The 72,089-nt window shown below is 35.6% G+C and overlaps 1 protein-coding gene across 2 annotated transcripts; it reads left to right on the top strand.

The window, feature by feature from the left end:
- Positions 1–22,929: 22,929 nt before the first annotated feature.
- Positions 22,930–54,031, top strand: PI15 (peptidase inhibitor 15). Of its 2 annotated transcripts, none has more exons than XM_006185861.3 (6): positions 22,930–23,084; positions 23,620–23,933; positions 42,808–42,926; positions 43,904–44,036; positions 44,156–44,271; positions 48,131–54,031. In XM_006185861.3, exons 2-6 carry the CDS (start codon positions 23,661–23,663, stop codon positions 48,264–48,266), a joined length of 777 nt encoding a protein of 258 aa, XP_006185923.1. In that variant the 5' UTR covers positions 22,930–23,084; positions 23,620–23,660; the 3' UTR covers positions 48,267–54,031. The 2 variants fall into 2 exon arrangements, with proteins under 2 accessions (XP_006185923.1, XP_032325808.1); XM_032469917.1 differs by having other exon boundaries at positions 23,593–23,933.
- Positions 54,032–72,089: the final 18,058 nt, after the last annotated feature.

Raw genomic sequence — 72,089 nt, 5'->3', positions numbered from 1 at the left:
AACAATCTCTTTTTTTTGGCATCACAAGAGACCTAGCCATCTACAAAAGTTTTCCAGTTATACCCTATCCAGCAAAGCATAATCAGAACAAACACTGGACTTGGAGTCAAAAGAACTTGGCTGAAATCCCAGGTTCAAATTTATTAGTTTATTTAATCTTTGACAAGTTAATTTACCTTTTTAAGCCTTCGTATACTGGAGTGTAAATTTAGGATAACCATACTTACTTAAAGGACAACTTTTCAGGACATTCCTGGTATAGAACTAGCATGCACCAGATGCTCAATACGTGGTAGTTAAATCTCAGTCTGGTGCTAAACTGACATAATAGAAATATTCAACAAGATTGACATTAGGCAATCTCATTTTTTGCGTACTATGATTCTTTATTTTGAGTCATCTGGAATATTAAATTTCATAAACATAAACATGCCCCAAATTGTTTTGATTCCAAAATTAACATTATTCATGTTTGGTTTGGAGAATTAAGGATAATGGACGTTTGTTTGATCTTTATCTAAACCCATGGGTTTTGAATAGATGACTAAGTATCTCTATTGTTTTAAGCCTTTCCATTACCTTTTCCAGAATCCTAGAAGCTTTAAGCAATTTTTGTTTCTTACATCTGTGTTGTCAATAGAAAAAATGGACCAGTCTTATTAAGAAGATAATTATATGAGATTATAAAGTGGGAATCATGATTCACACCAGACAGCATCAGGGCAACTTTATTTACTGAAATAAAAAGGAATACCCATTTTAAAAGAAGACCCTATACCCAGGCCTGCATAAAAAGCAAATGGGAAAATACTTCTGACTTTAATGTCTATCCAAATATTTGAGTTTTTCTCTTCACACATTTTCCCCATTCCCTTTCTTTGTTTTAAAAATTGCAACAAGAAACAATTGTAAGAAAGCCAGTAATCAACCAGAAACATTGTTCAACCCTAGCACTCTCTGCCTTACTCCTTCTTGCTGATTTCTTCTAATTTTTCAAAAATAAATATACAGAACTTTCTATATTGCACTGACTTTTACAACATATGCCTCTTTCATATTTTCTTTATTCCCAGTTATATCCATTCCCTAGGACTCATTCAGCTTTGGGTCTTCATTGGCTGACTTATATTCTAACACTGATTTGATCATTTGTCATTACTACTATGCTAGGCAGTATCAGAGATAACACGACTTAGAGTAAGTGATTTTTATCAATGTTTTGCAATCTGATAGGGGAAATAAAGCATCCTACCCAAATAATCATATATATATATTTTCTCTTTATATATATATATATATATATACACACACACACAGATATGTAATATATATTATTTCTCATTGTATGTATATAGTATTTACACATAAATAATATTTTAAATTATGTTATTTCTTTCTCATATATATATATATGTAGGGAGAGAGAGAGAGAGACTGATTTATTATAATGAACAGGCTCACACGATTATGGAGCCCTACAAGTCCCCAGATCCTAGCCAGCAAGCTGGAGACCTGCCTGGGAGAACTGATAATGTGGTTCCAGTCTGAATGCCCTCAGGCTCAAGATCCAGGAAGAGCCAATGTCTCACTTTGAGTCCAGAGGCAGGAAAAGCCCTGATGTCCCAGCCTAAAGCAATCAGTCAAGGAGTTTCCTTTACTAGCAGCAGGGACAGTCTTTTTGTTCTATTTGGACCTTCAGCTGATTGGATGAGGGTCCCTACATTAGGAAGGGCACTCTGTTTTACTCAGTCTACCAATTCAAATATTGATCTCATTTAGAGATGCCCTCACAGACACACCCAGAATAATATTTGACCAAACGTTTGGCCCACTCAAGTTGACACATAAAAGTAACCATCACACTACAATATAGGGGGGATGAGGTATGAGTTAGGGAGTGTAATTCATTTATTAGTTCCGGGTAAATGATGCTCAAATCAACACCAGCAGCCCTGACTTCTCACTCCTCTTTCAGTCATCTACTCCTCACTTTCTATAAAACATCTCCACGTAGATACCGTTTTTTGCCATAAATTCCTTATGTTTAAGTAAAAAATGAAGATGTTGGTTGGAATCACTTTCCATTCCTTGTCTATGTCTTTATCAGCGGCACTATTAACCTTTTATCTTGCTGGCTTTACAACCTCCTCTGACATTTTTCATATTAGTAATTCCATTATCTCAACAGCTACTAAATTTTATTAAGTTTTACTTTTAAATGTCTGTTGAATTTACTCACTTATTCCCACTCCCATGATGTTGGGACACAATTTTGTGATTCTGTATCTGGATTATTGCCAAAGTATCCATATTCAACCTGTGCCAGTAGTTTCATTCACTGTCAATCTACTTATATTTTAGACCAGACTTCCTAAAACACAAATTCTCTCTTGTGCTCTTTTAGCTCCAGAAAATACAAAGGGCTCATGATGACCCATCCTCACGTGTCTAATCTCTCCATTACATTTTTTGAGTTCCTCAAAAATCAGACTTTAGTTATTCATTCTTCTTTGAATACTTCCTACTTAAACTTTTAATACAATCTTCACATTTGTTTTTCTCTTAGCTTCTCTTTCTACCCCCACTATGTGATTTTCCTCCCATGTCATTACCCATGCCACTTTCTGGCCATGTCCCTCCTCTTTAATCTCAATTCAAATTGTATCCACTTTTTAATTTCACCTTTAATTAAGGCCAGTCTCTCTCTGCCTCAATGAAAGCTTTCTTTGACTACTTAGATTCTCAGCCATCTCTGAATTTTCATTGCATTTATAACTTGTTTCCCTTAGCATTTGATCATGTATTTCCAAGTATTGCTGCATTATTATTTTATGTTTGTTAGCTTTGCTCTTCTTAAATACAATGTCTACGTATTATAGTTAATAGTAGACATAAACATTTAATGCAAGTCTTAATTAACTGGTAAATATGCTCACTCTACTTTTGTAGCATAAAATATCACGGACTTTTCCAAAGATAATTTCAGACTTTTGGACTGTTGTACTTGTGTTATTTTAAACCTTTTAGTATTCTGCTCCCAAAATATAATACTTTAGCGGGAAATGACCTACAGTATCTGTGTATATAGCTCATGATTCAGGGAAGGCATGAGGTAATTTCCCAGTGGAGGGAGGGCAAGACTAAATATCCACGTCTGGGATTTAGTTAGTAAGTGAAAGAGAGAAGGAAGGCAGGAAAAACAACACTTTTGCACATTCTGCTTTCCCTCCGAGATGTTGAGATGAAATGGCGTGGTGCCTGATAGACATATTCCTAGCCAGTGGGACACATCTAAAGCATTTATCCTATGTTTCAGATTATAAACATTTTCTAAATGAACAGGTATGAAAAGAATCAAAGGTTATTAGCATCTCAAAGATGATCATGAATCCCCCCTAATTGACTAGGCTGAGGATTTTTCACTTACATTGAAAGAGATAATCAGCAAGTGAGCTGTGAACTGCTCTGGCAATTACCGCCTCATGAAGACCATCTGCCCTAACAGGCTTGCTAAAATCCAGTATGAGCCTTTGCACCCCAGCAATGACCTTTCTGTTAAATCACGTAAATAAAATTCAAACAGAAACCTTCCTTTCTCTGTTAAAATTGTATGTGCTGTAATTTCTTTCTTTCACCTTTTTTAGGATGTTAATGCTTTGTTTCAAAAATAATTAATATTTTGATTATCTCTATTATTATTAACTCTGTAGTCAGATGATTAAATTGAAGAATTATTGCTATTAGACACCCTTTAAAAATGTGTAAGTATGAACTTTTGTGATTCAGTAAATACATTATTCAGTGAGTAGATGTCCTTTTTCCCACCCACGAATGAAACAGTATAATTTATTGTATTAGCAGATGGTACATTTCTGCAAATATGTATTCTATAATCCACCTTTGCAGTTATATGGTGTATATATATAATACATTGGCACTCGGTAACAGTTAACAATATGATAAAACTTGGTTTTGGATTTAGCAGAGATTAACAGTCTGTTGTTAATGTGACCTGTTCTAAGTATCAGGAACTCTTCAAACTGACTTCCTTAAAGGTCATTGTTATATTTTCTGGCATCTTTTATGCTCATTTCAAAGTACAAATAGTTGCTATTTTTTCTGTACCAGAAACTGGGCTTTTCCTATAGACTCTTGACATTCACTTAGGTTAATATTGTTACCCCAAACCACAAAATAAAGTATTTCAGGGTCTTTGATATTTGTATAATGTATGGGTTTTTTCCTGTGGTCACCTGAATTCTGAAAGCTTTGAGTATTAGCTACACAAAAATTAAGAAGGCAAAAGTCAGATCCTCTATAATCCAGTGTTCTTGAGCTTCTGAATCATTTTGATTGGCTTTGTCCCAATCTGTGTAGAAAGAAATGCTCATCCACTTTTCTATCTCTATTTTTAAATTTCATAGTTACTTATGTGGAACATCTGCATGTAAAATTTATTAGTTACATATCTATCCATAAAAGAAATCTTCCCAACTCCATAACTCCAAGGAAAACAGCTTTAAAAATGTTACGATTTTTCTACCATTGCTTGTCACAAGATCTGAGACTTCAGAAACATATTGACTATTTCCAGTGATTTTTATCCCATCCTGTGAATCTGAGATTCCATCAGGTATTATTTCCCCTTATCCTGAATAACTTCCTTTAGTATTGCATATACTGCAGGTCTACTAGTGCTGTATCTTGTCAGCTCTCTTCGATTTAAAAATGTTTTTATTTCCTAGTTATAGTTGAAGGATAATTTTATTAAACATAGAACCCTGGGTTGATAAGTTCTTTCACCCAGCACTTTGAAGATGACATTCCCTTATCTTTTGGTGTTAGTGCTGTCATTTTTCCTTTAAGTAATGTTTTCTTTTCTTCCTCTCTATCTGGCTCCTTTTAAGATTTGTCTCCTTATCTTTGTTTTCATCATTTATGATATGATTATGTGTGGTTCTTTTTATACTTATTCTTCTTGAGGTTCTTTGAAGTTGGGGCTCTTTCAGATCACATTCAAACCATTTTGGTCCCCCTCTAGATAATCGGTAAGATGCTGTTGGTACAAAAGTGTTTCCCAAATTTACCTATAAAAATCTAGCTTCATGCTCAGCATCACTAGTCATCAGGGAAATGCAAATCAAAATCACAATGAGATATTACCTCATACCTGTCAGAATGGCTTTCTTCAAAAAGATAAGAAATAACAAGTGTTGGCAATAATGTGGCAAAAAGGGAACCCTCGAGCACTTTTGGTGGGAAAGTAAACTGGTGCAGCCACTATGGAAAACAGTAATGGAGGCTCCTCAAAAAATCAAAACTAGAACTACCATATGACCCAGCAATGCCAGTTCAGGGTATTTATCTAAAGGAAACTAAAACACTAACTCAAAAAGGTACTTGCACTCCAAAGTTCATAGCAGCATTATTTACAGAAGCCAAGATATGAGAGCAAACTAAGTGTCCATCAACAGATGAGTGGATAGAGAAGATATGGTGTGTGTTTATATATATTAATATTACTCAACCATACAAAAAAAGAATGAAACTTTGCCATTTGGACAACATGGATGGACCTGGAAGGAATAATGCTTAGTGAAATAAATCAGACAGAGAAATGTAAATACTGTGCTTTCACTTATATGTGTAATCTAATAAATAAAACAAATGAATAACTGTAACAAAATAGAAACAGACCCATAAATATAAAGTACAAGCTAGTGGTTACCAGAGGGAAGGGGGTGGGGGAGGGGAAAATAGGTGAAGAGAATTAAGAGGTACAAACTGCTAGGTATAAAATAAATAAATTAAAGATATGTAATGTACAGCACAGGGAATAAAGTCAATATTTTATAACAACTTTTTATGACATATAGTCTATAAAATATTTATAATTATGATTTTGTATACCTGAAACTAATATAATATCGTAAACAAACTATACTTCAATTTTTTAAAATTTAGCTTCATAACTATCATAAGAAAAATAAATAGTAGTAACAGTCAACATTGTAACAATTTTAAGTTATTAAATAGGTAAGATTATAATATTTCTCAGTCTGGACATAATGCTATTCACAGTGCAATCCAGGATTGTTTTAGCTTTGTTGTTCCAACAACACTTTTCTTTCATACATCTTGAGGTTTTTAGCTACATGAACAGTTGTCAGAAAATGAGGTACTGGAGATTATGATTTGACATACAACAGTTCCTGTTGACAACAAGACATGAAATGTGACTCTGGGAGTGGGAGGTGTTAGAATGTGGAATGAAGGTGAAAGCTGCTAAGGTCAGTAAGAAGCAAGGATATTAGACTTAGTGAAGATACTTTATAAAGAAAAGATACAGGGACAAATTTTCAATTAAAATGACAGACCCTTCTAGGAAGTATATCAGAAATTTGAATGGAAAGAAAGGCAGTAAATCATGGACCAATTTCTCAGTGGATGAAGGTAAATTGCCGGGAGGTCAGAACATGACAGTGATTGATGTTGAGGGAAGCCAAGTATTCCTTGGCTTCGAAAGCAAATGCTTTTATCATTAGTTTTCAATAATTCCTTCATTATTCAATTTTTTAATTGAATGAATTTATCATTGAATAATTGATTTATTCAAAGAATTTACCGGGAATCCTCTAAGAGTGTTTGACTTTTCTATTTTTGCCTTTCTATCGGTCATTTCCTCAGTCCTGTAATGATTACCTTTGTAGCCTTCTACATTCAGCAGATTTTCTTCTTCAACATGATTTTTTTTATTAAACAGCATGGTTCTGTTGAAAATGTATGAGCAACTTTCACACCCTGTTTTAACCCAGTTATATGCTTAGCAACATTCTATATGCTGACACTATAGCAATCATTCCTTTTCATCTGATAACATCACATTCCACGCTGTAAACTAGTACCAAGATTAACAATTTACTGCCCACTTTTCATCATTTCTTTTCTATCCACCTGGGTCATAAGCACGCTATCTTCTTTATATGGAATGTCCCCTTAACCTATCACTAAATCTTCCCTAATTCCTTAACCTGAATTGTATGTAAATGAATATACTTCCTAAAATACTCCTAGATGAAACTTCAGCATCATACAATGTCAAATAAACTCTGGTCACCAAATCACTCTAGTCTCCTCTCCGCATCTTGATCTCCCATTTCCTCGGGTCACGCAGTTTTGTCCGAAGCTGCTGTTTCTTTGGACGGCATAACTGGAGGTTGTGTCTCAGGTTTTCTTCTGTCTCCTTATCATACAGTATAATTGTCTTATCGTTTATATCCCATCTATAGATAAAGATGGAACAAACCTTCAGAAGCTTCTGTGTCTTAATTTTTTCCCATTTATTAACATTTATTGGGTATGCATCACATGCAGTTCTTTTGTATTATGGAGAGAAATTTAAAATGAATTTGGTAGAGATGTTTGTTTGCCTCAGGTTTCCCAAGTAGAACGAGATGGAGTAATCTCTAAGGTAATTTCTAGATCTCATATATAATTGTTTAAGGTGAATGCAAAGTAGGTTTCCTTTCTTTTTCTATGAAAGTACAATAACTTTCCATTCTTCATCTCATGCAAACAAACTCAGTGGCATTAGCTAAGCAGCTGTGGTTTTGATATCAGTGTCTTCCTAAGCTTATTGTTGTCTGGACTTCTTTTTGTCTAACCTCATACTTTTTTCCAGTCCATTATTGGACTTAACTATTCCCTATCAACCTCACTCAAAGTAATTTTACGATAAAAGAATATCAAGAATATATGTGACAAGCAGGTCCAAGAATGTATTACAAGAATACCTAGTTGTACATCTCTCAAAAGACTTCACATCTGCTGCCTTCACGTCTGCTCTTCATTTCTTACACTCACTGAAATCTGGTTTTCAACTGCTAATTCTCTGATGCTAAATTTTTAAAAGAAGTTATTTCTAAGTACAATCGTCCTTCTTTCAAATGTTACCCAATAGGATCCAAGTCAAATTCTGATGCCCCTGCCCTAGTCAGCTTCTCCTGCATTTTATCTAAGAAGTACTGTCTTCTCATTCAGCTGTTCCTTGAACTTTTCCTTTGTTTTTGTTTCATTCATTCAGATAACTTTTTCTTAAATCCACTCTACCTTCAACAAATTCACTTTCTTGCTTCAATCATTCATGATCCATCACCTGGACCATTACAATAATCCCTTAAAATGCCTTCTTGCCTGGCTCTTTCTCTCTCAATCCGTTGTTCATGTTGTCACACGAGTTACCTTCTTTTAACACAATTGTCATCATGGCATTTACTCACTCAAAACTGTCAATGGTTCCTCATTTGGAAGAGAATAAAGTTCCAATGTCTTGGCTTAACAGAAAGTCCTTCTGTGATTTGGATCTGGTATAATTTTCCAGTCTCAGCTCCCCACCTTCTACTTCTCTATACACCTTACATTCTAATCACACAATCCTACTTTCTATGCCCAGAACACTCCCGTTTCTTTAAAGCTTCCTATTTTTGTTTCTGCCATTGATCCAGACCCCCTACTTGTCCAAATTCTACTTTTCTCTCAAGATTTCAGGTCAAATTCTTTCCTATGAACTAACCCTACTGTACTAGTCAGAAATGGTCGTTCATGTTTTTGGTAACACGATGTTAGTACTTTTACTATTCCATAAACTGAGCTCAGCTTGACCCGTGACTGCAGCAGTCATGTGGCTTTTGCTTTACCAGAGTGTGAGCGGGTTGAAGGAATAGATTGAGTCTGTCCACGAGTGTCTCTCCAGTGGCCAGCACTTGTTTCTAATTCATAGAAGACTGTCAATGCACGTTTGTTGAAAGTTTCCAATTCCTTTTTAAGTGCTACTTTTCAAAGATATCGTATTTTCAATATATATTAACCATTTTGGCAAGAAACATAGTAAAGAATAGCTTATCTATTGAAAAGCAGTCACACTAATAAGTGTGGCTTGACCTAGAAGAATCTGTGAAGTACAAACCATTCACTGTCTGTTGTGCTGTCAATAGTGCTCCCTTGACTGTAGAAAAGGTTAAAGAAAAGCCATAGCACAGTTTTAAACTAATTCTGTAGGTCTGTGCTAGCTCTTGCTTACACATGCATTTTTAGCAAAAATGTAGAATACAGAAAAGTTTTATGCTCTGAAAATTGGCACTTAACAATTGTCAGTAAAACTTTTGAACTAGTGGTATTTAGGGACGCTTAGAGACCACCGTCTCCCCACATTGAAAAGAGGACATGATTATCATACACCACCTTCACAGAGCAAAAGGAAAAATGACACTATTTGCTGTTGTTTTGCTATTTCCTTACCTCAAAGATGGACCCTGGTCACTTCTGCTCCCCTCCTTCCCCACAATAGCACATACGAGCAAAAAGAAGTCAACCGCCCTTTATGGTTATTTATCCTTGCTGACAGATTTCCTCTGGTTGCATTTCCAGATGTGCAAAACCATCCACCCAGCTCCATCTGGCTAAAATCTTATTAGAGATCACCTCTGACATGAGGCCCGACCTCAGCCAGAAGCACTGATCTGGGATACTTCCAGGGATTATCTTGTCCTTTGAACGCTGAGGAAGGAGAGGCTGGGTGACCCAAGACGCTGGAATTCCTTACTATCCTAGAGCCCCCAATGTCAGAGCATTTGGCTCAGAACCTCTGCCAGAGTGAGGCTGTGGTTCTCCGAGAGATGGGGTCATTGTTATTATTCTTCCAGTCTCCAAGGCAAACTACACTGTGTGACCAGCCACGTAGGTAATGCCAAAAACCACCTGGAAAAGACCCACAGTTGTCACAGGGCCACAATGAAATGTGAATCACTGAAAGTGCTGACCACTACAAAACCATGACAGTTTTGTTTTTTACTCTTTGCCAGATGATGGTTAAAGAAAAGGACTGAAGAAAGGCATTTAGAGATAGAATTCAACTTGCTAAAAGTGACATTTAGTTTCTTCTGACTTACTATGGCCCACATGATGTTACTCTAACTGACCTATTTAGAAACATTTAAGAGTAATATAACAAGCAGTTGGTGGAGAATTGGCAATTTTCTTAAGCTGGTTCATGCGTCACTCTGCTTTTGTTTGTCCAGCTGCCAGTATAAATTATGATCTGTTGAAGTGAATCTTGCTTGGCGCCCTCTAAAGTTGGCCTGAACATTTGGACAGTCACATGTATCTCTTTCTGAACAAGTGCATCATTCAATGGGCTCATGTAGCTCAGATGATGCACAGATAATCTGTAAGTACAGAGGCAATCACTATGGTGGGAAAATGGAACAAGGGGAAAAACCAAAGGACATCTGAGTCTGTCCTGTTCTAACTGTTACTCAATGTGCTAAGGGGGTGTGACATCAAGAACTCCCTGGTGTGTTCAGCCAACCGGGCTTTTCCCAGACATTCTGACCGAATTGCTTCACTTCCTGTTACTGCCCATGTGTACTTTACATTCCTGCTTACTTTCCCCCTATCAGTGCCATCCCCACCTTTCCCATCTCAGCCTTCTTCGGGATTTGGCACATGCTTCTATGGCAGCTGGTCTGCACACCTCACACTAAGGCTGAGAATGGCATTTACGAACAGCTGTGGGAGTCTGTCTCTTAGTCATAGCTGTTTCCTTTTGACCTTCTTTCTTCTCTCTTTCAAATTCACACTTTAAATTCACACAGATTAAATTCACATTTTGATTCTATTACTCTGTTTATGATTATCTTCTCAACTACATACCGTGTAAAGAAAAGTAGACTATTGTAAGAACATTATTCTTTTTTCCCTTTTATCAACAATTTGGGTATTCTCCCGCTTCTCGTCCCTTGCCCACGTCACCTCCCCACTCTCACAATTCTTAGGCATAAGCAGAAATGCCCTAAATGTGCTACGGAACGTGTGTGTGTGTGTACGTGCCCGTGCATATGTATAAAATTAAGTGTTAAATACTATCCACAGGTTTCTTTTTAATTCTCACGACAACACTGTGAAATAGATTACTATCCCTCTTTTAAAGATTAAAAAATATATAGGCTTAGGGAAGATTAGATCATTTGCTGACAATCCTAGAACTAGGAAGTCATGGAGCCAGATGTATGCTGTGTATTTCCAGAGTACATGCTCTCAATGGCCCACCGTATCATCTCACTTTTCTCCCCACAATATATGGAACACTTGTGGTAAATGTGAGCCTGTGTTTGTACAAACTTGAGGTTTTTCAGAGCTTGGAAGAGATAAGAAGGAAGAAGCCTTACTGTATGTCTCATGGCTTAATTCCCACCATTTTCTGGAAAGGAAAAATATAATTTTCTGTGTTAGAGGGCTTTTCAGCTTTGGGTACCACTTGTTACTTTTCAGATCTTTGAAAAGTTGGCTTGAAGATGTGGCCCTGGGCCAAAAACACAAACTTGGAGGAGTTAAGAGATTACAGAGCTGACGTTATACTGCAGTGGGAGTACGTACACATCAAAAATACTGTTTAATAAACAACAGAAAATTGCAGAAAAGTCAGTATTATGGGATGATTTTCCCACCACAATGTTGGGAAATTGTTCTCTTTGCTTTAATTACTTCTAGTCAGAGATAGAGATTGCACATAGTGGTTTGTGCAAGACAATTTCACTTCAAATATTAAAGGGCAATCACTTTTTTAAAAGGTACATTTTATTTGAGTTTTTAAGGGTTTGTATTAATCACAATTCAAAACTTTTTATATAGTATTTTTTCCCACTCATATTATAATCTGTACTTTCCATTAAGGTAAGATAGGTTCTTCTTAACTTTGAGATGTTTAAGTAACTCAACAGCCAAAAAGTATTTGTTGATCCATACTAAGTAAACATTATTTTCTAGGTACTGTGGGGCTATAGATGATACAGTCCTTGCCCACAAGGAACTTATGATTAATGTATACTAGACAGAGAAGTAATAATAAAGGATGTAATCAAAAGACACTTGCATCCCAGTGTTCACAGTGGCACTATTTACATTAGTCAAGACATGAAAGCAATGTCTGTCCATCAACAGATGAATCGGTAGAGAAGATATGGTATATGTATATACAATAGACTATTACTCAGCCATAAAAAAGGAAACAGTGCCATTTTCAGCAACATGGATGGACCTATAGATTATCATACTAAGTGAAGTAAATCAGACAAAGACAATTATGTGATATCACTTATATATGGACTCTAAAAAAACAGTACAAATGAATTTATTTACAGAACAGAAACAGACTTACAGACATAGAAAATAAATTTATGGCTACCAAAGGGGAAGTGGGGAGGGATAGATTAGGTGTCTGGGATTAGCAGATACAAACTACTATATATAAAATAGATAAACAACAAGGTTCTACTGGATAGCACAGGGAACTACATTCAATATCTCATAATAACCTACAATAAAAAGAATTTAAAAAGAATATAGACATATACATGTATATGTGTAGCCAAATCACTTTGTTGCACACCTGAAACTAACACAATATTGTAAATCAACTACACTTCATTTAAAAAAATCATCACTGAAAAACAAAATAAAAAAATTAAAGCGTATAATCTAATACAGAATAAATATGGCATCAGTTATAGGTGAGATCACCTATAACTTTTCTTTTGTCTTCTTCATCTTGTCTCCAAAAGGATTTGAGACTATTTGTAAAAGTACTCTAGCGAAGATTTGCAGAGGTGAAGAGGGAGTGAGTTTGTGCCGCTGGGGACACACTCTAAGCAAAGCTGGAATGAGCATAGGCATCATCTCTCACTGAGGCAACTGGTTTGATAGTAGCCTAAATACTAATGGTAAATAGGAATAGATGATGGAGAAAGAAGGATTTATAATCATGGAGTAAGAGTCTTTTAGAATTTTAAATAGGAGACTAATAAGATAAGAGTATTTATGAAATTAATAATAACTATAATAATTAAGTAATAAGGATGTTTATAAAATTCTGGATAAACAATGGGTTACTTATATAGGCATTAGGAAAAAGTGAAGTCAAGCAGTTAAGCATGTATTTGCGCATCCATTTCATGAGTGCCTAAGATGGGGTGATTAAAGTTCAGATGGAGAGGGTGAATCCATCCATTCAGTCCATGTTTGTTGTTGTGTTGGGTGGTGTACCATCCCAGTGGGAGTTCAGAGATGAACCAGACAGTGTTCTCCTTACTGCATCATCTTGTGAGGGAGAGCACTATGAAATTAACTAGCAACTCTAACTATACAAATACCTACAATCTTCTTCTAAGCTAATGGTTCTCCCCGATCAGCAGAATCACTATGACCTGAGAATATATTAGAAAAGCAATTTTTTTAGCCTACTCCAGTCCTACTGAGTCAGAAACTCTGGCCCAGTAATCTATGGTTTAACTTGCCCTCTGGGTGATTCTAATAATGCTAAAATTTGAGAGCCTCTGTTCTAAGAGAATTAGGAAGATAAGGAGAATTACAAGGAGTAGAGTAGGGTGGTGTTTTGGGGAGGTCCTCGGAGCAAACCACCTATACCTTTCAAGGGTTACATGGCAAAATCAACTTACGATATGAGTGTGCTGATTGGAAAAGAAGATAAAAAGTTGCTTTTAGGCATCATAAATGCACGTTACCAATGGCCTGTGGACACATTTGACTTGCATTTGTTGCCTGTTTTGTTAGCAGTTCCAGTTTGGGCATTCTCATCAGAGAAGGGCCAGGAGGTTACACCGCAGTAGAGAGTAAGGAGATTAAGTGATAAGAGGTCTTGAAATTTCTTCAGAACATGTTATATTCAGCCACAGTATGTGCATGGAACACCAGCCTTACACAATGACATCTTCAAATTAGTCAAGGCCTTTATATTCTATCATATTAGACTGTGTCGCTTATACTTACTTATTTTTATATGCTCCTTAAATGCAGTTAATTTAGGGTGAAACATATTGTGTATAACCTAGTTAAAAGAATGCCAGCATAGTTCCTTCTTCTCCTTGTCTTACCCATTCCTTCATCTCTTTTCTTTATTTTCCTTGATTTACTTCCTGACACCTGTCATTTTCCAAGGATGATTTTCTGACCTACATATTTCTCTCTTTACCATCATTACACAGCTTAAATAGCTAATATACTTTCAAGGATTTCACTTGCACCTAGATTTTGAAGATTAGATTTATTTCTGGTCTTCTAAGAGTATTTTGAAGATCTGGTGCTCCTTTTTATGATGATAGCCTACTAGATCTCATGGGACTCAGTCTTTGTTTACTTCCAATTGCACACACTCTATAGCTAGCAACATAGAACTAGGACTTAACAACAGGGACTCTATCTTCTGGTTTTGCTTTTTTCCCCTATATTTATTTCCACTTCTTCCTTTCATTTATATAGACTTCTCAAATTTTATACCTGCTTCTTTACCTGAACTAAGAAGATATACTAAGTTACTTTCACGTATTAACTAATTTCTCTAGTGCTGATTGTTTTCTGGACAGAGCCTGACCTGCAGTATATTCTACGTCCTACTCTCATCTGTCCCAGTGTAATAAATCTTGACCATTACCCAGTTTCCAATACTATGTTTCCAACTACACAGCATGATATTTCCTATTGAGTATCATTTCAAACTCAACACATGCAAATTAAGCTTTTCATCTTTCTCCCCAGTTGGGATTTTCTTCCCAAATTCTTGGTCAAAGATTTTTTTTTTCCAAGCTTAGAACTTTTGAGACATTTAAATTTTATCATTGATCTACTTATTAAATTCTATCCTTTTTCTACATGTAACTGCTCTGTCCCACAAAAATGGTATCTTTTATTTTTGTCCCTGGGCCTAATTTCCATTTATTTTTAATGTGGAAATTTCTGTCTTCACCTACATCAGTCTATTCTTAACCATCCTTTATATTCAGCTTCATTTTCATCTCTAGACAAGAAATTCACAATTAACTTAATATTTATAGATTTCCCTCCATTCAAAAATTTCCAGATGATTTTATTCTACTACCTAGTATATGAATATATTTAGTTATAAATTATCTTCTATAATTTTAAATAATTCAATACATATGTCTTATTTCTATAACTAATATATAACACCCTTAAGAGCACAAGATGATTGATTTTTTATTTGTATTTCTGTTGTTATCTTCATTTAACAGAGGATTGAACAGAGGATTGAAAATTGAGTAAGCAATTCTGAAGATTGCTTTCTGTGATACCGTGATCAGTGGGAGATTTGGCAGGTACTATATCTGCTCTTTTCTCTGCTCAGATACGCCATGTTGTCAATGCCATCACTCCATTCAGCCGTGGGAATGGCACATTGGTGAGAGGCGCCCTGCAATTGTTCTCCATCTATAAGCCCCAATTAGAAGTGAATCAAAGTATTTCTACTTTTGGCTTCCTGCTCTGTATATATGAAGTATCTATCCTTTGCCACCTATGCTTCATTCCCCAGGGTTGCAACCTAGAATGATGAGTTACAGCTACTGCATCTATCTTCCTATTTCTCTTCTTATATTCTCTGGAACAAGGAAGGTTTTCTTTTCCTTCCTCTCTTGTCTAGAAGGGACCTGTGTTACATGATAACGTTCTCATCCTTGAGGTATCATTAACTCATTCCCTTCCTTGGGGCCATAGTGGCAGTCAGGCAGTTGTGGGAACATAATTTAGGAAAAACATAATAATTACTTCAGTTTATTATTTTCAGAATATTAACCTATTATGTGTAGTTTTACTCAGCAGAATTTTTCATAACTGTTGATTACCAGATAGCCTGAGGTTACCATCAAATGTCTGGAATGGTACATATTCAAGAGATTTTAATTGGGTTTTCATCACCCTTCACAAGGGCTGCCTGATTGCACACCTCTAATCATGGTCTGCAAGTGGCAAATGATGGACGCTGTGATATATAATCTGCCTAATGGCTCGAGACATCCTAATACCACCATCTCATATGTTCATTTCTAAATTTTTTACTGGGCAGCTGACGAGACTTTCCCACAAAGTTTATCCAGACCTTCTTCACAGTGGAAGGACCAAACAGAATTAATGACTCTGGCCAGAGTGCAGATGGCTTTTGGAGAGCCCAAGTTTTTTCTGGCTGTGTGCTGAGGTCCTGGATTAGAAAAAGGCTATGCTGTTATAGCATTTGTTTATTTATCAAATGTAACAAACATCTTTTGAATACCGACTATAGGCAAAGTCTGAAATGATGCCATGAATAAGTGCTTTAAAATGTCTCAGTCTACTTGACCACAGCATAGACCTTTTGGGCTTTATTTTGATGTACTCTTGGCACATGGAAAATAAATATCATTACCTTGGGTCACTGTGCTATTCTTCTTTCCTAGAACCAACTTTATCCTAAACATTAGGATAATGTCCTAGACATTTCCCTGACTATAATAGAAGTTTAGGGTTTTTCATCTCTGTAGGGTAACCATATAATTTCTGGATGGTCCTAATATCCAAGTCCATTTTCCCTTCACTAAATAACCAACACTCATACTCTACTTCCAACCAACTCCCTCTAACCTAAGTTTGGTTTCTTTGTGTGTTTCACCAGGTATAACCAATATTTCATACCAGAATTTACCACTTTAATTTTATCTCTTATCTACCAACCATGAATGTGATTTTTATACCTTCTGAAGCTGGATGGTTATAAATTCAGTTATACAATCTGTTAGATGCCTTGAAGTCTTCTACTGGAGCTCTCCCCAGCTGGTAGTTTTGCTGACACCAACACAAGCCCATTAGCTGTTTGATGAGTCTCTTTGTGCTTGTCCTCCTTCAGGGCTGGCGAAGTCCATACAGTGATGAAGTGTAGTTAAGCTATGAGATTCTTCTTTATCCACCAGATCTTTTGGTCTTAAGAACCTTGGGATGATTACCCAAGATTTCCAAAGGATGTCTAGTGGAGGTAGAGATTTTATGGATTGATTAGATAACTTAAGGGATGCCTTCTATTTTTACTGATTCTAAAGAAATCATGGACTATGGTATTCATACACTTTGTTTTAAAGCTATACCTGAGATGAGAGTTACATCTACTTCCTCTTTATCCATGGCTATGAAATATCCACAGTAGCAACTACTACATATATGTTTATTCAGGGCCTCATTTTCTTTGTTGAAACACAGGAAGATGAAAACATAGCCTCAAACTCAGTAGGACGAAGAAGGTAGACAAGGACTGATAGGAAGGTTATTCTAGGGGCGAGGCTATTGAATTATTAAGATAAAAGGGTCCAGTCAGTTAGAAGCTCCTGTAACATAATCACTAAGAGAGTCCAGGCAAACTCAAACGTGGTTTCACTTTGACCTTCTTCTCCAGTTTTGTTATCCATTTATTTGCTCAGTAGATACACTTTTATCTGCACTATTTGCCAAATTGATTTTTACTAAGTATGTTTTACTTTAACTAGGTTGTAATTGCACATACTTTAAAAAGTCAAATAGTTCTATAAATTCAAAATTTTAAAAATACCTTGGCATCATGTACCTTACTTCCACCTACTTTTCTGCTCCCCAGAGGCAACCGCTTTCACCACTTTTAATAGCTTCTTCTTGGTAGTTAACTCCGTATTGTCAATTAATATGCATACTTCTTGATTTTTTTAAAAAAGTAGCTATTTTCCAAAAATTTCCTGTGGTAGCCAGCGTTCATTATGCCCCTCAGTAATTCTCATCTACTGGTTCATGGTCTTCTGGAGTCTTCTCCCTCACTGAATAGGTCTGAGTGGCTCATGTAACCAACAAGATATTGTGGAAATGCTGGTGTGTGAGTTCCATAGATAGGTCACAAAACACAGTGGATCTTCTACCTTGCTCAATCTTGGATCACTCACTCCGGGGGAAACCAGCTTCAATGTTGTGAGGACACTTAAGAAGTTTTATAGAGAGGTCCATGTGGTGAGATCCATATGTTTGGCCTCCTGCCAACAGCACCAACCTGTCAACCAAGTGAATGTGCCATCTTGGAAGTTGACCCTCCAGCCCCATTTAAGTTCCAGTTATTTGTCTACACAGGGACTCAAAAGGCTGCTTTGGAACCATGCTTTTCAGAGCAATGAGAAAGCTCAAGTTTGGTCACACTTACAATTATGAATGTTTAAACTTTTTATTGAAGAAAACCTAAAAGTGCTTTTGATTTTTTTTTTAAATAATTTATTTTTATTTTATTTATTTATTATTTATTTTTTTTAAAACTTTTTTTAATTGAGTTATAGTCATTTTACAATGTTGTGTCAAATTCCAGTGTAGAGTACAATTTTTCAGTTATACATGCACATACATACATTCATTGTCACATTCTCTTTCACTGTGAGCCAACACAAGATCCTGTATATATTTCTCTGTGCTACACAGTACAGTCTTGTTTATCTATTCTACATTTTGAAATCCCAGTTTTTATTTGAGGAAAAATAAACACACAGAAGTTGGAGTAATCACACAAATATCATCATGTGATATTTAGTTCCTAAGCCCTTGTGGTAAGAAAGAGAAAAAGAAGACATATTGGTGAGTTAAAATACAGATAGCTGAATCTGGTTTCATAATACTAGATAATATAATAAAAAATTATAATTATGTGAAGGTGGTAGTCCATATGTATTTTACAGAATTTCTCAAATGCATTGAAAATAATGTATTTTGATATTACGTATCATAAATATATATATTTACTACATAATATATAAAACTTATATATCATATACAACCTATATGTATACTGTATATTTATATATGGTATCAGCTAAATATTTCAAAATATTTTGTATGTTTATTCTGTATATTTTCTGAATTCTATAAATTCACCATCCTCTACCACATTACAAATGGAAATACACATTAAACATCAAAACGTTTTTCCATTCTCACAGAATCATTACCTTTCATCAAATTACCTCCTGTGTACACTCTAGATTGATTAGTAGTTACTAATGGCTAAATATGGGGACAAATGTTTGCAAAGCTTATTTAGATATCTGTAACTGGTGATGACTCTAGAATGCTATATGAGACTTTTAATTAAGAAGAAAATAACTTACTAAAGAGAGGTCAGTTCACAACTAATGCAGTGCTATTTTGCTGTTTGCTAAGCTCTTTTTAGAATAACATATATAATTATCTGTAACAATTACACTATCAGAGGCAAAAAGGCTGCCACCCTATCCAATGAATAAACATACATGGACTTGTTAAGTTAACTGAAGCTAACAGAAAATAAGAGAGTGGTTAAGTGTAGTTGGGGTATCAAGTGTGGCCAGGTACAGAAATAGAAACAATTGGTTACAGCAAATAAAGCTTAAAAGGTAAGTAGATTTGTATTCTCAAGGCCCTTGTAAGGCAGGTTAAGGCACTTGCCATGATTCCATGGGCACTGGAGGACAAACAGAATGCTATATGTCAATGAGTGAAATGATTCAGTTCACTTTTTCAGACGGTAACAAAAGGCAGCACTGATAATGAATGACAGGAGAGACTGGAGTAACACTAGAAAAAGATCATGGAATTAACTTGAAGCAGTTATAATAATAATTAAAAAGGGAAGGGTAGGTAGGCAAGACATTTCAGGGATAAAAATCCACATGTCTTGCTAATAGATGTATAAAGCAAAGCAAGAGAGAACAAGGAACAAAGGATGATATGGGTTACTGCCCTGGGAATCACAGAGTAAGGTTATAGTTCTATTTATACGGCAACTCACAATTTACAAAACACTGTTATGTATACTGTATTCAATTATTTCAACAACCTTGTGATAAATCAGTATTATTAAATAACAAATAGAGTTTTTATAACAATCTTAAAAAGACTCTGAGCACTGCTAAATCATTTCTTCATGAGATGCTCTACTTAGCCTTTCCTTTTTCTCCTTATAAAGCAGAGGTTGACTTGGGTTCACCCTTTCAAAGATCCTATACTGTCTTTGACTCTCCCCATGTTACTACATAAGTGGACTTTTGCAATAGCTTATTCAATGGGCATGTGTAAAGTGAGTTGTACCTCTATGTCTCTGAAAAAAAAATCAGTAGGTAGTACTTCTGAAACTTTGAGGATATGAATCATCTGAGGATCCTGATAAAATGCAGATTCTAATTCAGAAGGTCTTGGACAGAGCCTGAAATTCTGCATTTCTAACAAGCTCCCTATGATGTCAACGCTACTAGTCCATGGAACACATTTTGATTAGAAAGGATGTAGATGAAAGCCATGTGCATATTTGTATCCACACACACTCTCATGCATACACACACCCAAAGTACCTTTGCTTATGCAATTGTGCCATTCTGGGACACTTAAAATGTATCTGATTTCCATATTAAAATTGCAGCCATTTTCTCACAGGTTTCAAGGTAGACAGTAGTTACTGCCAATTGTATATGTATTTCTTCTCAGTAATATAACTGCATTCCATTTCTGTCTGTATTGGCAAGCATTCCCCTAAAGGTTTCTAAACATATCAATGGTCTTTTTCAAGAAGAGATCTCATAAAGAACCACCTCATTGTTAGTTGTTCATTAGTAGTTCTTTTATTGACAACTTGGATGTATGCCTCTTAAGTTTGCAAGTATTTTAAAATTAAAATTACTTCCAAAGCATTTCAAATACTTCTTCAGGCAATAACGTCTGCTTGGAAGCAAAATTCTTAACTCTCCTCCCACAGGTCTTTGCTTTTATGATTTCATAGCCTTGTGGGTTTTCTTAATAGTCTGAAATTCCACAATATAATTCATGTGTGTTGAAACACATCTGAAATCATTGACACGCCTCAGGGTCTCAGAATTAAGCAACTATCAGTCTGTCCTCATGTAATTGGGTATGTTTAGGTCCATCTCAGAAATCCCTTCTTTCTTTCTCTTCCTCTTCCCCTCCACTTTCTCTTAGAGGAAACTCATTTATGGTTCAGACAAGATTCTCAAGGGACATATTTTTGGAAGTATCTATCTCAAGTCAAACTTCAACAGATGAACAATATCTGTACACATGACAAAGAGGTAACCTTGAAAGCAAGGGTCGATTTTTATGAGATTCTAAGCAAGAACTCAGCCACAAAGAAAGGCTTATGTCTGCTGCTTAGGCATTAAAAATCTTTTAGTCTCCTATATGCCAGAGAGCTATATGAGATGAGCTGAAAAATATAGGCTAATGGAGGCTGGCATTAATTTCTCAAAAGGTCTTGGGATCTTTTAGTTGGACGGCCCACAGATAGTATGTTGTCTAACTTCCTATTCAATTCGGGAATCCTTGACGCAGCCTCCTTGAGATTTATTCAAGGTGCCATAAGTATTTTCTGAAGGGGTGCGACCCTAGCTGGACAGCTCCAGTTGTTAACTTTCTGCAGCTGTGAGTAGCCACATGCATTCCCTCAAGCTGCTCTGATGTTTCCTACTATTCCTGCTCACCTCCTATGCTCATATGTGATGTTCTTGCCATTTCACTTTTACAGTGTTCATTAATTCCTATTTATAGATTTCAGTATTGCACAATGAGAATTTCTAAAACTACCTGAATTTAATTAGGAACTTAATACTCATCCAAATAGAGCAAAACCTGAACTTTGACAAATGTTATCAATACCAAAGACCACATCTCACCACTGTACTTCGAACTTCAGTGCCACTTTCAGTTTCAAACACCATACTGCTCTCTCAAGGAGTTTGATGAAGTCCATCTCACCATGGAATACACATCTTTTCCCTCCCAGTTTCAGATGCATCAATGAAAATTGAACAATATGCATCAGGCCACACATACTACTGGAGACCCAGCTGGGAATAGAGCCCAGGAATCTTGGCTCCCAGTCTGGTGTGCTTCTTACCACATGACCATCATTTCTGACAACTATAAATTCACATAGTACTCCTCCTGCTGAAACATGCAGGAGACAAACACACATCAAACTAGACTAGTCGGTGTATGTTAAGCAAGTTTCTAAACTGAGTAATATGTAGTTTCCAAGGTTCCTGTTGCCATGGACTGTGAATGGTCCACATTTTGTTAATGTTATCATGATACACGGTATTTCTGAGGGTCCTTTTATTACAAATTGCCCTAATAGTCACATTCTTGGCTCTTGTCTTGCCGGACAGATTTTGCTCCAATGGCATCTTTCTAAGAAGGCACTTCAGAATGTTGGCAGCAGCTGCAGCTGCTGTTAAATACTTCAGAGCCTCTGAGCTGTGCCCTCCAATATGCTTCCTGAGACGCTGAACTACTTGCTCTCTGCTTAAGATTTCAACTATATGCTTCTAAACCTGAAACAGATGTTATCTTGGCTGCTGTCATTTGTCCTAAGCGTCTCTATTTGCGTTATATACAAGGCAGGTAAAAGGCAGGTAAATTGCTGCCTCACTCTGTAGAGAAGGGGGGAAAAAGGAGAGAGTGAAACAAGAGAAAGAAAGAGACTAAATATACAAATCAGAGAAATAAAGCCACATGGAGACAGAAAGTGCAACCACTAGAGCATCTATTATCCTAATATCATATGCTATCGTCTGGCTACTACTCATTTGCCTGGCATTCCTCTTGAGTCATATTTGTGGCCACCCAGATTAACTGTGTGAGCTGATCTTTTGATTTAATATCAGCTTGCTCTTTTCAGCTCCCATGTCATTTACTGTCTTAAAAAATGTACTGCTTGTTACTCAGCCTTTTGTGTTTTCAAGAACTCACAGTTTTGTTTTTTTTTTCTCCTTCTTGTATGGGAACCAGGAACTAGAAAGCATTAAATGAGGAAAATTAACCACTCACAGAAAGGTGGAAGCCCAGAGAAAAAAGGGTTTGTCTTTTATGGTTTGTACTTTGTAAGCTGTGGGTGTGACTCAATTTCCTCACCACCCACATAAAAAGGTTGCCACCCAATCACTGTTTTTTCTATCCAAAACCCCTCCCCTTTGATTTTGGCTAGAAGAGACCCTAAGAAAGACTGCCCTTTCTGGACGTTGCAGACTGTGACATATAAAAGCTGTTAGCTGCTCCTGCAGCCAGCAGCACTCAAACCTTGCAGAGTTTTGCTCTCTGAGAGTTTGTAATAAGACACACTCCTCTTACAAGAGTTCATGCTACAACCTAGCAAAGAACTTTAAATTTTTGGAAGAATACTATATTCATTTTGGCATTGTGCAGAGGTAAGCCATTTAGCTCAACAAGTTTATTTTGCATGCATTGCTTTTAAAGTAGCTCACATTTTTATTATTTTTTTTTTAGAAATGAGATTGGATGATTCTAACTTTTTTGTATGTACTCTATCACTTGGGGTCCATATATATCTGGGAGACATTATCAGTACATTCTCTATTATTACCTGTGATGCATTTTTCCTTTTCACTCTCAAGATGAATTTCACTTCCTCAGATTTCCCTCTGAAAATATGCAGTAATGCATTCTGAGGTTCAGGTATTTTGGGGTAGATGGCTCACATTCACTTTAGGGTCAGTGGTCATCCTGTTTATTTTTCTCTAGCTATAGGAAGTTCCTTTTAGGGACCTGCCTCATAACACCATGTAAAATGCATAGAGGACCACTCCAGGTTGTCTCCTAGGCTTGAGTTCATCATTTGCTTGGATTTTTTTGAAGAAAATCAAATCAAGCAATGATTTTGTAATAACCTCTGCCTTGTTTTTTTTCCTTTCATAGACCCTAACTCTATCTTTCTGCTTTAAGGCAAAGTAAACTTGGTGGCCTCTCCCTCTCCACCCCTCAAAATGATTGCAGTCTCTGCCGTCAGCAGTGCACTCCTGCTCTCCCTTCTCTGTGAAGCAAGCGCTGTCGTCTTACTCAATTCCACTGACTCATCCCCGCCAACCAATAATTTCACTGATATTGAAGCAGCTCTAAAAGCACAGCTAGATTCTGCGGATATCCCCAAAGCCAGGCGGAAGCGCTACATTTCGCAGAATGACATGATCGCCATTCTTGATTATCATAACCAAGTTCGGGGCAAGGTGTTCCCACCAGCAGCAAACATGGAATATATGGTAAGAGAAATTCTGTTTTCTTTGAGTTCTGGGTGAGGACACTTTATTTAAATTGTATGTTAGACGAATCTAAAGAGCGTTTATATGTTAAGGGATATGGGGCTTTTTACACCTTTTCACTTAGGGAAGGTTCTTAAGTGCCTGGTAAACAAGGACTATTCCATCACAGATCTAAAAGGGAGGGGGGAAATCTGATTTTTTTGTGTGAGTTCCATAACCATTGATGAATCAGATCTTATATAATAAGCAGATAAAGAGTGGGGTATGTTGGCTGATCACATTTAGAAGTTCTGCTTAAAAAAATTCTCATGAAACTTTTCCTGTGCTTTGTTTATCTAATAGTCATAATTATCAGCTAAAGCATTTCTTGAAAATATTTTTTTTTAAATTATAGGTTTTGCATGGCTGATTTATTCTCTGGGTAGGTGTCTCTTCCCTTTCTTGGACAGAGTTCTTCCTGACAATAATCTATTTGTATTCTCAGAGAACATGCTGACTTTTTCCTCCTTATGATTTAATGCTTTGTCATTCAGATAACAGTGAAGCCAGCACACTTGTGCACTGTTCCAACTTGCCATGAACACATTCTTTGCTCTCTTTTAAAAATAAAAAATAGGCTCTCTGTGTTTGCTTAGAAAATTTTTCAAAAGTCAGTATTAAAAGGACAGACGTCTTTTTAAAGTTTATTTTTGGTTTTGAATTTATGCAAGGTTACGATTTAACTTCCAGCACCTTCCAAGAGCACAGCTTGGAGCCTGTTTAAGGCAATGAAGACCACTGATATGGTATTTCTAAGCTGGGGTGGGGGTGGTGGTACCACTAACAACTTTGTATAAGTGCTAATATAAAATTCTGGGATTTCTACTAGATTCTAAATTCACCTATCTTATTTAAAAAAGCTTTTAAAGTTTGATTAATTATAGATATCAGTGTCAAAAAAAAATAAAGACTTTTCAAATGTAAGAGAATCATGGTTCATAGAAGTACAATTTAGACTCTATGAAAATGCATTTTTCTATGACTTTTTTAATTAAAGAGGAAAAGAAGATGTCATCAATCCTGGCATACCAGGGGCAGTATAGTCTCATGATTAAGGATATGGACTCTGAAATCTAAATGCTTGGGTTCAAATCCCAGTCCTGGAATATAAGATGAGTGAATTCATTACCTAATTGTGTTTTATGTTCATCATCTCTAATATGAGGATAAAGGTGGTATCTGACACATAGGGTTGTTACGAGTTGAGGGGAAGGACAGTTAGACCAGAGCCTACAGCAAGATAATGTTCAGTAAACATTAGCTTTTATAAGTTTCTGTGAAATTATTGTGACAGGTGCCCAATGAAAACCCAATCAAGATCTAAAAATACGAACAGTTACGCTGAACAGGTGTTTCTAGAAGGTGATGTACGGATATAGAAAGGAGAGGAACAGACATGCTTTCAAATGTCATAAATTATGAGGGAAATATGCATAAAATGCTATGTGAGCTCAAGAGGATATGCTATCCAGACTGCGGCTTTAGGGAATACATCCTGGAGGCAATCACATCACTATTAGACTAAGGTGAGGATCAAGACACATGAACTTTGGAGAGGAGCTCATCTGGGTTGAAATCTGAACTCGGCGGCTTACTCTGTGGCCTTGTACAAGTTACCTAATGTGCATAAGACTCCATTTCCGTCTCTGTGAAATGGGAAGAACAATTTATATAATAACCAATCAATATATGATGTAATTCACTATTTTAATAATATTGAGGGAAGGGGGACCGTCAAGAGTAACAGTGGGGGTCAGCATAGTAGAAATAGATTTTAAAAAGCCATATTTTTCTAGTTATATTTTCCCCCACTGATCAAGAATTGATTCATTCCACATGCATTTATTTAATTGTTTCTGTGTGCCAAGGACTTGGCTAATTGTTTCCACAGATGATCTCATTTGATAGCTCACAGTTTCCCTATGAGGTTAGGGCTGTGAATTTCATTTTACAAATGAAATCACTTAGTGAGTAGGCCAAGGTGGTCTTGATAATGAATGGTATCATTGGAAGCAGAATTTAGGTCTGTGTCATTTCAAAGCCCATGCTTGTTGAGGAGTATCTTTTCATTTCCTAGATTTAGCAAATGCTACATTGGGGGAAACTGCTAGAAATGTCAGGCTATCTCTCTTTCCTCCTTTACAATGGAAGCTGAAATCATATAGTATTCATATTCTATTTGTAATTCCTCTCTTATTATTCACTTTTCAAATATGGGAGCTACCACATATGATTTATTTTGTAAGAATAAGATACAGCGCTGGTTACAAATGCTTTATAAAGCCTCCTTCACTTAGTAAAGTTAAAGAGAATAGTAGTCAGAATAGTAAGCTCTATAAAGTAAAATAATACTGTTTCAAATTATCATATAAATACTGCATATAGTTCATTCCCACATGTATTTATTCACTTAATATCTATTCAGCATTTTCTGTATGTTAAGCACTCTTCTAAGCACCAAGGATAAATTTGTGAAACAATAGACAACCTGTGGCCCCCTGGGTGGGGAATCAGACAATAAATAAATAAATTAATACATACTATGTTAGAAAGTGATAAGATAAATAAATAAATTACATAGTATGTTAGAAAGTGATAAGATTATGAAGGAAACTAAAGTAGGCTGAGGTTGGGACATTTAATAGTGTGGTCAGGGACAGGTTCACGGAGGTGTCCTGGAGGGAAGTGAGGGAGTGAGCCACATTCACAGTTGACAGAAAACCGTTCCAGATGGAGGGAAGAGCACAGGCAAAGTCCCCGGGTGGGTGAAAACTGACGAGTGCTGTGAGAACAACGCGCTCCATCTAGCGAACTCCTACGGCTCTCTGAGTAAACTGACCGACTGAAATCATTCACTGGATCCCTGATGCAGACTCAGAGAAACTTTGAAGAAAGTACAATATAAGAGGTCAGAGCAGGAATGTAAGTGACTTTAACCTTCAGGCCAAGAGAAAAATACAGCTCTCAGTTGGACACTGTTAACCTTATTTTAATTTGTTCAACATTGCTTTGGATTGTGAGCAGTTTGAAAGTGAGTTCAGTTCCTAATCTCTACTATGGACCTTGAAAACCTAGGACACTTATCTCACTGTGGCTACCAGCCCTGTGTTCGAACTGTCTGCATCAGCGGATGACATCACCATAGGAGTCTCACAGAAGATGCTCTTCAGCTCAGGTTCTTCCTAGTTGCACCAGCCTGACTTGCAATCCCCTTCATCCACAACTTTTCTCTCCGAGCCTTTTCCTGTGCCATTTCCTCATCTTCTAATGTCTCCTCCTTAACTTATTCCAGTATTATAATCCTACCCTTCAAGTTTTATATCAGAATGTTGTGTCCTTTACTAGTATCTTCTGCACTACAACCTTTTTTGATCTCTCCTTCTTTGGAACAGCTGCATCCCACATGTCTCTCATACTGCTCTCATCAAAATCAGACCTGATACCGTTATTTGTGTATTTCTTGCAAAGCTCCTAATGTTAAGCTTTCAGGGTGCTAAGTCTATGTTTATTTGTCTGTGTATCTCTATTTTCTTGGGAAATTTCTTGTGTATAGAAAATAGTCAACCATCATTTGATTAATTTAGTTGAAATCTCTATGAATTGTACATTTATAAGCTGAATCAATTTTGATATTATTATTTATATTTAAGTTTTTCATCATTTATAATAATATTTTATCTTGTGCACCTAAAATACAAAATAAGGTTTTCAAAATTCTAAAAAAAAGCCCCTTAAAATTAAGTGATGTTACCTTCTTTAAGGACTTGGTCATATCATCATGTGTTTGATTAAATTAACTGGGCACAACTGAACACCAGGGTGTTGACATTCATATTGTAGTTGTATAATATTTTCCTTGGATATATTGTCTGTGATTTTAGTAAAAAAAAAAGTACTTTGAAATATTTAATTTTCCAAACATTGTATCCTTTCAAAAAATAATAGTATAGATAGAACTTAATTCAAGTCAAACTTCTTTACTCTTGGCTTCTGTTCTACAATTAGTTTATTGACAGATTTCCAGAGCTCCTTGGACACCAGCTGTTTTTCATTCTTCCTAAAGGCAACTTAAACCATGACTCTAAACCACAAACCACACTAGTTTCTTAGAATAAAAATCATCCCTAAAAGAATGAAATAGCAAGACTCACGCATGGAGTAAAATTTGTAGGCTATTCCCTGAATTCAAGTCAATTGAATAAATAAATTTAGAAAAAGATGGAAGTCCTTCTGTGAGAGGATGAGATCCAAACATAATAGAAATCTTCATATTTAAAGTGTAAACAAACAGGAAAAGACAAGCAAGGGGGAACAAAAAAACTAAGCACATAATTTAGTGTAATACACTGCTGCATAAGACTGATGTAAGAAAAGAGTACAGAGAAATACCGTGGAGAAGTCAAAGAAAGAAATGATAATCTCTAGTTGGCAAAATCATGAAAGGCTCTCTGGAGGAGGGATATTTGAGACAGACGCTCAGGAAGGGGCAGGATTGGCTGTTATAGTAGCTAAAGCAATGCATGAACAAAATCACCAGGAGAGAAAAAGCATAACACATCAGCCATATTTTTGAGGATTCTGAGAAAAGATTGAGGATTGCTTAATACAAAAGCAATTAGGGAGGCCGAGGAGGTTTTAGAGCAAGGATTGCTTAATACAAAAGCAATTAGGGAGGCCGAGGAAGTTTTAGAGCATGATCACAGGTACATTTTAGAAAGATGGTGCTGGCAATTGATGGAGTTTAGACTGACAGTGAAGGTGACCTCACAGGTTGGCAACCACTGAATCAGCAGGGTCATTCCTTTAGGCAAAGGTAAGGAGCCAGATAACGATACCTACACACAGGGACAGGTATGAATAGCTAATGGAAATTGTTCGTGAGATATGTGATAGCAGCCTTCATAGGTGGTTTAGAATGGAAGAGAGGCGGGTGGGAGACAGCGTGAAGACAATGATGGATATGAACTGAACAGCTTAAAACTGACAAAAAAATAAAAGTGTAATGTAATTTCAAGAAGCCAAAATAACTATATTGATAATATGGCCTATTTTTATTTGTTTGGTGCCTGTAATGATTATTATTATTATGCAGAGCTAAGGGAGTAAGGCTTCCTATACTTTCCTGGAAAAGGGAAAAACACTAGTTACCAAGGCACACAAGGCAGTAAAATTACAGAAAGCATGACTCAGATGAATGAATGGAGAATAGATTAATCCGTTCTTGGAAACAGCCAATAAACTACTTGCCTACAATCATTTATGACTTAAGAGTAATGAAAAACTCAGATTTTGTTTATTTGAGCTTCACGTGGAAGAGAAGGTAGATAATGCGAACTACTTTTTCTCTTTACTCAGTAGTTGACTAAACACTTGCAATGTCTATCCTTATCATTTTTAAAAAAAATAAAACCATGGATTGTCCCAGATGGCACATTTCCTCTCATTTGGGAAGGATAACTCAATTTTCTTGTTATAAACATGAGAAATTTGATGTGTCTAACCTAAATTTTTTCAATGAATGCTTTTCTGACCACTAGAAAGCCTCCTGAGAACCGCTGCCAGCCAGCAGGCAATGAGAAAGATTGCTGACAGGACGGCATTTCTCCAGCACATTTGGAACTCCACATTCCTGTGCTCCTACATGTAGAACCTTTTAAGTGTTTTGGCTTCAAATGGAGACTGGGCACATTTTGCAGGAATTTTCTCCCAAGGTGCACGTTGCATAGTATTACTTACTTAGAGCTGCTTACATACGAGGGTTCAGCTCTCCGCTCACTTGTGGAGCCAGCTGAAGGTAAGAACATTTTGTCTGTGGTCGTCTTGGATCCAGGCTCTAAGAAGTGCCAGTGTTAAAGCTTTTAACATGGGGTGATTCAGAACATCACCATGAGCTGGTATAGGGAAGAGCTGTGAATCACACACAGGCTACCTACATGGTGACCGTATTCCTTAGTATCCAACACTGATTTTTTTTTTTGGTGGCAGATGATACTGGACCACATACAACAGTATAGAAAATAATTTTATTATAATCCTGCCCACTGTTTGTGGAGCCGAGCATGGTATCTGTCCCACAGAGGACACTCAGTAAAAACCTGCGGAACAACTGAATGAAGTCTTTCAACTTTAGCCAGGCATTCCCTGTAAAGAGCGCTTGGCTGTGGCACTCTGGTGGGCAAGAGTCATTCAATGTTCAACCACTCGTTCCACAGTATTTATTCATATACCTGGCACCGTGCTGAGGGACTCAGTGAGGAGCAAAAAGACACTTTTTGAGGAATTACTGTGAATTGGGCAAAGCAGGGAGCTGAGTGCTAAAGGGTACTTTGGGATCACAGGGGGCACACCTAGCCCAGACTTGGACTGGGGGTAGAGAGGCAGGGAAGGCTTCCAGAAGGAAATGATTTCAAATATTAAATACGAAAAATAAATACAAAGTTATGCAGGCAGGAGTTCGAAGGAGGGAACGTGTCATATAGGTGTGGAAGGGTGTTCTAAGGAGGTGCATAGTACATTGAAGGCATGGGTAAAATTCACTGTGGCTTGGCTCTAGTGTGTAAAAGGAAGAGTGATATTTAACGCAGCTGGGAAGTCAAGCAGACACTTGTTTGAGTTTTATTCTAAGATCAAGGGAAGTGGTTGAAGGTTTTAAGCAGGGAAGTTATGTTATTAATTTGCATTTCAGACAGGTCATTCTGGCTACAGATTGAGAAAGAGATTGGAGAGAGGCAGAAGTAAAGGAACAGTCAAGAGACCATTATAATGGTCTGGGTGTGAGATAACTGAAGCCTCATTAAAATTTAAGGCCATAGGGATGTGATAAAATGAATTTGGGGATCAAATCAGTAGAAGTGAGAGATTTACATGAGGAAGTAGAGTGAGGATTTATAAGAGGGAGCAGCCAAGGATGATGCCTCCAGTTTTGACCAGAGTGATTAGGTTTCTCCAAGTTGGATAACACGAAACACAGTGCAGGTTTCTAGTGGTCAGTAAGTAGCTAAAGGCTTCTCATCCGGGGTACACACCTACAGAGGCTGAAAAATGTAGCTAGTGTGTGGGAGGGAACATTCTTCTAACACAAAGAATTTTGGATGGGAATATGCTTCAGCAGTCAGAACGGACCACTTTTCATAATAGGGGAAGGGTAGTGTCATGGAGACAGCATGGATGGATGATTTTATGTCTGGGAATCTACTCAAGAATTTTTGCAAGAAAGTTTCATGTATCTTTTTTTTTAGAGTAAGTGCTGAGACTCAAATCAACATGAATCCACATCTGTTGCAGGGGTCTAGGTAATCCCTTTGGACCCATCTAGTCTTTGGGCACACTCAGGATAAGATTTTCTTAGACGCTAATCAAAGGACTTCAGAAAAATAGAAGCTGAGTAGTCTGGCTGGTCTGGTGTCCTGAACGGAGTGTATCTGAAAACCATTTAATAGTCAGTCAATGGCCATTAAATAGTTATGAACTTGAGATGTTTAATTGTCTATGAGAATTTCCGAAGAATAGTGTGGGAGGAAGGCAGGGACGATAAAGGCTAATAGCATAAAGTGGTCAAGAGAAATGTTTGGCATAAAATACATCATGGACTGAGGTTTGGAGGGATGGGATTTCAATGTTTCCAGTCTACATTATCCAAAGCATCTAAAGTCAGGTACCAAGCATTTTTTTTGACACAAATATGGAAGAATGCCCCCAAAAGTTGTGTTTAGATTCAACTTTTCATGACTCTTAAAATTTCACATCACATACTCCAAACTGAAACAGTCCAGCAATGTTGCTTAAGGACACAATATTTTTTTTCTCCTGCAAAGTGCATCGAATTCACATTTCATAATTTCATTAAATATGAACATTCTACCAAATCTGTCTCTGCATTCCAGCGAGATCATGTTTTCAGCAAGCAGTAGGTAGGCGGAAAGGCATTTGAATTCTTCTGACTAAGTGGGCAATGGTAAGATTGGGGGTTTGCATGTGTATCACAGGACAGCTTAATAATTAAGAAATCAGTTTTTAGGTTATTATACCAGTGAGTTGGTGAAAAAAAATTAACCATACACGAACATGTCTTCCTGGCTTATAATTACAGTATTAAATGATAGCTGATGGGTATTAATTTCCCCAGGAAGGACTATTGCTATAATCTATCAATAAATGGTCTTAACATTTAAAGATAAAATGTTAGAGAGGATTTAGGGAGGGGAATTAGTAAGTTTTAAAACTTCTGAAGTGCTCTCTAATTTTTATCTTCTGCTGTCTGATGTTATTTTTCCTGGAAGCAAGGTCTTCATTATCTATACACAACTCTGTTCCTGATTAGTTAGTTGCTTTGGGGTTTATCTGTTTTCACTTTATCTGATTGCCTGCTAAGTTGAGATTAAATCTTGAGGGCTCTTAAACTTCAGGCTGCCAGAGAAGGTGATCAAAAGTGCACCTCACATTGCTTTCCACTTTAGGCAGCTTTCTAGTTCATGGACCACCACCCTTCCAGTGCCTGATCCTTCAACAATAGTAACATCTACCACCTGCCCTCGAGTGTATGCCCTGCCCTAGAGCTGCGTCAGATTCTATTCAATTACTAGCTTGCCTAGCCGTCAGCACAGTCTTGTGAGATGGGGACGATTTTCCTCATTTAGAGACAGGAAATTTAAAGTTTGGAGAGCATAAGTAGCTTCACCAAGCTCACAGATCAATTAAGTCAAAAGGATGAGAACACAGTTCTCTCTGTGCCTTGAAAAATCGTACGATACACATTCTCCTTCAATGTGTGTATCTCCTGCTCTTGAGCTCACTGGCAAGGGAATTTCTCCATATGCATTTTATCTGAGGACATCATTGAATATTAGATAGGATTTCTCCATTTGGAATCAAATCTTGCTTCCTGCACTCTTTCTAACCTTGGCAACCACAAAGGAAAACTGTGTTATGATAGTGTTTCAAGTCTTTGAAGGCTGTGAGCATCCTTAGACCCTTATCCCCCAGTCACCCAGCTCTTCCTTAGCCTACAGCCCTTTTGTGTCACATATGTCTACACACCATCTCTCCCAGACTGTGGCCAACTTAGCCTATCAGGGAAGGTGGCACAATGATATTTGCTTTCTGAAAACCCTGGAAAAGGTAAGAAGTTGTGCCATTAAGGAAGTGGAAAATCAAGTTACACCCCTTGAGTACACCCACCCCTTATGTTAGACGTGCACACAGGAATGGTGCCAGTAAGATCATCTTGGGATTTGCGAGCAGTGTGGCTCTGAGCAAGGAACGCCTTTCACCAGGCTCTTGCCCTTGGCTGGGTTCCAACATTTGTGTGCTTTTCTGACAGTGTGGTGCCTGGAATTGATGTGACCCAACCAGTGCAGAGTAGCAATGAGAAATTATTCCCTATTTGTTCTGCTTCTGTGGATGTATCCTTATGTTAAGTTGGCAGATAAGGTAGCATATGCTCCTGTTGAGTCATATTACATTCTCATGAAGTAAGTTACTTGTAGATCAAGTGTCTATCTTAAATACAGGTTCAGTGCTATTACAATGGAAAGGGATTGCCTTAGTTTAAAAATTGTTTACATTCCCCCTCCCCCAAGATTTTGGATTCTCAGAAAACTATGTACATGTTACTTCTGATAGCTCAGTTAATAAAGCCATTTAGAGTTCCCTTGATTTATACATAAGCACCATGAACCTGATCTGTTCTCTCTGTGTTCATATCCACATAGTCACAGACTACAGGTTCCCTCACCCTGGAACTGTCACTCTCAGGATGAATGATGTTGTCTTATTTGCACAGCAACATGCAAGATGGTTTCTTCACCTCTCTCACCCATATTCTGTCTTCCATGAACACACAGAACAAATATCCTCACAGAGCTTAGCAGCCAGTGTCTGTGACAGCAAGACAGTGTCCTGATGAAATGCTAGGTTTAATTTTATCAAACCTTGGATCAGTATACCAGAGCTGAGAAGAAAGATTCTGATGTAAGTGCTTGTAAGTGAAAAGTAACTTCCAGAAATGCTCCCTTTTCCCCCCAAGCCTCTCATGCAGTGTGAGTCTATGGGGGAGAGGGAGTGAATAGGGGTAGGAAAGGAGAGGGGAGAGCCCAAATGCTCTGCACTCAGAATGACACTCCACCAAATAAGCTTTAGACAATTATTTCTAACCAGAAGGGCACAGAACCACGCTGTAAGCATACATTCAAGGTCTCCAACTCTGAAATTTTGATTTGATAGTCCCAGGATTGGGCTGGGCACCTGCCTTCACTAAAAGTTCCTCTGGAGATCCAGGAGTGATCTCCCAGGTGAGAACTCCCAAATGTGCTTTAAGGATATCTTAGGTCATGGTTCAGGACACAAAACTGAGCTGAGGAAAATATTCTGTGGCTCAAGTAATTCATTTATTTACCAAGAGCTTCTATCTGGAAAGAATTAATATGTTAAACCAAATGAAGAATTATTCCAGTGATAATGTCCATATCATCACAAAATTTCACTTGAATACTCATTCAGCACTTGTTTTCAGAAAACATCCTGTGGTCACTGTGGGTGGGCTACCCATGTCTGCAACAAGGACCTTACTTGGGAATATATTTGACTAACGACACTTCTTTTAAGTAGTATAGGATTTTTTTGAGCATCTTTATGTAATTGTTTTACATATATTATGCATGCATAATGTATTACATAGTAATGAATTTATATAATACATTATAATTTACAAGTAATCACTTATTTGCTTAGTAGTGTTTTTATTGCCTGTCTCGTCCCTAAACTTTAAGGCAGACTCCGTGTCAGTCTTGCTGACTGTTGAATTCACGGTACCCAGGACATCCCAATAAATAGTCAGTTACTGTCTAGACTAACGAAGTACCTAGTATCCTACTGGTTGATCTGGAAATTTACATTTCTTGCATTTTCCATTGTTGAAGACAAAGTCCCAGTCCCCATCTGGCAAGTTTGTTGAAAGGAAGTTTAGGGCCACGGTAGTTCCAGGGTCACCCTTTCTTGCCACCAGCCGTGGATATTAAGAGGGAAGACCGCACATCTACATAAGTGTAATTGTGACAATGACACCTCACGTCAGAGTTCATGAACTGTATGTGCATCGACCATTTCAATTAGTAGTAGTCATGTTTAATTTGCTCTGCAAGTACTGAACTGTAGAGAATTTTACATTTAAAAAAAAGCTATTTGGCAACGTGTAAAAGTGGATACATTTCACACATACATCAGCACTTCCAGATTATCCTGAGAAGTGGTCAGGTTTATAGATGTTGTGCCAACTTCCGTCACTCATGTCTCTCTCTCTCTCTCTCCCCATATAATTGTCCAGATTTCAAGCAATAGCTGCACTTTGTCATCTTATGCCCAATACTGTTTTACTCATTTTCATTACTAGACTATCCCCTAACCCAATCATTTGAGTTTGGTTATATTTACATGGCACTTCGGCATTTTTCAAAGCACTTGACTGAAGCTCAGGTTGAGCCAGGCATAGATTAAAGCACTGGAAAATTCTCTCCTTTGTTTCCTAGTCACCAATCCTGTTTACATACTCTTCCCTCAAGTTCTGAATATTTTTCTTCTATCCATGCCTTATTTTATGTATTAAGGCTTTATATATATGGAACACTCCCTCAGCCAGGCATCTCTTTCAATAATCTAGATAACATGATGGTGGCCTCGATCAAGGTGGTGTCAATAATGGTGATGATCCGTGGTTATATCCTGGATAGACAGGATTTTGATGGTAGGATCAACAAGATTTGCTGATAGAGCATGTAAAGACTACCAAGCAAAGAAAGAATGAAGATGACTACTAGATTTTTGGCCTAAGTGGCTACAACAGCCATTGGTAAACTTTTTCTGTAAAGGACCAGGTAGTAAATATGTTCAACTTTGCAGGCCTTCTGATCCATGCTGCTACTATAATGCAGAAACAGCCATAGATAACACATGAGCAGGCAATGGGACAGATTTGGTGACCCTTGAACTGAAAGAAAAAGGACAGTGCCATTCCTGATGGGAAGATCACAGGAGTAGCTGGTTGGTGGTGGGGCGGGGCAGAATAGGGGTAGAGTTGTGAATACTGGACCTCAATTTTGGACGTGTTAAGTAGAGGCTTGCAGTGGGTAGGTGGATAAAGTAGTCTGGAATTGAGTGGAGAGGTCTAAAGATAAAATTTAGTGTAATACTTCCAGCTTATAAATGGTATTTCAACCCATGAGACCAGGTGTGATTACCTAGGCAGTGAATATCTATGAAACAGAGGAGAGAAAGAGAGAGAAAGAAAGAGAGAGGGCCTGAATCCTGGGAACCTTCCAGCATGTAAAGGTGTGGGAGATGAGGTAGAATTAGCAAACATATGGAGGGGCAGCAGCCAGAGATAAATAAGGCAAGTGTGAGGTCATGAAACCAAGGGATGGAAGTAGGGTCCAGGAGGAGCACGTGGTCAGGCATTATAAAAGCTGCTGATAGACCAAGTAAGACAGTGGCCAGGAAATGACCACTGATGACACTGACGAAGGCCCTCTGGGTAGAGTCGAGGTAAAGGGGGGGAAATCTGCCTGGGGTGAGCTCAAGAGAGAGTAGGAGAAGGAAAATGGAAAATTCTCCATTAAGACAGCACTGAGGAAATTTCATTGTGAAAGAAAGGAGAGGAACGGTGCATTGGAATATGAAGATGAAAGGGGTCAAGAGAGGGCCTTTTTTGTGAATTTTTAAGAAATGTATGCTGCTGGCAATGATCCAGTTCAGAATTCCTCTAAAAATGTGTACTTTACATCATCTCTTTATAAACATTTACCTCTCCCACCCACATGAGGCAGTACTCATCTCACCTGAGGGAAGTCTTCATTATCTTCATTTAAGAAATGCTTACTACCCCACTTTAATATTTTGTGATATAATATGGTCCCATGTTTTGCAGTTATTTTTGAGATTTGAGGGAATTTTTTAAAAATAAAGTGACTTTAACTACTTTTCTTATAAAGCAGAATGAGTTTAATATTATTTAATTAATCTAATCAGTGCCAAAAATTTCCCGTGTGAAAGCCCTTTGTCTTCCTCGGTCCCAACCCCACCCTCACCCTCACCTCCTCTAGCCTGCTTTCCTTTCTCGTTTAACACTGGGTCTTATATATTCAGCTCTCAGTATCCTTTATTGGCCATTTCAGAAGCATTTCCACCTAATGGGAATAAATCTACGAATTTCAAAACAGAACCGGCAATCATGCCTGGGAGTATTTTTTAAAAGCTTTTGGCTGCCCTCAGGGGAAATAGTTTTGTCATCACTTAATATCTTTTTAATGGTTCTTTCTCACTTCTGTAAGTCAGCAGTCCTTTCCAATCTAACCTAGAAAAAGAACAAATAGCCCTAGCTGCATTATTGTTAAAAACCAAGAACTTCTAGACTGTCCTTACTTTTTATCTAAATACATGAGAAATGACCACATAAAAGTCCAAGAAGATAAATGTGTATAGGACATGCTGTACTGTTTCCACAGCATCCATGGCAATAGTTTAGAAGTGTGTCTTCAAAACTCAAAGTGTGTGTGACATTTTTATTTTTTGTATTTTGTGTCTTTGAAGATGGTTTCTATGTGCAGAATAGATTTTTTGAGGTCATTTTCATTTTCAAAATTAGTATTTCTGATTCTCCTCTAATTTAGCTTCAATTTAGAACATATTTTTCTTCTATTCCTAAATCTACCAAATTTTGACAATAACATTTGTTTAATGTTTGTTACTACTTACAGATTTAATTCATTTAAATTTTAAGCTTCATTTGTAGATTTAATATATTTGATTTTTTTAGTATTTTAATTGGTTTATTGAAAATAATTTCCATATATTCAAATGTCTTAAAAGTCTAAGAAATACAGTGACTCTTAAGTTCTAAATTTTGCAATACTGTTTAAAAATTATATCAAGATTTTCTTATATATTTTAACTGAAAATTATAAATAATTACTCATTGATATATTTTTTGTTGAAATTACAAGGCTAAACTGTTGCTTTAATAACCTGCTATTACATTCTTATAACCACTATAAATATTTATGATATCAAATATGCACAGGTTCCTTATCCAGGAATATTTATCCTTTTTAACACCTTAAATTTGATTTTTTCAAACACTTCTAAATTTTATTCTTATGTTTGAAATTAAAAGATGTTACCTACTTAAAAAAAAAAAACTATTCCATGTCAAACAATGTTGGGGATATAATCTCAAGCAATTTGCAGGGTTGCTTTTCAGTTTGAACACATTTCATATTGTCAAGAGATTATGACTGGGGTTTAAGTTGGGAGCTTTAGATGTCAGTGTGCCTCATGATCCTGGCGGCCACCATGTTGCGGACAGCAAAATTTAAGGAAATGGCTGATAAAACAACCTCATCTTTGGTCTGGATTATATCATTCTCTGATTCTTCCGTTGACTACATAAGTCAGCGACTTTCTCCCACGCTGAGACATTCTTTGACACAATGTTGTGTTTCTTTGGGCCAAGCTCTAAAGACCTCTGAACTTGTTAAGGATCTACATTCTTTTCATATCCCTCCTATCTCTTGGGGCCACACTCTTCTAGCTAGTTAAGTGATATCAGTTTGCGTTCTGGATATCTCTCATGGCTTAATCTGACTATGTGGTTTCACAGACAAAGTGCTAACTGTATTTATAAGCAGAGTAACTCATGGCAAACATTTAGTCCAATGCTAAATCAATCAACTGATGAGCTGACCAACTAAAGGGCTCATAAAAACTAAGCATGGAAGAAAACCATGTGGGGCAATAGGGTACACCTCCAACCTCTGACACTGTTTTAAGCCATCTTTGTTTTGTGAATTATCTAATTTAACCATAATACCTAACTTCTACTGGCTTCTGTAAATGTTTTGTGTATCCATGCATCATTTGCAACTTCATTCATTCCTTAAACTGTGTAAGTTGTTAGAATTCTTTCACATGGTTAAACTGGCAACATTCATTGCAATTTATGAATAGGAAAGAAGCTATCATTGCTTGCTATTTTCAAACCTCAAAGACCTCTCATTTGTACTGATGAATTTAAATATCACTCACCCGTATTCTCCTGGCAGTTGTAACCGATGGAGAAAGACAAAGACAGCAAATGAAGAGCTCAGCTTTACCAGCAGATATGTAATTCTTAAATTTCAGAGCTGGAGCTTCTCTTCTCTGCTGAATGGGTATGAGTCCTGCCTGGGAACAAACAGGCAAGAAAGAGAACAGGACCGTCTGACTTCCTGTGCAGTAGGCATCAGAGACAGTGGAAGTCTCCCACCGGAAAGCAAATGGTCCCTCCAGCACCTTCCTTTAGGGGCAGACAGAAATCCTTCCCATCAGTTCCCTAAAAATAAACATGGAGAGATAAAAAAAAAAAAAAAAAAGGAGTGGTTATCCCTTATCTCTCACAACTATCATCTCCAAAATTTTAATGATGATATCTGTACATAGAGACATCTAAAAACGTTAGGCTTCAGTAATGCTAAATACATGGTCTTCCTATCAAAATCCTTCATAATAATTAAAAAATCATGCTCACATAAGCTGTTTTTAAGGCATGAAATCTTTGGTTTATCTCTTTGACATACACAGTACTTATTAACTATATGAGTGAGCATAAAGATAGACTTACATATGCTAAATTACTTTTTAAATTGTTAACAGCCTAAAATGTTTTAAATTATTTTGAAAAGAATCTAGGGTTATATTCTCTGTGGTATGGAAAAGGCTATAACTGAGTAAGTCATAGGCCAATACAACACAGATCTTGCTGGCTCTGATGCTTGGGCTGCTCAGGTGTACTAAATCATGGGACACTGAAGAGGAAAGGGGCCCTGGAGATGACTTCATCCAATCTCCTTTTTTTACAGATGAGTTAACTAGGAGACAGAATAATTGACATGTCCTCAGTCACAGATGATCTTAGCAGTAGACGTAGGGTTAGAAGACAAGATTTTTCATTTCCTTTTTCATTATTATTTGTGCCACCTGTGGTGATATTTTAGAACAAGACTGTAAGACTGTCTTTAGAAAGACTGTAAAAACACAGAAAAACTGGTTTTTAGTGGTTATTGATCTGAGGGCACACTGTACTTCAAGATGTAAATAAAACTTAGCTATTTTTTCCCCAAGTGACCACAGTTAGTTCAGGGGACATAATTTGTTCATGCTATTCTAGCTGAAATGCATTTATAAGTTAATCTGTGCTATTTTGCACTTTGGTGAATTATAATCCAGATTTTATAAATCCATATTTCATTTAAAAACACCAGAAGAATAAATACTAGATGAATCCATTATCAGCCAAACAAAGTGTTTGGTAAGATGTCATCTTTTGTAAGATGAATGTGTTTTTCTAATTTAAAATGATTTCTGGGTAACTAACCAATCTCATTTGAAGGTGGGTGCATGGTCTCCTGGGTGAAACTGTCTCTTGAAGGGTTCATCAATTAATTTGTTTTTTTCCTATTTTATTTCAGAGTCACTAAATTAATTTCCTTTTCTAAATATAAGTATCCCAACATCTTTGGGAAAAACTGTCTTTTCTGTGTTATGGTCAAGCTTTATCTCATGCTTTCTTTGAAAACTTTTAACTCATAGTGAACTCATGGTTATTAACCCCAATGTAGGTAAGTCTTGTTTAAATCTACACAGCCTGGTGGAGGAGAAAGTCACCAAAAGAAGAATAAAATGAGAGAGACTGTGAAAATTAGGCAAACTCAGATCAGTAGAAGAACATCTATATGCCTTCTCATACGGAGCTCCATGTGAATTTGAGTAATTATAAAACTGTCACTTCTTCATATAAGGTCTCACTTTCTAAAGCATACTACTAACCACTGTCTAGTCACAATTTGAAAAATTTTATTCAGACAGAATAACAGATAAATATAAATAATTTAGGGAATAATGTCATGACATTGAACTATAAAACAATTAAAATCATTTTTTTCAACAGATAAATACATCACTAAATTATTGTCTCACTAGGGAGAAATGTTGAAAGGCATTTTTCTATATCTGTATACAAGAACTATAAATATTCTCTCTTTTGTGGTTTTGTACCTTATAACTTGCTAGAAAAGAGATGATCACTACAGAGTTGATTTATTATTGGCCATTTAACTTCCCTATGCAGCTTTGGAGATGATAATGCAAATCCATATGATAACTAATACAAATGTATATTAAATCTGAGGCTCATTTAAATTTTATTCGATAATTGTTTCAATTAAGTGAATTATTATTTATCAATAACATCCTTATCAACTTTAAAAACTTTTTCAAGAATAGTCATTTTTCTTAATTTATTTGATCCATAATGTACTATATTTTTATAGCATGGTCAACTGATTTTTCTGTTGGTTTGTTTTCAGTTTATAAAAATTAAAATGCAATTTTTCATATTATTATTACTATCAAATATGTGAATAATATAAAATATGAAGGCTTCATGGGATTTATTATACTTTAACATAGTTTAATTTAGAAGGTGGAGTAAATGCAAATCAAAACCACAATGGGACATCACCTCACACCTGCTAGATTGGCTACTGTCAAAAAAATAAGAACTAACAAGTGTTGGAGAGGGTGTAGAGAAAGGGAATCCTTGTGCACTGTTGATGGGAATGTAAATTGGTGTGGCCACTATAGAAAACAGTATGAGATTCTTCAAAAGATTAATATTAGAGGTACCATATGGTCCAGTCATTCCACTCCTGAATATTAATCTGAAGGAAACAAAAACACTTAGTAAAAAAGATGTCTGCACCCCCATGTTCATTGCAGCATTATTTATAATAGCCAAGACATAGAAGCAACCTAAATGTCCATCAACAGATGAATGGATAAAGAAGGTGTGGCATAAATCTACACAACAGACTATTACTCAGCCATAAAAAATGAAATGTTGCCATTTTTAAAAACATGGATGGAACTTAAGTGCATTCTGCTAAGTGATATAAGTCAGAAAAAAAACAAATACTGTGTGATCTCATGTATATGTGGAATCTAAAAACAACAACGAAGACAATACTGAGCTCATAGAGAGCAGATTGGTGGTTGCCAGAGGTGGGGATGGGTGAAATATGTGAAGGTGGTCAAAAGGAACAAACTTTCAGTTTATAATCCTGGGAATATAATATACAGCATGGTGACTATAATTAATAATACTGTATGTGTATATTTGAATGTTGCTAGGAGAATAAATCTTAAAAGTCCTCTTCACAAGAAAAAAGTCTGGAACTGAATGTGGTGATGGATGTTAACTAGACTTGTGATCATTTCACAATATATACATATATCAAATCATTAAGTTGTACACCTGAAACTAATATAATATTCTATTCCAATTATATCTCAATTAAAAAGTTAGACTATAATCTTAGACATTGTTAATTTTGGTGCATTGATCTGAATAACTTTGATCATGTTAATTTTTAAGATATAGTAATAGCATGGCTCCTTGTTGCTCTAAATAAACTCCAGGGAATTCAGTTGACTTTAGTGGATTCAAACTTCAATGGTCAGTATGAAGTGTCTCCAAGTTATACCTAGATACTGTATTTTTGTTAACCTATCCTTTACTAAAACTGATATTGGACTTTGGATCTAAATGGCACTGTGAAAACAATAAAGATTTTTGAGGATTAAACATACTGCATTGTAGAACTTTGAATAACAATGGCCTAAATGCTTTCTTTTGGTCAGGAACCAGAATTGGAAGTACTTTAGGAAATGGTACCATTTCTTCCTTCTTGCTTTTCATTTGTTAGCAGCAAACCCAGTAAAGCTGAAGGTTTTTTTTAACCCCTTTCCACAGGTTTGGGATGAAAATCTTGCAAAATCTGCAGAGGCTTGGGCAGCTACGTGCATTTGGGACCATGGACCTTCTTACTTACTGAGATTTTTGGGCCAGAATCTATCTGTACGAACTGGAAGGTAGGAAGCAGTTTCACCAGTACTGTTCATCCATACAATTTTATTGCTTATGAACTCCCAGGGTGAGTGACACCAATTTCAAATAATCCCTGCAAGTATTTATTGAGGCCTCACTATGTGCCAGGCACGGATGCTTGGTCTATGACTGTTTTAGATCTCTTCAAAGATTAATTAATTTGTTAAAAGGGCCTAAAAAGCCCAGCTTTCCTTTTCCTTGGAATACCCCCCCTGAGCCTGTCTTCTGCACTTGTCTCACAGAATCTTTGAAAGGATCGGGCTACATCCTATATCCCGTCTCTTCTGCCTCAGAAAAATCCCTTGATGGTGGCAGAAGTCAGTATTGTGTGTCTGCTGCTTTCCCATGTTTGCACATACGTGTGTGTGTACAAATTGTATATATTTACATATATGTGTATATACACATACACACGCATGTATATGCAACTACAGAAAAAGTTGTTCCCAGTGATAGGATAATTTTTCTACCACTGTGAATGTCATCATCCAACATTCCAAAGGCCTGTTCTCTTCCACATAGCAGAGGAAAGTCAGGTGTGCTATTAGTAAAATTAAAATGATTCAAGTTTAAGGAAGAAAAAACTACCCTGGGTCTAGTAGTATTGCTTCTTTTATGTATCTAATTCTTAATTGTGTATAAGACTTTGATGGAAGAAATTCTTGATGTTGGTAAAACAAGATAAAGATGCTAATTCCTGAAAGATTTGCATTTCTCTTTTTGAAACAACCAGACACATACTTAGACAAATACAGGATCACTTGCTCCAATCCCAGGCATTTTTACGCTTAGAAGAATAGAGGATTCTACTAGGTGGTGATGGTAATTGTAGGGCATGGGTATGCTCTTGTTTTACCATGAATAATCTGCAAAAAGAATAACTAACTTGCAGTTTAACCTGAGTCCACTACATACTGCCACCGCTGTATTCTAAGTTCTCATCGTTTCTCTTGACCTCTAGATATCGCTCTATTCTCCAGCTGGTCAAGCCATGGTATGATGAAGTGAAGGATTATGCTTTTCCGTATCCCCAGGATTGCAACCCCAGATGTCCCATGAGATGTTTTGGCCCCATGTGCACACATTATACACAGGTTATTTTAGTTGTTCATTTTTGATTCATACTTTTAAAAAATGCTCTTAGTATTTTGGTGAACATGCAATCTTTTTTTAGCTCTGACTTCAGTAACGTTGCATCGGTTTACTTTCACAGATGGTTTGGGCCACCTCCAATCGAATAGGATGTGCAATTCATACTTGTCAAAACATGAATGTTTGGGGAGCTGTATGGCGACGTGCAGTTTATTTGGTGTGCAACTATGCCCCTAAGTGAGTATCAGCTGGGATTCTACAGCTGGAATCTTTGATGATGTTAAATATCTTTAATCTGATAGATATTTTTAACAGGTAAGTAATAGAGTTAAGACTTAACTAATTACCTCTAATCCTCAAATCTTCCATCATTCTCATGTGCCTGAAAAATTATGAGCTGAAAGGTTTCTTTTCACAAGGATCTAAAAATTAAAATTGCAGGCAAACCAACATGAGATTTGGATGTTCACTAAATTCTCCTCACCATCTTTCTTTAGACATTGTAATTGTAAAATAAACAGTGCACTCTCAGGCTTTTGATAGCTGTATAAAAGGCATCAGGAAAGGATCTTCTAGGGAATATATCAACACAATATCCTCATTAGTCAGTACTAGAATGCTGGCTTAGCTTTTTCACTAGGAAAGCAAAACAAGTTCTTCTTTCTTCTTTTAAGGGTAAAATGAAAAATCATAGTTTACTTTTTCTACAGATGGCCAAAGAGGCATTCAAAATCCATAGGGAAATTTTAAATGCTATGACTTCTTTTTGATGAAAAGTTTGCCATGACTTAAATTTCAGTATAAAAAATATTCAGTAATTTCATCCTATGGCATACATAAAAAAGGTAATGTGAAAATTGATCAAAGATGATAAAATATGGTTATATGTATGAACATTCTTTAAAAGATATGGGTAAATAAGCACTCGTTAACATTTGATAAAATGCCTTTTTGATAACAATAACTCTTCAGATAAAATGTTCCAGTATTTATACATGAGTCGGTTCCCATTTGGAGTAAATACCACCATGTGAAAAGGATTTATGACACTCTTGGTGTCTTCCAAAGTAAGTCCCAAACAAAGATTTTCTCCAGCTTTGCCATTATGGGGAGGGAATGAGAAAATGTTTCACAAATAACTACATTACTCATTTATATGGTAGTATGCCAGTGGCAGTGTTTTTGCAAAGTTAGAAAAATAGTGATTTTCCCGATGGTCCCCTCTTCACAGTTATTAGAATAGTAAGATTTGGAAAGTAGATTGTGGCTGCATTAGGAAATGCATTAAAACTGCATTTGTTCAATATTTTCAGTTTTATACCTAATATTTTCCTACTAAACCTTTACCCTTCTTTCTGACATAAATAGGCCAAGTGATACCCAAATGGTGAAAGAGGTTTTTATTACATTCATTTAACTATTCTGGTTTGGGCCAATGATTAGAATTTTCTAATATTATTTATGAGATGCTTGATTGTTTTATAAGTCTACGAGATTAAGATATACTGTGTTAGTATGCTATATCAGCTGGAAAAAAGAACCATTCTTTTGAAACCTAGGCAATGAAGCAGATTTTAAAATCCTGACTGATAGCTGAATACATTTCTTCCTATCCCAGAATGAAGTTATCTTAAGCCTGTTTTTCAGGGGAAAAAGCAGAGAAAGAGAGAGAGAGAACGAGAAGGAATTGAATTAGATGAAATAGGATAAAAATTAAAAGGGTAAATATGTTCATCAATTGACTGGTTTGCTATTGAATATAATTATCCTCCATTCATGGAAAAGTTTATAATATAACATATAGTAATTTTTGCTTATAGTAGCATTGTATTTCTAAGTTAATACTACCAAAAATATGTGCTGTGTGTAATTTCCAAAAGTTATGTAGAATAAATTGAAACATGTGAAGCTAAAATAGCAGAGGCTGGATTCATACACTTTTACAGCTTTGGGTAAAGATATAGAGGGAAGTAAGATTACAGAATGAGAGAGATTAGGATGTGGAGAGAGCTGTACCCTTGGAGAATGGGCCTCCTTGAATGTTTATAAGCAAACATGACATTATCAAACTGATGCTTGAGGCAGCTTCTCTGGAAGGCAGAGTGTAGAATAAACTATATAGAAGTGGACAGTCTTGGACTCTCATCTCATTTTATAATATGAATAATTAGCATGCTTTTCATTTTATAGATAAATTCTCCTTTATAGGTTATTATAGATAAAACTGTGAATTTTCAACTGACTGAATAAGAGGATATTTTTATGTAGATACATTTTATGAGTCACCTGCTTGGCCTTATTTAGGTCTTAAAGAAGACAAGACCCACCTGTTTCATATTTTAGCCTTCACCTACCATTATCTTATCTTCAACCCTGACTTTTTACTATTGACAGCCAAGTTTTCTTCTCACCATTCAATTTCCTTCACATTGCTGGCTATATTGCTATTTCTTTGTCCTGTAGTTACCACTCACCATGCTACTGAAAATACACTTATTACCTCCCCCTTCATAGTTAAAAAAGCTTAATAACAGTAAGGCATTATGGCTGTTTTTAAGGCTCCTATGTGGTGAATCTGGGCTATCCTTATAATCATAGCCATCATTACAGATGAAGAAAACCACTGACAACACAAAATAATTCAGTTAAATGGGTTCAGTGCTATAAAAAAAAACTAATAGCATTACTAAAAAGAAAACTATGATTTACATATGGGACAATGTTTTGGAATCACCTTTAATTGCTGCTTCTTTGAGCCCTTATTCTCTTACTGGATTTTCCATATCTCATTTTATGAAGATGGAGAGTCTAAAATATTTTTCAACTTTGGAGATATTTTGAACACTTAAAATCTATTTTTTGTGCTTACGTATTTTGAACATTTAAAAATCTATTTTTGGGGGGCTTAGGACAACTTCTTGCTCCATTAGAAATCCATTTTTAGCCTCCTAAAATTTTATATATACATATAATATGTGTATTACATATGTATATATTTATATAGACAGATATATATCTGTATCTATTTTACTGTCTTTATAAAATGAGCATGAGTTAAGGAAAAGTGAGGTGAAGTGCACATGGCCCACATGCTCTAGGAGGCTGCTGTAGGAAAGAGGCAGCTATGGTAAGTGGATGGAGTGTCAAACCCGGTGTCAGATGACTCATTAATGTCACCATGCATTGTGGTGCCTCACTTCTTATCCGTAAGTTAACATAATATTAACTTACTCAGAAGACTAGGAATAGACTTAACCATATGACCCAGGAATCCCACTCCTGGGCATATATCCAGAAGGAACCCTACTTCAAAAAGACACCTGCACCCCAATGTTCATAGCAGCACTATTTACAATAGCCAAGATATGGAAACAGCCTAAATGTCCATTGACAGATGACTGGATAAAGAAGATGTGGTATATTTATATAATGGAATACTATTCAGCCATAAGAAATGACAACATAACAGCATTTGCAGCAACATGGATGTCTCTGGAGAATGTCATTCTAAGTGAAGTAAGCCAGAAAGAGAAAGAAAAATACCATATGAGATTGCTCATATGTAGAATCTAAAAAAAAAAAGAACATAAATACAAAACAGAAACAGACTCAGACACAGAATACAAACTTGTGGTTGTAGGGGGAGGGGGATGGGAAGGAACAGGTTGGGAGTTCGAAATTTGTAGATACTGACAGGCAGATGTAGAATAGATAAGTAAGATTATACTATATATAGCACAGGAAAATATATACAAGATCTGGTGGTAGCTCACAGCGAAAAAGAATGTGACAGTGAATACATGGATGTTCATGTGTAACTGAAAAATTGTGCTCTACATTGGAAATTGACACAACACTGTAAACTGACTATAACTCAATAAAAATAATATGAAAAGAAAGGCAATATTTTAAAAGTAAGACACATAGTGTAAGTTACTGTAGAAATAAGAAATGGATATAACTTTCAGTGTTTGTCTAAAAAGACAAACTTCTCAAAAATATCATCACATGTCAACACGTGGTCATGTGCTAAAGGGCAACCAGATTTTCTTCATGGGCAAGTAGCACTAATGCTGTCTTCTTCTTTTTTTACCAGGGGCAACTGGATTGGAGAAGCACCATATAAAGTAGGGGTACCATGTTCTGCCTGCCCTCCAAGTTATGGGGGCTCTTGTACTGACAATCTTTGTTTCCCAGGAGTCACGTCAAACTACCTATACTGGTTTAAATAAGCTTATCTTTTCCTCCAGGAAATATAATGGTTTCTGGAAATCATAGGCATATATATATATTGAGTTTTGCACATATTATACATATTTTACGATAATCTTGTTTTCCTTTTATTATTCATTGTATAAATAAGTGTTTGTCTAGTGTGTTTACCCCTTTGTGGTAATCAAAACACCCATTTCTATTTTCTGACTTTTAAACCTAAATTAAAATATTGTGTATGTATTATTGACATAGTTGATGCATCCAATTCCAAAACTCGTTTTCCAAAGAAATTATGTTTCTAAGGAATAGAATATATATTTGGCCTGTAATGCACATGTGTGTGTATACACACACATAGATGACGTAATACATAGATAATACGATTCTGTAGCAAACTCAAGGGGAATTTTTTAAAAAATCCTGTTCTAAAATATATGTGAGGTGGTGGGACATCTTCAGCACCCATTTCTATAATAATCAAAAAGTGATCATTTGCAAAATAACAGTGATAACTGGGTATGATAATTTAATTAAGCAAATGCAGATTTCATTCTTGGGATATTTTATCTTATTTAGGTTCACCAAAGGATATGCTTGACTTACGTAAGGTTCAAATCATGCCTTTTGCTTAATCTCTTTTACTGAGTCAGTAATCATGGGCAAGGCACACTGCTTGTTATCTTCTGATAATGCGAAGGTAAGAAAATAGGATTCCTGCCTTCAAGAAGCTCATGAAAATATTCAGGAAATAATAACAGCCTAATTATTTTGCTGTAAAATTATTATTTTTTAACAAAGTTATTTTTCATGCAGCTTGGAGGAAGTGGGTGCAACAGTGTTCACATGTAGGTGGTGTAGGTGATAAGCCACACTGTGTAATACATGAGGCTTCTGATTAGCATGAATGTGTAGCGACAGTGCTTAGAATTAGAAGAGGCAGGGAAGGATTCATCACTGCCCAGGGATTACTGAGTAAGAGTAAATAGTTACGATTTTGGAAGGCAGAGAGCAAGACCTAAAACTGATGAGGCCCAAGAAAAGTGAGATTTAAGAGACACATATGAAAAGGCACAGAAATAGGGTTAATGAGCGCGCGCGCACACACACACACACAAATGGAGTGCTTCAGAAGGGTATATCCTGAAGGTCTAATACACCTTGAGGCCAGTTAGCAGGAGGTGAGGGATGCTGGAAAGAAACCTTGGAGGTGCCAAGGACACCTCCAGCTGTCCATTGTTTCCCTGTCCTTTTTTGGTGAGAATCAATGTAATCATCCTGGCCTTGAGCATCAAGTTAAATATCTCATGTGCACACCACAGACAGCTAAGGTTTTGTTAAAGGGGTCCTCCTCAGATGATTTTCTAAGGACTAATTGCCAACCTTTATTCCCCTGTGTAAGGAGAAGAATAATTTTCAGCTCTCCATTAAGTTTGGTGGAAATCAAATGAAAATCACTATGAAAATTTCTCTCATGCAATTTTGGAAAAGCTTATTTCCAAATCAGGGAATCACTTTCTAGAGAGGAGAACTCAACATCTGGGTCAAGACACTTAACACATTACATTTCATTTGTGTGTGTGTGTGTGTGTGTGTGTGTGTGTGATGCAGGTTATGTAATGCTTCAATAGAATTACAGAAATAAGTAAACATGGTTAGTTCCAGAGTACAAATAACAGAAGGAAGCTACTTGTTTAAAATTCTCTACACATCTGCGATTTCTTGGGGTAGCTGCATTGAAAGATGACAGTTAATTGAATCCAGCGGGGGAGACATGCACCATCTGGAGTTTAGGTTTACATGATGACAAACAATTGGCCTGATTCCTTTCACAAACTGAATCTGACCAAATGTTTTCAAATCATACTGCTTTGCTTTTGTGGGAACTTACATGGGCTTTATTAAAAATAAATATTTCTGGAGACTAAAATGGAGAACAGAAATGATTCTAAGAGTCAGGCCCCAATCCAATTGTTAGCTAACATATATCGGCAACTGGAGAGAAAGCTCATCAGCGAGATAATTCATTTGATTTTTCTAGAAAGTGTTTCCATCCTTGATTTTGCTAAACCAGTTCTAGAGAAGTAGAAAAAGCACTTTTAAACCAAAACAGGCTACGATCAGTTCCGGTTCTGTTGCTGGTTTACTTGTGTGGCTTGGTTTCTTAGTTCTCAAAAAGAATAATGCTATTTGCCACATATTTCACAGAGGTTCATGTGAACTTAAAATTACCAGGTTAACAGAAATTTATGAATATTAAAATTATCACTAATGTTGTGAAACTTTTATTTGAGATAAAATTAAGTCTTTCATGAGCTCCTCTTTGGCAGAAATTCTGTCTTATCTTTGTATTTATCCCAGCTTCTAATACAGTGGTGGTAATGTAATAAATGTTCATCTGTATGGATTTTTAGAATTAACTAAAAAGTCTAGAATTGCAAGAATTTAGAAGAATCCCACCTTTCCATGTTTTTTAAGACAAACATGTCTTAAATACAAAGCTTTGAATGCATCAACAATTAAGATAAATCATCAAACATATCACGTTAAGACTAGGGTCTACACACTCATAACTTGCACTCAATAGTCCTTTCCAAATCACAATGAGAACTGTAAGTTTATTTATAACGTAGCAACTCAGCTGAAAATATAACGGGTATATTTGTTATTCTGTCTGTACTTTTTAAAGTTAGTAATACAAAGTGGCCATGTGAAATGTTTCATTTTCCAGGCTAAGGCAAACAGAAGTTTGCTAGGATCAACACAGCATGTCACATCTTTTCACAGCATGAAACCGTGGTGCTAGGAGAGCTATTTCTCACTGTAACCCCCACAGTCAGAAAGGGTCCAGGTATAAGCTATTTCCTAAGAGCAGCTTAAATAGTCAGTACTGAGGTTTTCATTTCAAAAGGTTTCACTCAAGAGAAACAGTAACTGGCATATATATTCAGTGGCATTGATTCTCTTTATGGTAAGATTTTTCATATCATCCTTTATTCAGTAGAAGAGTTTTTTCTTAAATTCTGTCACAATATAGACTTTGAGGAGGGCTTCCATGTCATCAAACGACTGGGAAAGTGATAATTTTAGCTGTTAAGCGGATGGATTTCTTTACAGAATTGTATTTGAGTTGTGTAGGCAGAGTCTTAATGTTCCTGGTTATGACAGATAAGCTTGCTTTTAAAATGTGTCAGAAACAGTTTTTATTATTATTATTATTTTAATTTTCTGTTCAGTAGTCTAAGCTGTGTCACTTCTGTGGTCCATCAGAGCACCCCTACGAGATTCAGCTGGCAGCGCTGTAATATGTATTTGAACCTTCATGGAGGCATTCATTTGAAAGCTCCATGCAACTTTAGTACGGAGTTGACCAAACACTAGGGAAAGTTCAACCAATACAATTCACTCAGAATTTCTTAATTGAAACAATGCATATTTTTCTCATTAATACATGCTTGTGTTAGATCAACGTATAACATCTACATAAACAAATCTAAAACATGTTTAGGCCAGTTTAAGTGTTTTGTATTCATATCCTGCTTATTAAATGAATGCATCAGCTAATCAGGTAATTTGAAGGTGTCCAGAAAAGTCATGCTTAAATTGTGGTCCGGGTTCTCCCTCTTGTGTAACAGCATTCCCTCTGTTCTGCAGTGTCATGGGACACAGATCTTGACACAGATAGGAGCCTTTACCTATGAAAGTGTTTAGGGAGAGTAAAGTTATATTTCTATTAACGTCTAATATTATCTTTGTTTTTATATATATTTTTGTATTGTCATTATATGTGTGAGGGAAGACATTTAAACACATGCAAAATGATTTTTAAAAATTATGTCATGGTCTAATTTTGACTTACGAGATGTCAGTGAGAAACTTAGACAGTTTAACAATTCACCAGTTAATGGTGCTGAAAATGCATAACAAACACCTTATACGTGCTACAATTTTGAAGTTTCTTTGCAATTAAAGTTTTTATTAAGTGTGAACTATCAATATCTATTCTGGTGCTAAATATGTGGTGCTAAATGAACTGTTAGTGTTCGTAGCTTAGGAACTCTCCTTTAGTCATTGTTAAAAAATGTTATGCATTCAATTCTTGATTTAAAAATATGAAGTCCTGTTAATCTTAACCAAAAATAGGCCAGTAAACTCTATTTTTTATCTAATAATCCAAATTTATTTGGGTATTACAGAATGTAAACTTATTTCTTAGAAGTTATCAATTTTTTAAAGGCATTTTTAGCTTGGCAATGTCAAATTCAAGTGTCACCTAAAGGTTAGAGAACACCCACATCAACCATGCTGCAGGCACTGGTGCCCTCTGGTGGTTATAAAAACAAATTAACAAATTCTTGATGGCTACTTGGCCTGCAACAAAGCTATTTCTGCCGTTCAATAAAAATTTAATTTGCACAATATTAGAATTCTTGGATACTCTTTAAATCTGACAACATTAAAAAAATTCATGACTCTATTGACATAATTTTCTAAGAGTGTAAGAAAGATAATATATCTTGACATCCACTTTCCTAAATAATAATTTTTTTATGATATTCCAGTTCTAAGGTGCTTATTAAAGTGTTCTTTTTTTGAACCAGGTATTAATGAAACATATTTTTAATTTTGTTTACATCATAAATACAATAAGAATTAAAATTAGCAAACAATTTTCTAAGTGTGTCTCACTTTCAGAAGTGGTATTTTATTTTTGTTTTAAAGTAATTAATTCCATATATTGGAGGATTATCTCTCCACTTTTACTTGTTGATCTATAATTTGATAATGCTCTTTGGTCATACAGTTGAGCTAATAACATTTTATTATTCCATTCAAAGTCTTTCTAGACTAAAAAACATACATAAAAACTTGGAATTATACCCCTGTAACTAATGAAGGCAATGTTTTTAGGTAAACTTTCACTTGAGTTGTGCAGTTGACTAAGTGTGATAATCTGCTTTGACAAAGATATTTCTTAAGCTATGTTAACACAGCCAAATGAAATATGCTTTGAAGCAGTTTTCCAAATTATTATTTTCAAACTTACTTTAAAGCAATAGAACGCTTTGTATGATCTCAATCATATACAAAACTCTAACATATAATACACATAAAATGGACCTGCTTATTCCCCAAATCTTCCTCAGTGCCTTGAAATTTCTTCTGAGAGCCCTAGGATTCCATCAAACCATTAGAAAAACTGCTCTAAATTATCTAGTTCTCCCCATTTTCTATAAAATAATCAGCTTATTAAAGACAAAAAAATTGAGACTCTAAACATATTTCAATGGTTATCTCATATACCCACTTCACTTGGCATGTGTTAGAAGCCTCTTAGTTTGATGGAGCATTAAATACGTACTGACTTTAACTGGTGCTTGGTTATATATTACAGTATGTTGTGTTTTGTTATTTGACAATTTTAGTACCAAACTATTTTGAGAATTAGATAATTGTCATGTACCCATGAAAATAATGTGTTTAAAAATATCTAAATGTTTCAAATATGTACATAATCCTAAAATGTAATGTATCATTTTAGATTTTTTTTAAAAAAAAGGTTAATTTGATTTTTTATTCATTACCTAATACTGTGGCAGTAAAAGGTGCCTTTGTTGTGATATATTGTCATGAATGTGTACATACATAAAACCTGTGTAAACCTCTGTCTTTATAAAGCATAACAAGTGTAGCTTTTTGAGCTCTGCTATATTGTTTTTTATTTCAATAAAACATTATAAATAATTGTTCTGCTTTTAAGGTTTAATTAAAACAAGTAATCTAATTGTTTTCTTGTTTTCAAGTTTTACAATAGAATCAGAACTAGATGGCATGATAGTTTGGTAAGAAATGAACTGTTCTAAGGCAGCAATGATTATATTTTTAATACATCACTGAAATACATCAAATCTTCGTTTTCCTTTTTTCCCTTTCTTTCTTCACTTATCTGCCTCCTTCCTTCCTTCTTCCATTCTTTTTCTATTTAATTCCAAAAACTATTTTCAAGTACCAGTATGAAAGACATTTCCATGGAAAAAGAGGAAAAGAACAGTATATCAAGATGTTCTGGCTGGGAAATTGCAGCCATTGAACATAATTATGTTTATGCTTCCTCATACTGAGGGCATGAAGAGGAACCATAGGCATTCCTGGGGGAGAGGCAGCATCTCCAGTTACTGGATGACCTAAGGCTAGGAGTTAACAGGGCGGCTCTGCCTTGCAGACGGTAACTCCTTGCTCTCTGGCGAGATGGTGGGTCTCCCAGGCCAGTTCACCGAGAAGCACTCAGACCTAGGACTTATTAAAATTTCTCCTTAGGGTATTTCATGCAAGACAAGAAAGCCTCTCCCCCTAGAACTCTGTAGCGCTCTCTCAGTTCCTCCCTCTCTTGCTCCTCTTCCCTTTTCATTTTGCTTCCTCCTCTTTTATGCCTCCAGTTTCTCATCCATATGTCTGGAAAGTTGCATTCATCTCTCAAGAGATGGGAATCCATTCATTGATATGTGTGTGTGTGTGTGTGTGCGTTGTGTGTGTGTTTTGCATATTCTAGCCCCTCAGACTAGGCCTGATGGAAGCAAAATAAGTCTTGTGCCCTAAGTCTTGCACAGTGCTGATGGTGAAGAAATGCGGCTATGGTGGGTGTCTGATCCCATCCAGTCTTCCTCAACACTAAGAGCTGTGGCTGACCACCTCATGAGAACAAGCACACCCTGACAAGGCAAACATCAGCTTTCCCAGATCCAGCTGACTATGCTCTTGGAAGTGAAGCCTATTCCCACTGTCAGTGACTCTCATCCAGTTCCTTCTGAGACAGTAACCTTGGCATTGTGGTGCCAGGGGCACAGACTTCTTCCTGAGCTGTGCTTGCACTGTTGAGCCAACACTGCAGGAGTGACTGGCTCTGTCTTAGCAAACTGGAGAGGTGGCACCAGCCTAGCTGAATCTCTCTGGCCCCAACTGTCTCTCTTGATGAAAAAGGAGTGAGGTCTTGGCATGTTACTTTTATTGATAGCCTATTGATTGAAGTCAATGTGCCCATTGATCAAGGGGCACATGAGTTTTACTAAACCTGAATGCAGACAGGGATTTGTCCTCTGAGTTTCTACATAATAAATTGAATGATGTCCTTAATTATCATTTTTCTAACATTAAAAAGTCAATTGCAAAAAATTAAATGGTATGTGAAAAATTCTACAAGCCTTAGAATCTGCCGTATTCTCCAAAAGGCAAAATGTTTCCATAACACTTAAACATAATAAAATATTTTTTAAAGATTTTAATTTAAATATGCATTTGCTTATTTAAATAATTTATTTATTTCTATTTCATAATGCACACAATATATTACTGCCTGGCATAATGTCTAGTACATATTAGCATGTGGTATATTTATATTGTATATAGTGAGGGTACAAGATTCAGAACTTTCTACAAATAAGGATTCACAACCAAAAAGTTTGGAGGCTGGCAGCTTCCAAGCATGTGTCTCTTTTTTCACTTCTGCTCTCTGATAGTCCACCACCACACAGCATCTGGATTGATCTTATTTTTTGTTTTGTTTTATTTTTGTTTGTTTTTTAAATTGAAGTATAGTTGATTTACAGTGTTGTGTTAAGTTTCTGGTGAACAGCATTGTGATTCAGTTATACGTGTGTGTGTATATATATATTCCTTTTCATATTTTTTTTCACTATAGCCCATTACAAGGTATTGAATATAGTTCCCTGTGCTACACAGGACACTGCTGTTTATCTATTTTATGTATAGTAGTTAGTGTCTGGAAATCCCCAACTCCCAGTTTATCCCTCTCCACCCCACCTTTCCCCACTGATAACTGTAAGTTTGTTTTCTATGTCTGTGAGTCTATCTCTGTTTTGTAAATAAGTTCATTTGTGTCTTTTTTTTAATTTTAAGATTCCACATATAAGTGATATGATATTTTTCTTTCTCTTTCTGGCTTATTTCACTTAGTATGATGATCTCTAGGTCCATACATGTTGCTGCAAATGGCATTACTTTATTCTTTTTCATGGCCAAGTAGTATTCCATTATATCTATATCTATATCTCCCACAACTTCTTTATCCATTCATCTGTTATTGGACATTTAAGTTGCTTCCATGTCTTGGCTATTGTAAATAGTGCTGCTATGAACACTGGGGTGCATGTATCTCTTCAAACTAGAGTTTCCTCTGGATATATGCCCAGGAGTGGGATTGCTGAATCATAGGGTAAGTCTATTTTCAGTTTTTTGTTGTTTTTTTTTAAGGAACCTCCATACTGTTTTCCATAATGGCTACACTAAACTACATCTGGATTGTCTTTTTGAAAGTAAAGCACATTTTATGACTTTTCTGCACAAAACCTTCCAATGACATTCTTGTGTGTTTAATAAAATCCAGTGCTTTAGCACTACTTATAACACTCTACTGGACTGACTTCTGCCTGATTCTCTGACATCCTTCTCTCCTACTCTCCCTGCAGCTCACTCTGCACCAACCACCTTTGCTTTCCTTTTGCCAAGGTCACCCCCACCCTGGACTTTTTCACTTGTTCTTCCCTCTGATTGAGTCCTAAGTACAGTAACATTTTAGCAAAGATAGGAAAGATTTGAGGGAGATAACCATGTGGAATCTATACCTAGGCATATATCCTGTGGACCCCTGGGGAAGAAGTTTCCAGGCAGGAAAAAAGGGAGGGTAAAGGCCTGCTGCATCCACAGACTTGCAGCAGAGTGAGGAAACAAAACTGTTGGAATGAGGCCAGGGAGGTCACAGAAGCCCAGGTTGTATGGGGCAGACCACTGTCAGGGCTTTGGCTTTTACTCTGAATGAAATGGGAAGCCACTGAGATTCTGAGCAGAAAAGTGCCATGATCTGACACATTCAGAAGGGTCTCTCTGGCCACTATGTTCAAATAGGCTATAGAGCATCAGGGGGGCCACCTTCATTGAGCTCCTGTCCCATCAATCATCCTTCTTGTATCTTCACTCTTCTTCCAAGCCCAGCATAACACAACAAATAGTCACCATCTTACCTCTTTCTAGCCCCTCACTACTCAGATTGATGACATGCCATCTCTGTTGACTGATTTCAGATCCTGGCTACCCACTTATTCCTCGGTGCCTTTCAATTCATGTGTTCCACAAGAATTTATCAAGCACTTTCCACATGTCAGGTACTAAGCAAGATAAAAATCAGACCAAGCACCTGCCCACCAGAAGCTTACATTGCAGTGACAAAGAAGAAAGTAAAGAAACCAATAAATACATAATGAAAAGCCCAGTGGAGGTAACTGTTATGAAGAAAAAGGAACAGGGAAAGGAGAAGAGGAGGAAGATGGCTTCAGATGATGGTGAAGTGTCTCACTGGGGGGTGAAATGTGGGCAAATATCTTCATGATGTTTGTTCTTCATCAGATGGATCTGCTTTGGGAAGATTTCTGTGATCCAGATACTGAAAATGGCTCTCATTTACTTTCTTCAGTCTTTCTGTTGCATCCAAGACAGTAATTCATTCCCTTTTTTAACACTCTTCTCCTCGGGCTCTGTACTCTCCTTGGTCCATATTATTTCTGGGATTTTGAGTGGTTCAACTGAGAAATAATGAGGTTCTTAACTATGGTTATAAAATTGGATTTATTACTAAATTACTCTTTCTGACGCTAACCCTGACATGTAACTCACCTGTTCATAAAACTTTCCTTTGCTTCTGGCCTCGTATAGAAATGCAAACAGCCTTTCCTCACATTTAACTTCCCCTATGCTAAGAAGGCTTATATTCATAGTTTTACCCTGCTAAGCTTCACACACCTCTTCTACAGATGATCAAAACTTTGTGATATCACTGGTACCCTAACCTACACTTCCCAACATCTGTCTGGTCTTAAGTGATTTACGTCATCTGGATGTGTATGTGTGTGTGTATGTGTGAGTCCTCCATAACACAAACCCTTCTCACATGGCTTTAATTTTATGCTTTGGAGATTTTTGTTTTTCCCTCACTAAAACCTTGTTCTCTCTCCTTTGAAAACCAGTAATACTGAATTATATCTCTACTTACTTCCTACCCTCCATTATTGCATATTTATAAACTTTCTGAAATGTTTTTTATTTTACTGCAAGGTCTGTGCTAGCGTCACCTTTATATTCACTAATGAAATAGTCAATGCTTTTATGCAAGACTGTGGTCAAGCTGCCACATTATTTCTGCTACAGTCACGTACCCGCAGGTACACGAGTGACCAACAGATGCCACTCTCGTAACTATCTGTAGAAGCATACTTCTGTTGAAAACTTACTGGAACTTAGAAGAATTATATCATAGGAACATCTAATGCTTCTTTTGCATTATTGATATTAAATATAGAAGCAATAGTCAATGCATGTTAACAAAATCTACGCAGAGACTATGTGAAGGATTTTATGCTTCCCAATCTTGGACAAAGTAATGCAATTCATCCTTCAGGTGGACAAGCAAGTGGGTGGTGATTTACTTGAAGATATTTCAGAATAAAGTTGAGGAGAAACACCAAGTAAGACTTTGAGTAATTAACACTGAGTCATAAATATTAAAAAAGTGCTCAGTGCTATAATTTATGTTTAATTAAAAGTATTTTAAAAGCTGAATTGACTATAAATAACTTCTACTTAATAAAAATTCAGAAACCAATTACAATGTAAGAGTTGATCCCCTTAAGTAAATTTAATGATTTTTGATAAAATATAACTTTATAATATAAATAATTCATTCTTAATCAACTCTAGTATTTAAGTAATGCTCAGGTCAATTTAAAGCACCAATTCAATTCTCTGGGTTTTTAATTTAAACAAGCAAAATACACAAACAAAAACTGATCTGATAAAAATATAATGCTACAATAAAATTATTTTATTAATTTATTACCATAACAAAATAATTTGTGTATGTTTCACATACATACACATTTGTAAATATTTAAAGAACAGTGTTCAGGTTATTTTTCATTCTGCTCATTTCACTACTGAAAAGAAGTGACAATGTAGTATGAAATTTGTGGTAATGCAATCTTCTGAGAGAGAGCACGTAGGGGATACCTGAGGATTGTGAGTGGGTTTGGGCTCTTCAGAGGTTTTCTGAAGGAGATGGTAACCAAATTAAATCCCTTCCCCTTAATCCATAGTCATAACCCAACTTATACAAACATCTGATTTACTGAGATTTTTTTTTCCCAAAGTGATGTAAGACGTTTGCCAACAGATTTTAAAAGTTCTACAACCCCTATCATAACATAAAAAGAAAATCACACCAAAGCACATCGTAGTCAAAATGCTGAAGGTCAACGATAAGGAAAAGTCTTAAAAGTAACTGAAAATAAAGGCTCATCGTCATTAAGGGAACAAAAATAAAGCTGATGGATGACTTTTCAATAGAAATTCTGGGAGATGGACTGCAAGGGAATAATGTCCTCAAGGTATTAAAAGGAGAAATCCTCAAAACTTGAATTCAATACCTATATAAACCAGCCTTCAAAAATGAGGAAGAAATAAAAATTCTTGCAGATTAAAAGAAAACAGGGTTGAGAGAACCGTTTCACAAATACCCGTATTGTGAGAAGTCCTATCAGGAGTTCTTTAGCTATAAGAAAGGGGATCCTAGCTGAAACAATGAAATTGCAGGAAGGAATGAAGAACACCAGAAAGGTGAATATGGGAGGAAGCATGAAAAATTATCTGTTTAAAATGACAATAATAATGATTCTTTGGGAAGTTTATAATGTATATACAATAATGTTAAGTGACAACAATAAGGCAAAGGGGGACAAACAGAATTAAACTGTTATAAAGTTCTTGCATTGATCAGGAAATGTTAGCAGTATTAATTTATGTAGTGATTTAAGAAATCATATTATAATCTCTAGGGCAGATAAAGAATGTAAAAATGGAAGCCAAAAAGAACAGGAAAATGGAAATAAACTGATTAACTGAAAGAAGTCAAGAAAGCAGGAATTAAGGAACAAAGAAGAGATGGACAAATAGAAAATAAATGGTTGGATGTTAGTTTTAAATCTAACTAAATAAACTGTACAAAGATTCATTTTTATCTTTATTCCACAGGAAGATATAAGTTATCAATTCTGCGCACCAAATAACATTGCTTCAAAATCAAGAAATAGCAACTAAAAGAAAAAAGAGACCATACATCAATTTAGAGGGGGGTTTTAACACATGTCATAGTAAGTTATAGAATTGTCAGGCAAAAAATTCAGAAAAGACACAGAAGATCTGATCAACCAATATAAATTATTTGATACATATAGAAACATATAGAAAAGTTTATCCAACATCATAATAATGTTCTATATGTGTGTTTATCAATTTGGACCATATACTGGGCCAGAAAGTAAGACTTAGCAAATTTCAAAAGACTGAAATCACACAGAGTATGTTCTTTGATCATAATGAAATTAAACTAGAAAAAAAAAAAGAATAGACCAATCCTAAATGTTTGGAAATTAAGTTATTTATCCATTGGTCAAAGATGAAATCTCATGAAAATTACAAAATATTTTAACAACCCTTGGAAACTCTATCCAGCAAGATTATCATTTAGAATAGGAGAGAGAAAGAATTTCTCAGACAAGCAAAAACTAAAAGAATACAGCCATACTAAACCTATCCTAAAAGAAATATTGAAAGGTTTTCTCTAAATAGAAGACAAGAAAAAAATCTATAGGAAAGAGAAAATCACAATTGGAAAGTAAATCACTTAAATAAGCTGGTACATAGATTAAAATAAAAAAAAATCTGTGAAAGCAATGATAACTGCAATGAACAGCAAAAGAAAAAACATAAAGATGTAAAAGAGGACATCAAAATCATAAAATGTGGGGAAAGAGAATAAGAAAATGTAGATTTTTTTTTTAGAAAGTGTTTGAGCTTATATAACTACCAGTCTAAAGCAAGTAGATACAGTAATAGGTTAAAATATTTGAAAAACAGGGTAACTACAAATCAAAAACATATAGTAGATTCAAAAAAACTAAAAAGAAGAGAATACATGCATAATACAGAAGAAAACCATCAAACCACAAAGGTTAAAAAGAAAAAGAAAGAAACAGAGAAGAAATACAAAATCAACTGGAAAACAAGGTTTAAAATGGCAATAAATACATATCTATCAATAATTACCTTAAATGTCAATGGACTAAATGCTCCAGTCAAAAGGCACAGAGTGGCAGATTGGATAAAAAACAAGAACCTACAATATGCTGCCTAAAAGATACCCCTTTAGGGCGAAGGACACATATGGACTGAAAGTGAGGAGATGGAAAAAAAAAAATTTCTTGCAGATGGAAATGATGAGAAAGCAGCTGTAGCAATACTCGTATCAGACAAAATAGACTTTAAAACAAATGTCATAAAGAAACACAAAGGATACTATATAATGATAAAAAGATCAACATAAGAAAAGGATTTTACACTCATTAACATATATGCACCCAACACAGGAGCACCTAAATACATTAAAAAATATTAACAGACATAAAGGGAGAAACTGATGGAATACAATAATAAAAGGAGACTTTAACACCCCACTCACATCGATGGACAAATCTTCTAGACAGAAAATCAATAAGGTAACAGAGATTCTAAATGGTACAACAGAACAGTTAGACAATTGATATTTTCAGGACATTATATCCATAAACCCTAGAATACACATTCTTTTCAAGTGCACATGGAACATTCTCTAGGACTGACCATATACTAGGAAGCAAAACAAGCCTCAACAAATTTAAGAGGATAGAAATTATTTCAAGCATCTTTTTTGACTGCAACAGCATGAAACTAGAAATCAACCAGAGAAAGAGAAACAAGAAGTAAATGATTACATGGACACTAAACAACATGCTACTAAAAAAAAAGAAAGAAAGAAAAAATGGGTCAACAATGAAATCAAAGGAGAAATATAAAAATGCCTTGAGACAAATGGCAATGAAAACACAACCATACAAACTCTAAGGCATGAAGCAAAAGCAGTTCTTAGAGGGAAGTTCATAGTGATACAGGCCTTCCTCAAAAAATAAGAAAAGTCTCAAATAAACAACTCCTACAACCTAAAAGAATTAGAAAAAGAAAAAGAAAACCAAAGTTGGTAGAAGGAAGGAAATAATAGAGACCAGAGAGGAAATAAAACAGAGATTTTAAAACAGTAGAAAAATAAATAAAACCAAGAGCTGGTTCTTTGAAACGGTAAACAAAATCAGCAAATCTCTGGTCAGGCTCACCAAGAAAAGAAAACAGAGGACCCAAATAAACCAAGTAAAAATGAAAGAGGAGAAATAACAACCAATATCACAAAAATACAAAAAACCGTAAAAGAATACTATGAACAATTAGATGCCAAAAAATTGGACAACCAAGAAGGAATGGACAAGTTTCTAGAAACATACAGCCCACAGAAACTGAACCAAGAAGAATTAGACAATTTGACCAGACCAATCACTAGAAGTGAAATAGAATCTGTAGTTTAAAAAACTTCCCTGCAAACAAAAGTCCAGGACCAGATGGATTCACTGGGGAATTCTACCAAACACACAAAGAACTTAAACCAATCCTTCTCAAACTCTTCCAAAAAACTTTGGGAACACTCCCAAAGTCATTCTATAAAACCACCATCACCCTGATACCAAAACCAGGCAAAGGTAATACCAAAAAAGAAAATTAGAGGCCAATATCTTCAGTGAATGTAGATGCAAAAGTTCTCAACAAAATGTTAGCAAGCTGAATCCAACAACACATAAAAAAGATCATACATTATGATCAAGTTGGAGTCATCCTAGGGTCATAAGGATAGTTCAATATGTGCAAATCAATCAACATGATACACCACATAAACAAAAGAAAAGAAAAAATCCACAAGATCTCAGTAGATGCCGAAAAAGCATTTGATAAAATTCAATATCCATTCATGACAAAAACTCTTACCAAAGTGGGTATAGAGGGGACATATTTCAACATAATAAAAGCTATTTATGACAAACCGACAGCTAACATAATACTCAATGGTAAAAAGGTGAAACTTTCCTGCTAAAATCTAGAACAAGACAAGGAAGCCCATTCCCACCATGTCTATTCAACATAGTATTGGTAGTCCAAGCCATAGCAGTCAGACAAGAAAAAATAGAAAAAAAAAAAAAAAAAAGGTATCTAAGTTGGAAAAGAAGAGGTAAAATTCTCATTATATGCAGATGACATGGCACTATATATATAGAAAACCCTAAAGATTCTGCACAAAAACTTCTAGAACTGATAAACAAATTCAGCAAGGTAGCAGGATACAAGATTAACATACAGAAATCTGCTGCATTTCTTTATAATAACAATGAAATATCAGAAAGAGAAAGTAAATAAAAAGCAACCTCTTTTTCAAATTGCATCAAAAATACCTAGGAATAAAACTGACCAAGGAAGTGAAAGGTTTGTATGCTGAAAACTATAAAACATTGATAAAGGAAATTGAAGATAATTCAAAGAAATGGAAGTTATACCATACTCTTGGATTGGAAGAATTAATAATGCTAAAACAGCCATACTATCCAAAGTAATCTACAGATTTAATGTGATCCCTATCAAATTATTCGTGACATTTTTCATAGAACTAGAACAAATAATCCTAAAATTAATATGGAACCATAAAAGAACCAGAATTGCCAAAGCAATCATGAGGGAGAAGAACAAAGCAGGAGACATAACCCTCCCAGACTTCAGACAGTACTATAAAGCAAATCAAAACATTGTGGTATTGGCACAAAAACACACATACAGATCAACAGAAGAGAACAGAGAGCCCAGAAATAAACTCACACACTTGACTGTCAATTAGTCTTTGACAAAGGAGGCAACAATATACAATCAAGAAAAGACAGTCTCTTCAGCTAGTGGTGTTAGGAAAGCTGTACAGCTGCCTGTAAATCAAGTAAGTTAGAACACACCCTCACACCATAGACAAAAATAAACTCAAAATGGCTTTAAGATTTATAAGACAAAACACCATAAAACTTCTGGAAGAGAACATAGGCAGAACACTCTCTGACATAAATTGTACCAATGCTTTCTTATGTCAGTCTCTCAAGGCAATCAAAATAAAAGCAAAAATAAACAAATGGGACCTAATCAACAAACATGAGCTTTTGAACAGCAAAGGAAACCATAAACAAAATGAAAAAACAACCTATATAATGGGAGAAAATATTTGCAAATGACTGACAATGGATTAATTTCCAAAATATACAAACAGCTCATATGACTCCATGTTAAAAAAAAACCCAAATAACCCAAACAAAAAATGAACAACAGACCTAAACAGACATTTCTCCAAAGAAGACATACAGATGCCCAATAGGCACATGAAAAGATGCTCAGCATCGCTAATTATTGGAGAAATGCAAATCAAAACTACAATGAGGTATCACTTCACACCTGTCAGAATGGCCATCATTAAAAAGTCTAAAAGTAACAAATGCTAGAGAGGATGTGGAGAAAGGGAAACCTCCTACACTGTTGGTAGGAATGTAAACTGGTGCAGCCACTATGGAAAACAGTATGAAAGTTCCTTATAAAACTAAAAACAAGAGTTAACTATATGATCCAGGAATCTCACTCCTGGGCATATATCTGGAGAAACTATAATTTGAAAATATACATGCACCCCAATGTTCATATCAACTGTATGTACAATAGCCAAGACATAGAATTGACCTGGGTGTCCAGGGACAGATAAAGAAGATGTAGTATACACACACAATAGAAAACCACTCAGCCAAAAAAATAAATGAAATACTGCCATTTGCAGCATCATGGATGGACCTAGAGGTTATCATACTAAGTGAAGTAAATCAGAAAGAGAAAGACAAATACCATATGATATTACTTACATGTGGGATCTAAAATATGATAAAAATAACTTATTTACAAAACAGAAACAGACTCACATATGTAGAAAACAAACTTATGGTTACCAAAGGGAAAAGTGGGTGGGAGAGGGACAAAGCAGGAATTTGGGACTAGCAGATACAAACTACTATGTATAAAATAGATTATGACAAGTTCCTACTGTATAGCACAGGGAACTATGTTCAACATCCTGTAATGAATCATAAGCGAAAAGAATATAAAAAAGAATATGTATATACATGTAAATCTGAAACACTTTTCTGTACATCAGAAACTAACACAACATTCTTAATCAACTATACTTCAATAAGAAAGGAAAAAGAAAAAAATAAAATACTTTTAACTGAACAATAATGAAAAAATGATGAAAACATTTGGGTGATAGTAATGGCTCAATAATAAAGGTATAGCTTTAAATGCATATAGTAGAAAAGAAAAAAGTTAAAAATTAATGATTTAAGCTTCTATCACAAGAATCTCATAGAGAAACAACAATGTAAACTCAAAGATTATAGAAGAAAAAAGAATAAATATAAGAGCAAAAACTGATGAAAGATATCAGGTAATGATGGAAAGCATAGACACATTAAAAAGCCCTTATTTGAAAAGATTAATTAAAGTGATACCCCTTTAACAAGGTATATTAAGAATGAAAAACTGGAAACCCTATGATCCTGCAAATATTAAAATAAAATGAAAAATAAATAGCAATGCATTTGAAAATTCTGATAGAATATGTAAAATACTTGAAAAAAAATAACAAAACTTCCATAGGAAAAAATGGAAAAGCTTAATAACAACACATCAACTAACTGAATTGAATTGGCAATTAAAAACATTCCTTCAAAGAACACTTCAGGGGAATTATCCAAGCATTTGAGAAAGAAGTAATAGTAAAATTCCATAAACTCTTCCAAAAAATGTAAAATGAAGAATACTTTCCAATTTGTTTTATGTGGCCAGCATAATCTTGATACATCAACCTGTCAAGGACATTACCAGAAATAATAATTATAGGCCAGTACTTCTCAAAAAATACACATCAGAAAAAAAGATTAAAGAAAAAAGTTTAGGTGATACAAGCAAAATTTATTTAACACTTTGTAAAGTGGACAATCTCCTTTCAGACAATTGGGCAGAAGCCAAGATGATTTTATGGGGTAGAGAATTAAGAACAAGGAAGAGACAAATAGAAAATATCTGATGGCTGGGGCCACATGTCAATCTTGTTTGGGGTAAGAAGGCTCAGACTTGGCTTGGTGTTTGGGGACTGGCTGACTGAATGTACTCTGTTTCTGGTTAAGTGGAGCACTTTCAGGGAAACACGAAACACGGGTGTTACCTAAGTTTAGGTTTGCTGATTTGGTGTCCCAACAGTAGCTGCTCCATCTTGGGTCTAGGAAGTTATTTCAACACAAGAGACAAAACCTAACTAAAGTATTCAAATAGAATCCAGTTTTATATATGTATGTGTGTGTGTGTGTGTGTGTGTGAGAGTGTGTGTGTGTGTGCGTGTATGATAGTATGTTATTATGACCAGTAGGTATTCACTTCAGTAATTTAAACTTTACCATTCAGAAATCAATCAATATAATTATCAGTTATTAGTATAAAGAAGAAAATTCATATACCATCTGAATAGAATCAGAAAGATCATTTGATAAAAATTAGCACACTATCAAAAAAAAAAAAAGTAATCTTTCATTGTTTTGGAAAAGAAGAGAAATTCCTAAAGTTGATAAAGGCTTTTGACTAATGCCTTAACTGCTATCATCATATTTATGTGGTTAAATACTGAATACAATTTTCTACTGAGGTAAGAATAAAACAACAATGTACATTATCATCACTTCTAGTCAATATTTGTACTTGAGTCTTAGGCACTGCAATAAACCAAAAGGAAAAAATATATAAAATATAGAAGAGACAAATTAAAACTGCCATTATTAATGCAAGGCATGATTGCATACATAAAAATCCTAAAGAATTTACCAATAATTAGAACTGATAAGTAAATGAGACAAGGTTACTAGATATTTAAATGTCAGCTTGATTTTCTTCTTATTAGCAACAAAAACTAAATGAAATTTTTAAAATTCACTTATAATTTACCTAAAAACATACAAAACACAAATGCTGAGAGAAGTTTCATTCAATAGTTGATTGAAATGTACGTATCTTTTTCATGCATTGGAAAACAACGTTTTTAAGATACTAGTACCCTCCATATTGATCTCCAAATTCAATGCAATCCATATAAAATTCCAGTGTGTATTTTTGTGAAAATTGATCAGGTGAATCTAAAATGTATATGAAAAGGCAAAAAACCTAGAATGCCCATGAAAATCTTGAATTGAAGGAGCAATGAAATGGAAGAAATACACTACCAGATCTCAGGACTAATTTTACAACTACTGCAACTCCAGGGTGGTATTGGCACAAGGATAGAAAAATCAAAATGAATGGAATGTCCAGAAACATATATGCTTCCTGATTTATGACACAGGCACCAATGCAGTTCATTAGGAAAAGGCTGATATTTTTCTATAAATGGTTCCTTGTCAATTTAATATCCATTTGAAAAAATTTTTAAGCCCTACCTCTCATGATACACCGAAATTAAGTTGAGACAGATTCATAGATATACAAGTGAAAAGAACAATAATCAAGTTTCTAGAAAGAAACCTAAGAGAATCTTCATAACTTTGGGGTAGACAAACATTTCTTAAACAGGGCACAAGAAATATTAAACCTAAACAAATGGATTAATAAATCGAACTTCATTAAAAGTAAGACCTTCTGCTTATCAAAAGATGGCATCAAGAGAATGAAAAGGCAAATAATGAAGACAGTCTCTTTAAATGGTGCTGGTAGAACTGGACAGCTACATGTAAAATAATAAAATTAGAACATTTCCTAATACCATATACAAAAATAAACTCAAAATGGATTAAACACCCAAATGTGAAAACTGAAACCATAAAGCTCCTAGAAGAGAACACAGGCAGAAAGTTCTTTGACATAAATCACAGCAATATTTTCTTGGGATCAATCTCCTAAGGCAAAAGAAGTAAAAGTAAAAATAAACAAATGGTACGTAATTAAACTTAAAAACTTGTGCACAGCAATGGAAAATATCGGCAAAATGAAGACAACCTACTGAATGGGAGAAAATGTTTGCAAATGATATGGCCAATAAGGAGTTAATGTCCAAGCTATATAAACAGCTCATACAAGTCAATATCAAAACAAAACAAAACAAAACCCAAACAAATGGGCAGAACAACTGAACAGACATTTTTTTTTTCCAAAGAAGATATACAGATGGCTAACAGGCACATGAAAAGATGCTCAACATGGCCAATGATTAGAGAAATGCAAGTCAAAACTGCAAGGTATCACACGTCATGGCTGCCAGAATGGCCATCATCAATAAGCCTACAAATAACAAATACTGGTGAGGGTGTGGAGAGAAGGGAACCCTTGTACACTATTGGTGGGAATATAAATTGGTGCATCCACCAAAGAACACAATGTGGAGGTCTCAAAAAGCTAAAAATAGAACTACTATATGATCCAGCAGTTCCAGTCCTGGATAAATATCTGAAAAAAAATGAGAACACAAATTCGAAAAGATACATGCACTCAAATGTTTATAGCAGAATTATTTATAATAGCCAAGATATAGAAACAATCCAAGTGTCCATCAACAGATGAATGCATTAAAAAATTGTGATATATATATATGGACTAATACTCAGCCATAAAAAAGAATAAAATTTTGCCATTTGCAACAATATGGATGGACTTGGAGGGTATTATGCTTAGTAAAATAAGTCAGAGAAAGATAAATACTGTATGTTATCATTTATATGTGTAATATAAAAAATATAACAAATGTATATAACAAACAGAAACAGACTCATAGAGAACAAACTAATGGTTACTAGTAGGGAGAGGTAAGAGGGAGCAAGATGGGAGTAGTGGATTAAGGGTACAAATTACTAGATATAAAATGAATAAGCTACAAGATATATTGTACAGCACAGGGAAATATAGCCATTACAGTGTAATAACTTCAAATGGAGTATAAGCTAAAAAATACTGAATCACAATACTGTACACCTGAAACTAATATAATATAGTAAATCAACTTCAATCATAAAAAAAAAGGCAAAGCATGATCTGGAAAAAACAGTTTATGATGCACTTCTGGAAGTTTTTATATCCAGAATTATTGAATAAATCAATTAGAAAAAGATAGACTTAAAATTCTAAACAATGACAATCCATTTGAATTTTTATTTTCATTCCAATTTTAGTGTATGTGCTGCTGAAGCGAGCACTTGAATTTTTATTTTCAAAGATATAATTGGTTTTTACTCATAACTGCTTGGTTATTATTTATAGCATCTTATTCCCTTTATATATTTATAGGCTTCTTTTATTGCTTGATGAAATTAAATATAGTTATTTTATGCTCTACATCTGCTAATTCAAATATATGAATTTCTTTCTGGTTTGTTTTTGTTGTGGTTTTGACTTAAAGCTCCCCTCTCCCGACCCTCTTCACACAACCAGAAACGTTATCTGTAGATTATTTGAGGCCTGGGTTGAAGCCCAGTCCTTCTAAGAGGAGCTTCTTTTGCTCCAGTTAGTCCCACAGGGAGGATATCAATCTGAAACTATCTTAAATTAAGTTCCTTGATTCAGATTTTTCAGACCGCAAAGACAAAGTGGATTTGGACTAGAAACATCTGTCATGCAAGAACTAGCTTGTGGTTACAAATTCTCAAGGACGATTTTATGTTCTGACCACTTAGTGCCAAGCTCAAGTCAGGCAAGTTTTCCAGCTGTCCCCTCCTGTGTGGTGGGTTTATTTCTCACCCTCTCTTACACACACCGATGGGGTCCAGCATTATGCGAAGTCTCCTGTGAGACTGCCCACCTGCTTCCTCTTTTATTATAATATTTCTCAGATTCCTTTCTTCTATGTCAGCTCAGTGACAAATTAAAGCAAATAAATATTCTATATAGAATTTTAGTAATTTTAAATATGAGGGGTTTTCAAGGTATTTATGTTACTGATCTGCTAGAATCAGGGTTGTGTCTTTGCTCTAATGTTACATCTGAAGAGGATTTGGAGGAATCGTTGTGCAACATAAACAAGGTAAGTGGCAGAGACAGGACTGGAATCCAGGCAAATTAACTCCAGACTGTGTTCTTAACCACTGCTGAATTTTGTATGTAGATTTCTTGACATGATTGCTAGTGAATTAGCAGAAATTCGATAAATATTGAATAATGGCATTGCTCCTAGTTAAAGACTGAGTAACTGGTTATAAGCAATAACAACAGTAAACATTTTTAAAATAAGTAATAACACAAGTGATTATAGAAGTGAAAGTAGCTGGAGCACAGAAACCCAAGAACCATGTCTTAGATGGATTCTCCATATATTGCAATGTTCACCCATGATTGCACCAAGAGAAATGATCTTGGGGAGGAGGGTATAGCTCAATGATAGAGTGCGTGCTTAGCATGCACAAGTTCCTGGGTTCAATCCCCGGTACCTCCACTAAAAATATTAACTAAGTAAACCTAATTATCCCTCCAAATATAAATTAATTAATTAAATTAAATTAGAGACAGAGAGAGAAATGATCTTGCTTTTGGATCCACCCTCTGACACTATATCATCAAACCCTTATGCAATGTTTTTGATCCTTCCCTAAAGTTAGGCATTTTGCTGTATATAATTTAATTTCTGATGTACTCGTATTATTTGTAGTATAAAATATTTTTTACATTTTGACTTTCCTCCTCCTAAATCAAAATAAATCTTTCAGTTTTGCAATTTGAATTCTGTAAAATATTTATGAAACTACCATAGTTTGCCCCCACTCTCCATTGAAATATTGGTAGGTAATTCTGCTAATTAAACTTTTCCGATTTAGAGTTCTTATCAAATTTCTAATAGTCTTGTCAAGCAGAGATTTTCCCCAAGTTTAAAAGTTTACTATATGTTCTGGTAATTTGAGCATTCATAGATAGATAGTTGAGAAAAAAAATCCCAATATATAGTATTTTAATATGATAATTAAAGTGTATTCACATTTATCTACAGTTTAAAAACCTTTAGCACTTAACTAAAACCTGGTTTTAGTTGTTTCGAATATCTTTTTTCATTCTAAAATTTTGAGAGAGTAGAAATAGTTTCCAAAATCACAATTCTAGATGCTGGAACTAGCTAGATTCCAATATGAATACAGAAATGGAAATAATATGTAATTTAAGTACAATGGCTTACAATATAGGTAGCTTTAGATTTTTGGCTAAGTGGTAGATTGTTATTCCAAAAGACTAATTGGATGTCTGGAGTTGGACAAAGGGTTAGTAGACTGAGAGTTGAGGAACATTAAATAGAAGCCAAAGAATGAGCAAGGTAATATTTTTGTAATTAAAAAAAATTGTGAACTCTTGCTCCAAAAAATAGGTTAACATTTCCTCTGGAATTACTCTTTCATTGTTGTTTCATCATGAAACAGAATTTTTCTACTGGCTATCTCAGGTTCGCAATTACCCAAAGAAAAAGTTGAATTTTGTTTAAAAAAAAAAAAAGAAAAAGTTGAATTTTGAGGCTTGCCTTGGAGGCACTACACTTTACATTGATGAATAGTTCAAATAAATGCTTTGATAAAGCAAAGAGTTTCAGAAACAATGAAAGGAAAGAACATAAGATACCTTTATTGCTATTGCTTCATGTTATAAAACATTAATTCACTTAAAAAAGTGGATACAATTTTCACTGCACTCTCACTTATGGTTTTCACTTGGACAAAAAAGCAAAGAGTTCCAAGAGGTTTCCATGGAGGATTGAGAGAAGTTCAAAGAAAAATTAAAATTCC

This window comes from Camelus ferus, chromosome 29 (assembly GCF_009834535.1).
Source record: "Camelus ferus isolate YT-003-E chromosome 29, BCGSAC_Cfer_1.0, whole genome shotgun sequence".
Lineage (NCBI taxonomy): Eukaryota > Metazoa > Chordata > Mammalia > Artiodactyla > Camelidae > Camelus > Camelus ferus.
Note: the sequence above shows the minus strand (reverse complement) of the source record. Positions and strands in the feature narration are given on the sequence as shown.

Excerpts from the sequence above, each read along its gene's own strand:
- PI15 (XM_006185861.3), top strand. The coding sequence starts at position 23,661 with ATGATTGCAGTCTCTGCCGTCAGCAGTGCACTCCTGCTCTCCCTTCTC. Across the intron at positions 42,927-43,903 it reads CTATCTGTACGAACTGGAAG|ATATCGCTCTATTCTCCAGC; the intron begins GTAGGAAGCAGT and ends CTTGACCTCTAG. Across the intron at positions 44,272-48,130 it reads GTGTGCAACTATGCCCCTAA|GGGCAACTGGATTGGAGAAG; the intron begins GTGAGTATCAGC and ends TTTTTTTACCAG.